The sequence below is a fragment of the Lactuca serriola genome, chromosome 8, assembly GCF_051521515.1.
Source record: "Lactuca serriola cultivar US96UC23 chromosome 8, Lser_US96UC23_V15, whole genome shotgun sequence".
Lineage (NCBI taxonomy): Eukaryota > Viridiplantae > Streptophyta > Magnoliopsida > Asterales > Asteraceae > Lactuca > Lactuca serriola.
Genome location: NC_136415.1, coordinates 13,355,751 through 13,427,839, shown reverse-complemented (window position 1 = coordinate 13,427,839; position 72,089 = coordinate 13,355,751). Strand labels below are relative to the sequence as shown.

Below are 72,089 nucleotides of genomic sequence, written 5' to 3'. Positions count from 1 at the left end.
TCTAAATCTTTATTCCTTTAAAACATTACTTATGAATTTACTTAGTATGGAGAACAAGGAATACCTAAAATCCTTTGCAGTGAACTCGACCATAGGGCTGATTGTACCCAAGAGATGGTGTGGCACTCCTACATAGACAGAGAATCACAGATGATTAGTGATGATACATTGAGGAAGACAGAACGAAGACATTGACTTGTGAAATAATATGGATGCATAATCAATTTGTTTTCTTGCGAGAAATCAATCGAACCTTTCTGATCGTCAAGTGGAACTTTATTAGTGAGAACATGCAATCCTTCGTACACCTAATAAAAAATTTCACGAGACAAGAACAAATTAGGTAATACCAATACATATATGTTCATACTTGTGTGCTTGTGTTCAAACCTGCATGGAATCGGCGTTAATGATTTCGATAGGGAATTGTGAAGTTAGGTTAATGGCGAGACGAGATTTTCCAGAACCTGTTGCTCCCATTATCACTACTACTTTTGGCTTGGCATTCGAATTTTTTGGGTTTTCTTCTTCTTTCGGGTTCGGAATGCCATTAGGGTCTCTGCAACTGTCACTCTCCATCTCACGCTCGCCCTCTCCTCCGATGCGGCAGCAGAGTGGTAGGAATTTCAAAGAGGAGATGATCAAAAGAAAAGAGGGAAGACCGAGACAACAGAAAATCAAAATAATTCAAAAGCAAAAGAAAAGAAAGACCAAATGAAATCAAAATCAAAATACAAGAGCACCTGGAGGAGATATCAACGGAGATCGATGTATACATGGATGAAATGGAGGTAGAACACACATCAGTATGTGGATCGGTTGTCACATAAACAGCCTTAAAGTCGACCTCAATGCATTTCTCTTTAAAAAATTTAAGACAAAATCAGAAGGCGCGTGGGTCAGCGACGGTGGCGGAGAGGAGAGATGAGTGATATTGTAATCCCCAAAAATCGGACCCAAAAATCTCTATATCGGGTTTACAGATATGAAAGATCGACATGTGAGTAATGGAGTAGTAGCAGTGGCCATCATCTCCATTGTCGATCGCAGACATTAAGGGAGGGGGATAACGAACGAGAAGGGTGAAGTGGTGCATCGGTGGCTATTGTTTTAGCGATCCGGTGGGGGACTATGGTGGTCCGATAAAAGCGAAGGCAAGAGCGGATGAAACTAGATCAGAAAACCAAAAGGGTGATTAGGGTTTTCCAGAGAGAGAGAGAGAATGCAGAGGTAGAGGAAGAGGGTTGCTTCAAAAGGATTATTAGGGTTTTTGTTTGAGGATTTTAGAAGGAGAAGAAGGAGATGAATCAGGCGAACAAGGATTATTATGGTTTTTTGTTAGAGGATTTTAGAAGGAGAATAAGGAGATGAAGGAGATGAATCAGGCAGCTGTTTAATTTTTTGGAATTTCATTTCCCACCATAGATTATTAAAACAACGCAGAACGCGCCTTTCTAAAAAATATAAAACGACATATTTACACGACACGCCTTTTATGATAGGTGCCCTCCGTTCTTTTTTGTTGGACACTAATTTTAGGGCGCGCCCAAAATGCGTGTCTTTTATCCTTCAAATTTTGGAAAACTGACATTAATTTTTAGGGCACGCACAAATGCGCGTCCTCTATCAGTGTGTATCATTAATTGTGCGTCGTAAAAGGCTGTTTTTCTTGTAGTGTGTGTTTATTGTTATGTTATTATGTCGTAGTGGTAGGGGTGAAATAGTCCTCGTAACCGGTTGAAATAAATGGAGGGTAGGTCAGGCACCCAAATATGCTTGTGAGGGTAGGTCGAGCACCCAGATATGCTTGACAGGGTAGGTCGGGCACCCAGATATGCCTGACAGGGTAGGCCGTACACCTAGATTTGCCTTGCAATATATGTTTATGTGGTATAATGAGGGAACTCACTAAGCTTTGTGCTTACGGTTTTCAGTTTTTTTTTTCAGGTCCTTCTTCTTCGAAGGGAAAGGAGTCGGCATGATAGCAGCGCATCACAGACACGATTTTCCGCACATGAGATTCTTGGGATTTGTACTCTGACATTATTTTCCTATGATAGGTTTTTGAGATAGTTGACTTATGGTTTTTCATGATATGAGATAACATTGATGGCATTTTCAGTAATCTATTTTATAAATTTTTAAATTAAAAACAAAAGTCATAAATTTGGAACGTTACATTTAGATTTGAAATGAAGTCTAAGTACCTTCTCCCCTAAATCCTTTTGTAGCGAAACAATTCCTAAACTATGAAATTTGAAAAACTTCGTTTCCTACTAATAGTATTGCCAACTTGCAACACTTAGCATAACAATCATGCTCCGACTTGCATAACAATTATGCTCCCACTAGCTTCGACATGTACCCAGAAATCAACTAGACTTTTAGAAATCAATGCTCTTGACTTTCTTACCAAAGTTCAAATTTTTGATACGTGGTGCTTTGATATGTCTCCAGGAAAACTTCTCAAGCTCATACACCTTCATTATATGACATATGTGTGTCCTCAAACCATTTCAGAACTTATAGCAATATGTCCTGAACGTTCAAACTATTTCTTGCCATTTCTCACAATTCAAACTATAAAAAGGGATGCCGTAATCATAAACGAATTTGAGAACGCAATTATCACAACTACTAACCATAATGATATTAATCAAATTTAAAATGTACTAGCGAAAGTTTTTCCTCATAATCATTTCCATGAACTAGAGCGAAACCTTTTGCCACCTATATTTTATGGTGTTTGCGTTCATATCCATGTGAATTTATCAATTCCAACCTACAATCATAAGATAAGGTTGAGGAAAAACTAAAATCAAACATAGTTTTTCCTTTCATGGACTGAACTTTGCTTATTCTCAATTTTTTGCCTTCTGGTAGCACAAGGGTCTGCCATGTCTTCCATGTTGTTTAAGCAGCTCACTTCCATTGATCAATGTACTATCACTGACCAACGTCCTCTACCTTTTGTAGTCAACCATAGAACTCATAAGCATTGTCAACTCAATTGGAAGATGCACAAAAACAAGAATGTGTCAATCACGATAGGTTATTAACCTCAAGTCGTGTGTTGGTGATTACTAAAATGTTTATTCTCGATTTACTCTTGAAACTCTTCAGGATTAATCAGACGCCTACTGACTTCTTGACATATAACTACCAATTTCAAATGTGCCAGAGTAAGAAAACATTATTACTCCACATTTCATGAGGTGTCATCTTTTTCAAATGTACCAGAGTAAGAAAACATTATTACTCCACATTGCATGAGGTGTCATAACCTACTTAGTTTGAAATAAGCTTCAAGATACGATTTGAAGTAACTAGAGTATGACTCTAGAACTTGATTGGAAACGAAGTATGACTCATCTCTCGATTAGACCATTTCAACAATATTTGATTCATCTTCTTAGTCAAACAATTGCACTAAGACGTTCTACGAGGATCAATGTGTGACATGGTTCCATAATCATCAAGATGATGATAAAACATGATACTAAAGTACTCTCCTCTCTTTTCAGATTTGAAAAACTTTTATCTTTCTGCCTAACAAATTTTTAATATTTGTTCTACTACTCTTTGAAAACTTTTCAAAGTGTTAGAATTATGTTTAATCTTATAAACACAATCATATATTATTGAACTATCACTAAATCATGACGAATAGACTTATCATTCTTTTTGGTGGATCTAAATAGTCCAAATTAATGTGTACTAGATCCTTTAGTCCTTCACTTGACTCACATAAACATGTGATCAAGGAATTAGCCTTAATCTTCCAAAGATACAGATTCTCATTCATCACACAATTCAAATTGTATGATTCCAAGTTTCTGTCCAATTGAAACTTGGGTGATGAAAATTCATTTTCACTTGTTCAATTATGACATTTCCACAAACGACATAATTAAGAATCAAATCCATTTTTAATATTGCTAATAATAGAAATATACCTACCAATTTTCATAAATGTCATTGCAAGGAAATATAAATTAAATAAATCAAATTTTCACTTTTATTGATAATAAGCGGAAAAATTTGTCCTTACAATGAAAATATATGAAAACTATGTTTCTAAATATTTCCTAAGCAATCTATTAATCTATCATAACTCCTAAGCAGTAGCTTTCAAAATTGATCATCAAACCATGCGACCGAAATCCATCTTTCATGATCAGATTTAGCTTACTCTTCTTAAGCTTCCTTCTTTCTCTTAGATCCTGCAAAACATCAAAATGTGACTATCACATCATGTATTAAGAATCTATGAATAGGAACTTAATAAAATAATGGAGTTAGATAGTGTATGTACCTAAAGTAGATTCATATGACTTTACTTTACTATCTCTGCGATCTTTCAGATAGTCAGGGCAGCTTCGCATCCAATGTCCCTTCAATTGGAAATAGAAACATATGGACTTCTCAAGAATAACACATGGGACTATCTCAGAATTATCCTTTCTCTTTACCATATGGTCAAACGGTTTGACCTTGGCCGATCGATTTCCATTGGGAAGAGAAACCTTTTCTATACTACTAATGTTGTCATTGTCAATGTCCATATAAATTTAGGAGACACGTCCTTCAAACACATTTTCTTGATTTGTGCTCTTAAGCATTTCTGCTTCAGCATAAATCATCATATATGCCAGATCGATTAGGGTCACGTCGTCGTCCCTCATATAATAGTCCTTAATGAACTGACCATATGACTCAGAAAGCGAACGCAAAACAAAGTCGACACCCAACATCTCTAATTTGTCAATGTGTGATTTCATTTTCAAAACATGCGCGCACACAGACTTTCCATCTTGAGGTTTACTTGCCAATAAGGATTGAGTTACTTCATATTTTTCAGCTTGAAGAAAACGTGGCTCAGGGAGAATTACTGGTGGAGGTGGAGGAAGAGTTGGAGAACCATGATTTCCAGTTCCAACATTGCTTGAAGAAGGGCACATTATTTCACCTTGATCAACATGTGGAAGATCGTCTTCAGAAGGAAAGACATTTCCACAAAAACAAGGAAGACCATTGTTGTCTGAACTTGACATTTGTAAAGGGGGAAAAGAGAATTAAAGTTAGTTGATTTTAATCCTTAATGATTAACCCAAAATTCAAATTAAGGCTAGGATCCAACTAAATAATTCACAATTCAGAAGAGGGATATTGTAATCCAATTGCAAATTATTTAAAGGTAGGCAAATGACGATTTACCAATTTCACCATGAAAAATGAAACTTGAACGAATTATGTTTTAAATAAAATCTTAGATCTTTGGAGATTCATTAAACTATTCAATGGAATGTTTAATCTCGATTATGCCCATTCCATTTGTGACTGGGATACCGAGGATCACAGACAAGTTGTGAATAACCATGCAAATTAGCTTGGTACTCTCGATGTCATTTATCGATATGTTGGTTAACCACACACGCTCCATTAATCAATAATAATTCACGAGTCACCCATTGCCTACAATATTAGTCCCATATTAGTGTGTCGTTTAACCGCACACGCTCAACTAACGACCAATAAGGTGCAATGTGAAATTTCATGGATTAGCATTAAATTCACATTTTTCCTAAAGTAACTAAGAGTGGTATTTTAGAAAATAGTTTAGTTACTTTTATCATTATACTTTTAATGAAGTTATGTCCTATCAAACACGTTCGGCTAACGACCCTCCACCAATCAAGGGAGCGGTGGGTAAGAGTAGATACCCAATGGGGGTCATTTTATAGGCCGCTTTCTTAAACTCCCCTTATAGAACGGCTTCGTGAATGAGGCGTACTAGCGGTTTGACGAACTTAGTCTTATACATATAATATATATTAAACCTTTAATCATATATATATATATATATATATATATATATATATATATATATATATATAGTATAAGGTGTATTTTAAAATATTACCGTTTTAATCTTTTAATAAATCAAACTTTTAATTTAATTGAATTTAAACATTTTATGGATTTATTAATTATCTTTTAAATTTCGAAAATTTAAAAACATTTTAGTTTAAATTTAAAAGAAATTGATTTAATAACTATCCAATAAAACATTTGATTATTAACTCAAATAAGGATTATCTATTAAATTAAACAAATTAATTTTAACCTAATCCTTATCCCATGGAATTCGAAAATTTGGGTAGGGATGTTTCAAAATCTATAATTATCTAATTAAACTATTAACAAGATAATTACCAAAAATAACAACCTACTCAAAAACCCTTGATTTTGAAATCTATTGCTTGGAGTGGAAGGCAAGGCTTTCAACCTTGCCTAAAATTCGGAAAAAAACCCTAAGGTTAGGAAACCCTAGATTTCGACAGGCCAAAGGAAAGGGTTTGAAAACCCTTTGGAATTTTCGAAAAACCAGGGTTGTAAAACCCTAATTTGCGAAAATAATAGGCCATAGGGTTTAATAGCCATAAACCCTAATTTTTTCCAATTCAATCAATTGTATCAAATCTAACTAAAAACAAAAAACCATGCGCTCTGATACCACTGCTGGGTTTTATACATAGCAAACAGTCCTATGTGTGCATGCAACCCTAATATAAGGATCTACGTTTTCACTATTAGACATACAAGCATTGAACACAAAAACCGGAAACCCTAGCATGCTCCTAGTATTTTCGAAAACATAAGAAGGATTAGAAACATACCTTTATTGTTATTTAGTAATAACAATGATTTCCTTTGAAGATCTTGACTTTGAGAACAAGTACCACAAGTGTAGTACCTCTAATGGCTCACAAACAGACCAGGGCTAGAAGATGATTATGAGAGAGAGAGAGAGAGAGAGAGGAGAGAGGAGGTAATTGCTCAAAATTTTGGCTCTTATAAGGTTTCTTGAAGCATGGTCGAAATCCATAAAGGGTTGTGTCCTTTATATAGTTATTGGTTGCTTAGAGCCAAAGTTAGGGTTAAGATAAGGAAACCATAATCCATTTGCTTAAGGCCTAAGCAGCTCATGGATCCTCATCCTTAAGGCCTTGAACGAAATTTCTAGGGCCTTCCCTAGATAATTCCGTCCATCCCTTCTAGAATGGTCTAAGAGCCCAATTCCACAATTATCAATAAATTGTAAAACAGCCCCTATAATTTTAATTAATTCCTTTAATCCCAAAATTAATTCCAAATTAATTTCTGATTAAATATTAATTAATAATATGATTTCTAATTAATATATAATTTCCATAATATATTAATAAATCATTTATTTCAATTTATTAATCAAATTAATAAATTCTTCCTTTTCCTCAATTAATCATCATGTCAAGTTGCTAGTGTGAAGGCAACCCAAAAGGATTGTGCTACTATTAACTCAAGTACATACCAATTATAGTTATGGGCTTAGACACCTAATCCAACAATATGTTCCATATCTGAACTCTTGTGAAGTTTTAGTGCCATGCATGGAGTTTAGACTCCATTTCTTACCTTTTGACCTAGTTTGAGTGAAGGACATGCATGGGTCATTCATGTCCATAAAGTTTGGATTTTTATAAACCTTTATTGTCCCTAGAAGCCTTCTAGAAAGTTTAAGCAAAGGTATTAACATATTAAGAGCTTAATCAATTAAGTTGTCTTCAGCCAGAAACCATGATGTGGCAAGATGCTCGCCACAACGTGGTGAAGGAGGGTTTCGTGATTATTTTGTTGGGTTGTTGCCATAGTGTGGTGGCATGTTTTCCATGACGTGGTACAGAGTTGGTTGCGTCTATGTTGAATAGTCACAACGTGTCCAATGGTTGGCCATTGACCGTTGATCGTTGTCTTTTTGACCGGGTTGACTTTTGGTTAGCTGAGTAGTTTTAGATGGTGGTATAAGGTTTGACCTTGAATGTTTCATTAGGTGGTGTGTAGCACTGGCTTACCGTCTGTGATGGCTTTGGTACTTTCGACTGTGTTTGTAAGGTGAGCTTGTGTGTGTTTTAAGTGTGTGAGCCCATTTTGTGATGGTTGGAGGAAGAAGGAGTCTTTATTGTTGCTTGTGTGCTTGGTTCCGGCTTAGATCCATCATCTTCATCATAATTCTAATTATTTGGAGGTATACAGTTTCTATCTTGCTCATTACTTCACTAGATCTACTGTTATATCATTTTGTGAGCTTTTGGTCCTTTTGGTGAAGCTTGAATGGTTGGTTACCTTAAACTTTGCAACTATATGGGTCTTGGGAGTCCCAAATTCCTTATATGTTCCAGATCTGAACTCTTGTGAAGTTTTAGTGCCATGCATGGAGTTTAGACTCTATTTCTTACCTTTTTTTTACCTAGTTTGAGTGAAGGACATGCATGTGTCATGCATGTCCATAAATTTTGGATTTTTATGAATCTTTAGGGTCCCTAGAAGCCTTCTGGAAAGTTTAAGCAAAGGGCTTAATAGATTAAGAGCTTAATCAATTAAGTTGTCTTCAGCCATAAACCACGACGTGGCAATATGCTCGCAACGACGTGGTGAAGGAGGGTTTCTCAATTATTTTGTTGGGTTGTTGCCACGGCGTGGTGTCATGTTTTCCACGAGGTGGTAGCAGAGTTGGTCGCGGCTGTGTTGAATAGCCACAACGTGGCCAGTGGTTGGCCACTACGTGGTGACCGTTGATCGTCGACTTCTTGACCTAGTTGAATTTTGGTCAGCTGAGTAGTTTTAGATGGTGGTCTAGGTTTACCTCTAATGTTTCATTAGGTGGTGTGTAGCACCGTCTTACCTTATGTGAGAGCTTTGGTACTTTCGACTACGTTTGTGAGGTGAGCCTTCTCACTATACTGTGTAGGATGCTAGATTGTCTTTGTGACTCTTACATGTATGTTAGGCGACGCCCATTATGTTTGTTGGGTAGGGCCATGATGCATGTAGGTTGGGGCCCGTTATGTGAGTCGGGGGCCCGTTATGTTATTTGGGTGGGGGCCGTATGGTTGTGTGGTATTTTGGGGAACTCGTTAAGCTTTGTGCTTACGGTTTTATATTTTAAATATTGTAGGTACTTCTGGTTTCAAAGGAAAGGGCATGGCTTGATCGCATTGCATCTCCTTGAGTTTTCTGCACTATCTATTTTATGACTCTACTATGATGTTTTGACAATACAAAATACTATGGTTATCTTTTGGAATGATTGAATGAATGTTTTGGTTTATGGAAAAATAAAAATTTTACCTTGTATTTTTGGGATGTTACACAAAAGAGTCGTGATTCCATTTGTGACCCATGTCATGATCCCTAAGAATTTGCGTTGAAGTTTACGTCCTAACAACTTAATCTAATAAGCTCTCAATCGTTAACGTCCATAGCTCAAAATCTTAGATCTGATGCTAATGGATAAAGTTCCTGACTTTATCCATTACGTAATCAAGCCAAGTCCAAAACACAAACCCTCACTCTCAAAGTAACCCAAAATGACCAAAAGGTCATGTATGGCTTGGAAAAGGTACAAAAAACTCAACTTTTTAACAAGAAATGGTCTGGAAGTGAGGTTTAGACAACATCAACCACTGGAGTTCTCAAAACTCCAAACAATCGCAAGATATGGGACCAAAATGCCACCAAAACACCATCTAAACCTAGATCTATGTATGGAAATCAAGAAAGTAAGGATCTTTGATACTTACAATGGTCTATCAATGAGAAACAATGAAGCACAACCTCTGGATCTTTGCTCTACAAACTTCCTTTCTCAAGAATCTCCACCAAAAGGCTCCAAACACTTACACAATGCACCAACAACTCTCAAGTGAGCTAGGGTTTGCTCTCAGAAGATGGAGGCTAGAGAATGCACGAAACCCTAAAAGTTAGCACCCTTAAATAGGGCTCAAGGCCCGAGATGTAGGGTTTTGAAGCTCAGTCGCCTCCGTGTTGCGGTCCATACTTGACCATGTCGCTACTTAAGTGATGTGGTCTCATGGCGACACACTAAAGTTCGTGTTACAGTACGCTGAAAACCCTACATCTCAAATTTGAACAAAAATAAATGTCAAAAGAATTACACCTGTAAAATGGATGTTACATAAGATAGAAATGCCACCAACCATATATTCATCAATAAAAACACATGCATAAGCTACAAAAAAAAAAAAAAAAAACTCTTGTTACCCTGTGAAAGGCCAGACCCACCTATCTTGCATCACAATAAAAATAATTGAGACCAACAACAACCCAAGAACATTTCATTGCTCACTTTCTTCCCCTCACATGGGCATACAACGAAAAAACTAGAAATTTAATGAGTGGGACAACTTCTTAGTAACCGTTACCTACTGACTCGGCTCCATGTAATAAACCTTAGGAAAACAAAAACGAAAATATACGTTTCCTAACTAGACCCCATCCCAAAAGGAAGTAGAACGGCTATCATTATTAATTATATAGACAACTTAGTCAATTTTCATCATTATTTATATAAACAACGTTCCAATCATTGGTTATTTTTAGGATGACTTGATATCTAATTATCCACTACATGTAATTTTGTAAACACCAACCAGTCAACCCGTTATAGGTTATACTCACCTGCAAATTCATGGTGCAAATTATTATTAACATTCGTTGAAATATACTCCCAAACGCCATTAACATTGTCACACAACCTTGTGGTACAAAAAGATACTATAATACTACCATATAGTGAATTTATGATAAATACTAAGATATAGAAAGGTAAAGATGATAGAGTAGTAGATCGAGGGAAGAAACATGGAATATTGCTCTTCTATGTATTAGACGATATTAAATCAACAAATCAACAATGCATATCGTGAACCATTCACATAGAGAAATTAGTATTTTGAATTTCTCAAACGGCGGTTTTTCTAAAAAGAAGTCGAGAAAAATATTTTTATAAAAATTATCAAACAATAATATTCAAACTTACAAACAGTAATACTAGAAAAGAACATTATATAATTTAACAAGAAGACGTGGAATATGGTGTGTCGTCATCTGATATATCTATATAGTTGATAGGGGAGCTCGTGGTCAAACTGCAGCAGTAAAAGGTGGTTTGGCAACATATGCGGGTGGTCGGACACATAGGGTAAACAACATGCATGATTACCGCAATATGGGCAAGTGACATCCATTTTGCAACAACGAAAGTTTTGCCAACACATTCTCATAGCGCTCTCACAACCAGGGTTGAAATAGAAAAACGATGATATGCATATGCCTTGTAGATGATTATATGGTATTGGAAGAATGTAGATTAAGTCATGTTGAAGTAGTAGAATCATCATACGAAGAAGGCGTATGTAGACGAAAGGTAGAGCATCCAGTTTTATTAGTAATTTTCTAATTGTTTGATATATGAACCATCAATGATCAATAATGTCGATTATCATTCATTTCTCTTAAATAGAGGTTAGTTCAACCCTTATTAGGCTTCGTTAGATATGCCGAGCGGGTCGAGTCGGCATTTTTTGGTTGACTCGGTCCGGTCAGCTTGTTTAATAAATGTTAAAATCGTCTGACCTAGTCTAGTAAGAATCGATTGACTAATGGCCTGACTTGGTCCTTAAGAAAAATGTTGTTGACTGAAAATTTAAAAATAATAATAATAATAATAATAATAATAATTATTATTATTATTATTAATCTATGTTCTCCTCCCAATCTGAAATAGATGTTGAAATCGCACCTTCCCCATCTAAAATCGATGCTGATTTCACCATCTGAAATCGATGTTGAAAAGGTTTAAATAGTTTTCCCTTTGCATTTTTAGTTCGATCTGATCCATCTCTCTATCCATGTGTGTGTGTTTAACTCTCTTTATGTATTTGTTTTATGATATAGTCAGGCCCGGTCCTGTGGACAACCCGGGCGGTCGTCTTGGGCCCATGTATCTAAGGGCCTCAAATTCTTAAAATATATGGTATATATAGAGATAGAAAATAATCAACTTATCTAAAAATGTTACGAAAAATATTCTTCTTTGAATTAGTTATTTTTGTAATGGTATGGTCATATTTTTGTTTTTTTAATATTAATAGTGAACTTTATAATTTATAATGGTTTGACTATTATTGATTTTAGGGGCTCATTTTTTCTTTTCGCCCTAGGTCCACTATATCTTTAGACCGGCCCTCGATATGGTTTATGTTTTTTGATCTAATACAAGTGGTATTGTGTGTTTAATCCTTTGACTGGAGTTTTTGTGAAACAGAGGTTTTTGATAGTTGTATTTAAGTTAAAAGATGAAATTGTTGATAATGATGTATCTCCAACATCGACACCATATTTGTTCTTCTTTTTGGATTTATTGTGTTTATTGTGTGTTTATGCATCTATAACATCAACTCCATATCTTTTGAACATCACATGTTTGATAAAATTCCCCAATAGGAATTCCAGTTCAAGTTGTATATAAGACAACTATAAAGAAACACAGAAATTCAAACTTAATTTAGCTATGATTCTTGAACTCGGGAACCTCAACTGAACAGGTAAATTGGATGTAAATTTCTGAAAGGTTTATGGCAAGGAAAGTATGAAGTATATGTGATGGCTCTGAAAAGTATGAAGTATATGTGGATTCTTTAACTGATAGTGTCCTTGTTTTTATGTAAATTGGTCAATTTATTTAATGGCTCTTGATAATACATGAGATCACGTGAAATATCTATTGAATTATATGCATAATTGTAATTCACTCTAAGAAATCATTAAGCCGAGCATTGCAAGAATGTATGAGAAGGGAACCAATTATATTTTGTGGAATCTTGCTGAAATATCTATTGATCTCAAGGAAAGGAATGGCACAATGCGCATGGAATGTAATTGTTGATATTATCCATGTTTTTTTTTTAACCTTATGTTATTTGTTGTTTCATTGTCGTTCAAATACGTGTAATTTATCTTGAATGGCTAATGTCAGTAGTTTTATGAAACAAAATTTAAAGTGTTAATATAAAAACATCAATCTTTGTAGAAGTTATTTATGTTAATAGTATTTAATTTGGATTTTATATGAAGACTGATATTTTTTATAATTATTTAGCAACTTCATTAAGATATTTTATCAAAAATATACATTTTATTCGGCACAAGATTGAACAAAATGTTAATATGGTCATTTTCATCATTTTGCACAGTCCTTCAAATGCATAATCAAACAATCTAGTTTCAATAGAAACAGACTCAATCAAAGTTTCCGACTTAATCAACAAGTCTTGGAGGCGAACGGAATAAGGGGCTGTCGGATGCTTGGACCCCTCATCATTTTTCAATTTGCAGCAATATTATAGATAAAAAGGAGTCACCGAGTAAACTTTTGCCTACATCTTGTGTGTGTGTGTGTATATATATATATATATATATATATATATATATATATAAAGCTTGACCAAGTTACGAATAGTAAATTTTTGTTGACTTTCATTTTCCCACATCACTTTCCAAACTTTTACACTTTTAGTCCTTTAGTAAACTTTTGTTGACTTTCATTTTGCCACATCACTTTCCAAACTTTTATATTTTTAGTCTCTTATTAGATGCCCTCTAAAAATACGATCTTCCTATGACTTCTGGCTTTTTTTCACAATGTTTCCATAATCAACAAAAAAAAGAAAAAGACCCGGGACGAAGTCCGGGGTTTTTTACTAGTTTTATATATATATATATATATATATATATATATATATATATATATATATATATATATATATATATATATATAAAGAGAAAAGAAAGTAGTTAATAAAGGTGGTAAGAGAATTTTCTCAAATTGAGGCCCATGTTTCACTTTACTAGTTTACTTCTTTAATAACAAAGTCTCATCCTATATATTTTATTTTAAGGCTCTATAAATTACTTCAATATCCTTATAAATTGTAAAATTACACATATATCCATCTACAACATTAAAAATTACATCAATATCCAAAGTCATATTTTAATTAAAATTATATCAATTTTTTATTATTTTTTATCTAATATTTAAAACTATACATTAATTTACCAAAATGCCCTTTCCTTTTTCTTCAAATGGATTAAGCCCTCTTCTTTATTACTTCAATATATTTGTGTCAATTAGTTCAACATCCTCGTTAAGTTACCGTCTCCATTGTCATATATTACTAATTAAACATCTAATTCCGAACGGATTACAACAAAGCATAAACCGAGAAACCAATAATTAATCATCGTGGAGCAATCATAATGGTGAGGAGTGGTCTCTGTTGCATTGGTTTTCCGAAGAAGAATGGCAGGAATGGCGGTACTGAGATTTACCAGTTGTGGAATTCGGTAGAGGGCAATGGAGACGGTAACTTAACAGGGAGGTTGAACTGATCAACACAAATATATTGAAGTAATAAATAAGTGGGCTTAATCGATTGAAGAAAGAGGAAAGGGTATTTGGTAAACTAATATATATTTTTGAATATTTGATAAAATATTTAATAAAAATTTGATATAATCCTAATTAAAATATGATTTTAGATATTGATGTAACTTTTATAGTTTTAAATGGATATAAGTGTAATTTTAAAGTTTACAAGGATATTAGAGTAATATCTAAAGTTTGTAAGGATATGTATGAAATTTTCCCTATATTTTAATTGACTCTTTTGATTAATATCTCATTTATATCAATCCGTCACTAGCTATATTATTCCCGTTTATTTATAAACAATATTTGTAAATCGACAATCATCAAGAGTTCAAACGTAGCTATTTTTAATTGTTAAGGAGATTTGTTTTCGATTAACAAATTATTTCCGGCTACACTACTATTTCAATTTTCTAATTAAGAAGGCAAATTTTAATTCTTATTTAACTAATAATTTAATTACAGTTTAGTAATTTGGTTTATTATAATAGGGTAAAATTAAAAAAAAATAAAAAAAAATAAAAAATAAAAAAAAATAAAAAAAATCAACAACAACATAGATTCTTATTTGAATCGAATAGAAGATGTCTATGGGCCACGACTCCAATGTGAGGTTTTCACTTTTTTATTCTTAAAGCATGTCTATGGCCCACAATTGCAATGTGAGGTTTTCACTTTTTTATTCTTAAATGAAAAAACATCATAAATGGTCCATGTGGTTACCTAAAATCTGAAGTTTAGTCCCCGTGGTTTAAAAACCTCATAGATGGTCCCTGTGTTTTCAAAACTTTTGACGATTGGTCCTTATTGCTAACTCCGTTAACTTTTGTCCGTTAATTGAGGGGCATTTTCGTCATTTCACTACCACAATGACCATTTATGATGTTTTCTCTTTTGTTTTTAAAAAGAAAAAATTAAATATAATTATTTAATGTATAATCTCTCTCTCTCGTTGCGTTTTAAGCTGTCGTTTTTCATTCCTACGAGGAAAATCGATTGCTTGCTAATAATCAGAATCGAAAACCGAATGGTTCCTGATATGCTTGCTGAAAATCGAATTGCTACTGAAAATCGTTGCATTCAGTTCGTAAACCAATCACTAACATCGATGTTTCTAGATTATGTAATTCGATGTCTCTCTTTCTCCAAATCCCAACAAGAACAAGAACGTTAACATATTTCTTGCTTTCATCCACATATGTGTTTCCTCCACTTGTTGGGTTGAGTATTTGAAGACAGAGATGGGTCTATATACCTTCAGTTGATTCAAAATCCCTAAGATTAGGGTTGAAGAGTCGAGACCCTCGAGGGTATGATAGCACTAAATGGCATCACTTCACCTGCTTCTTTTCTTTGGATTCCATTTCGGCTTCTTCGGCCGAGACGTTCGAAGGGTTTTCTGATTTGAAGGTAAACCTTAAATTGATTCCCTTCCTTTGTTTAGCTTTCTATTACTCCTCCAATTTTTATGATGTATAAAACGAAGAGCATTCCTGTTTACTCCCCCAATCGATCATAAAGTTCAGATGAAGAAAAAACCCAAATTGTATCTCGATACTCAGATGAAGAAATAACCCAGCTTGTATATGTGTCAGTCGGCACCTCCAATTCTAGATTTTGCCATCGATTCTAGGCCTTTCAGATTTAGAGTTCATCAAATTTAAGCCTTCTTGCTTTAGGGTTCACCGAGTTTGCTTTAGAGTTCATCAAGTAATTAGATGGGTGATTCCTAAAACAACGGTAACACCTCCTCCTTTCTATTCCATCATCGGCAACAACTTTAACAAGAAATCTTCCTCCATCTAATATCTATTACTTCTGGATCTACACAGTGAACTCGCCGGAGAAGCATTGCTCTTCTGGAAAAGCGACTCCCAATTCCGACTCTCCTATCCCAGCCGATTCCGGAGAAGCATTTCATTTGCTTCCATTTAAAGGAGACTAGAGATGATTTTTGGGGGTTTATTGAGATTCTTTTGGTTTTGAGTAACCATTTTGTGAACCAGAGGGATAGGAGGAAGAGAGATTTGGAGGATGAATCGGAAGCCTCCTTATGGATCTATGAGTTTGTGTGTGTGTGGAGAGAGAGAGAGAGAGAGAGAGAGAGAGAGAGAGAGAGATTTTATATATTAAATAATTATATTTAGTTTTTTCTTTTTTAAAAAAAATAACTGAAAAGATCATAAATGGTCCATGTGGTGTGAAATGACGAAAATGCCCCTCAGTTAACGGACAAAAGTTAACGGAGTTAGCAATAAGGACCAATCATCAAAAGTTTTGAAAACACAGGGACCATCTATGAGGTTTTTAAACCACGGGGACTAAACTTCAGATTTTGGGTAACCACAGGGACCATTTTTGATGTTTTTTCTTCTTAAATCATGTCTATGGCCAATTGCAATGTGAGGTTTTCACACTTTTTTTTTCTTAAATCATAGTTCCGCCAGAGAAATCATTAGCAAAGTTCTTTATTTTAAACTATATAACGGTTGCCTGGACAGAATGGATTCCTCACAAGTAACAAATAAAATCTGTGAGTCTTTAGCGTATACCGTTATGTCTTGGTGCTAACTTCAACGTGAAGAAATTATTAAGGGATAATGACTTAGGAGGGTAATAACGTTTCCTGTTTGTCCATTTTAGGTCCCTAACGTATTTTTTGTGCATATTACACCATTAAGGTTATTATAACCGTTTACAAATAGTCCTTTTAACAGGAAGAAGCCAATAAAAGGATTATTTATAAACGGTTATAACAACCTTAATGATGTAATATACACAAAAAAATACGTTGGGGACTTAATATGGACAAACGGGAAACATTATTACCCTCCTAAGTCATTATCCCATGAAGATATAAACCCCTATAGTAAATTTTTACTTTTTAAATAAGAAACTTAAAGGTCTTGAGGTTGGTAGTTTGGATGTTTTTAACATCGGCCTTCTTTATAAATGGAAGTGGCGGTTTCTTAATGAGAAGGGAGCTCTTCGGGTTAAAATTGTCAAATTTTGTCATGGGGAAGGTGGTGGTTTTTCGGAAGATTCGAGAATAGGAATTTGAGGGGGTGTTTGGCAAAAGATTGTAGGATCCATTAATCACCTCCATGAGAATGGTTATATTCCTTCTAATTACATGTATAGAGTGGTGGGGGGTGAGACTCAAACGAGGTTCTAGAAGGATGTTTGGTGCTTGGATATTCCTCTTAGGGAGCGGTTCGGGAGGCTCTTTGCTTTGGCCTTTAATCAAGATGCTCGAGTAAGTGAATAATGGGATCCGGAGGGATGTAATTTTCATTGGCATCGGGGGATTAGAGGAGGGGCCAATGAAAATTACATCCCTCCGGATCCCATTATTCACTTACTTGAGCATCTTGATTAAAGGCTAAAGCAAAGAGCCTCCCGAACCGCTCCCTAAGAGGAATATTCAAGCACCAAACATCCTTCTACAAGAATATCAAATTGGGTCGATTCAGCCCCTCCTCTAATCCCCCGACGCCAATGAAAATTACATCCCCCCAGATCCCATTATTCACTTACTCGAGCATCTTGATTAAAGGTCAAAGCAAAGAGCCTCCCGAACCGCTCCTTAAGAGGAATATCCAAGCACCAAACATCCTTCTAGAACCTCGTTTGAGTCTCATTCCCCACCACTCTATACATGTAATTAGAAGGAATACAACCATTCTCATGGAGGTGATTAATGGATCATACAATATTTTGCCAAACACCTCCTCCAATTTCTATTCTCGAATCGTTCGAAAAACCACCACCTTCCCCATGACAAATTTGACAATTTTAACCCGAAGAGCTTCATTGTCATTAAGAAACCGCCACTTCCATTTATAAAGAAGGTCGAGGTTACAAACATCCAAACTACCAACCCCAAGACCTATAAGTTTCTTATTTAAAAAGTAAAAATTTATTATAGGGGTTTATAGTTTCATGGGATAATGACTTAGGAGGGTAATAATGTTTCTCGTTTGTCCATATTAAGTCCCCAACGTATTTTTTGTATATATTACACCATTAAGGTTGTTATAACCGTTTATAAATAATCATTTTACCGGCTTCTTCCTGTTAAAAGGACTATTTGTAAACGGTTACAATAACATTAATGGTGTAATACGCACAAAAAATACGTTAGGGACCTAAAATGGACAAAAAGAAAACGTTATTATCCTCCTAAGTCATTATCCCAATTATTAAAGGACGACAATTATTTGTTTTGAAGCTTTTAGTTACCTCCTTTTCATATATTTTTTTTAGTTTCATGTAGTGGCAGGAATTATTTATAACAGAATTCACATGGCTTTGGTACAAAAAGTCCAAAAGACTTTCATGTGACCTTGGGTCCTACTAGCTTGACACTCTTTAAATCCCAAATTATGTTTATTGTATTAAAAGATCTTGATTTTTTTTATCAATCTTTAACATAAATATTATGTTTTCTCTAACATAAAACAATAATTAAAATTTTTAGTCTATGATGATATATTCATAATGTTATTCGCACTAGATATTTGTTTACCATTAGAACATCAAAAGTCCTAAAATTCCATCACTATTACGTTTTCAATATTAAAAAAAAATGTTTTCAATAGTTGGTTTTAAGTTCATCCGTAATAAAACTTTCATGCTGTCATGCACATCATGGGCATCACTCATGCTAACATCAATATGCAACTCAGGCATACTTGTGAAGAAAAAGAGTTCATCATTATATATAATGGACCACGAAATAAATCGGATTATATGTTGATACATAATTAAATCAAAAACTTTATATACGTTACCTCATCAAACCGGGTTCTTGTTTTTCAAATACCGAAGCAGTCATTCTACCATCTCTACTCTAACAGACTTAAGGGCATAGCCATGTCTGTGAACATCCACCTTTTTTTTATCCTATTTCAATAGGGTTCGTAGTACCACTAGACCATATTATTGTAGCATCTTCAAACATATAATTTCTTTTGTAAATTATGATGTATCACAAGCTCAAAAAAACGAAAAATAGGCTCAAACTTATAACAACCTAAAACTAAAATCATATCAGGTAATGGTTAATTAATGCAAGAGCATTACTTGTAAAATGTGCAACATCACTGATCTGGATCCGAACCGAACTTTGGACCGGGCCCCCGATTTCCTGACCCGAAAACCCATCCATACAAGTATTCTCGTCGGTTAGGGCTGAGCTAATCCATGTCTGAACATTGCTCATGTGCAAGAGGAACTCCCGACCTTTGAACCGATCCACGCTATTGAGTTCACGGATTGAATTTCTGACCCGGTCCAAACTGTCATTAACTTCCTCCAAGCAATCTCCCACAGCGGAACGCTCACGGGAGTTCAACCATTTGGATTCCGTCAGCTTCTGGAGGAAAGATTGGGCCGATTCAGACTGGTTTAGGGTTACGTTCAACGCAAACCGAGCCAACTCAGCCGGGTTGTGTTTGATAGTTTCTGCGTAGGGAGAAAGAGACTGGACGCATAAACGAGGGTAGGTGGTGGCTGTGCAAGAAGAAGTAATGTAGTCGGCGGTGATAGTTCCGGCGAGGAAGAGGACAGCGAGAATGAAAAGTGTGAGTGTGAGGTTTGCCATGTTTGGTGGGGGTGAAGATGGGAGAGGGTGTATTTATAGGAGTATATATTCTCTTTATAGTTGAACCGTTTGCGGTTAAATGGTATGATTGTATTTCATTTAATAGTTATTCTATAATATTTTTCATAAAATATAAAAATCTATTTCTAGAGTCAAATTTTATTTTTATGGAGCGAAAAATGTATAAAAACAATTAAAATAGTTATCAGGCGATACATTAAATATGAGATAATCACAAAAAGTTATATTGTGTTGCCACGCATTTTACCAAACTTCATGTTTTTTGTTTTGTTTTTGACAAAAAAAAATTGTTTAAGATCTACGTGAACAAAAAAATTACAACCAAAATGCAATTGGTGCCATAGTTCTTTGAACTTCTTCCCTTTTATTAAAACCCTAACACAACTCAAGTACACTTATTTAACTATATTTGTAATTGTTTTTTTTATTTTTCAATTAATCATGATGGTTCAAAAGTCCGTTTAAAACATCTATATCGGTCTTGCAAATGAAATTGCAAACCACTTTCAAATGACATGACATGTCCACGTATGATTAGTCTTGCCAATATTAAAAGTCTTTCAAATGGTAAGTGAGCATTTTATGTTATCAACTTGTAACATAATAATATATTACTCTATAGTTTATATTTATTTAATAAATAATATACCATAATAATTAACTTTATATGGTAAGTGGGGCCATTTTTGAAATAGAATAATCTTGTAAACATTGAAAGGTTTTCACCGTTGTGGATTGTCTTATATTTTTCAAGAATCATGGTCTATGACTACCCAACCCTTTAGGTCTTATGTGCCTAGAGATTCAAAAACCGAATATATTAATTTGATCACGAGTGGTTTGGATTTTTGCAAAGTGGGTAAACCGTTTTTCAGGCTCACATATATGATCCTATTATATAACCGGAAACGATTCGGAATAAAATTGGATAAAATTAAAAAGTCATTCTATTAGGCAACTTTTGAAGCATTTAGTGTTATAATTTTACAAAACTAGCATGGTAGGTTGGAAAGGGGTCAAAAAAAGATTTTGGTATTTTTTTATTTTCACTTGGTGTTTCTCGACCATCCGGATTGTTTAAGGACACCTAGGAAGGAAGCCTCCAAATTCTTGTATCAATAATTTCAAAAAGTGATGAATCAAAACAACATTTTCTACTACATTAAACATCGGATTTTGTATAGGTTTTGAACGGATTTTGATCACCGTATTAGTAGCAGGTTTTGGACTAGTTTTTATCAAAATATCCGATTATTATTTTGCAATGAAATATAGACATAAATCATAATATGCTGATCATACATGATATAACTCTTTACTCCTCCATCCATTAAACTATATCCTGGTAACTTGCTCCGTTAATACATTATTTGTTTTTGAGGAAAACAAAGCTTTGGTTTACTTTTTTTTGCCCTATTAAAAAAAAAGGAAAGGAAAGGATCCCAGAGAAAACCAAAAGTTGAGATTTATTTATTTGGTACTGAACTAATTAAAAAAAAGAAAGAAAGAATGTGTACAAGAGAAGATGGTTTAATTTAAAAGAAAATTAGGGAGGATACAATTTAGGATTTTTCTACTAGTTGAATCAAAGGGGTTAATTCGTATGAATGAATGAATGAATGATGTAGAAAATTATTAATTCCTATGATCTCATAATTAAGTTATTGTGGTCGTTTTGACTCTTGAGAGGTGGTGGAACTGGAATATATGCAAGAAATGGAATATGAATGAAGAACAAGTAAAGCATTCAGCCCAGGAATTAAGCAGGTAGCAGCAGCAGCAGCTAAATGGAAGCAGTGTATGATATGATATGATTGATTAGGTAGGTTGTCATGGTACTGCTGGTTTATTAGAACTGTCTATCGAGTCTTGAGCACTCTTTACAAGCATGTCGTAATTGATAGAAGCCAGCTGAGACAGGTTCTGATCGATCATTCAAAAAACAAAAATTAAATTAATATGTGTTTTGACTTTGTATTGTATATATAGAAAAAGTGTAGGTTATGTCACAGTCATACCTTAAATGAGAAATTACTGAATGAGTAATTCACGTTGAGAGTTGAAGCACCAAATTCCGCCAGGTTACCACATTCATCACCCTGCTTAATCAAACAACCAAATCATCAAAAGGAAGAAACCAATTCATTATATAGACTGTGTGTGTGTGTGTACATATTAGTATTAATTACCTCTTCCTCTAGCATATTGCCGAAAGAGCTATCACCACATGTGCTGCCTGTATCAGACATATCATCAAAGTCGCTGCCTCCATCAACATGCTCATCTTCTGGATTCCAAATATACCGGCTCATGAAATAACTCGTGTCCAGAGTCTCAGCAGATGGTATGAATGTCGCCTGCAAAGCTTCTCTTATAATTTATGTTTTTTTATTTTTAAGAAAGAAAAAAAAAATAGATGAAATTACCTTCTGCCTTGCAAGTGTGTCCCAGTGGATATTCTTAAAGAAATGGTGCGTCTTTACCTGTTTGTTTATCATAAATAAACAAATCACGCACATTATTTATCAATTAACTTCCTACCTGATACCTCTTTGCCTTTTCTTTTTTGATTGTTTGGTACGTATGTATTTAATAATGGAGAGAGAAAATGTTACCTGTACAGCCCCTATGGCACCAAGGCGTTGAGCTGGATTTTCAGTCAGCAACCTGAAATAAACATAATTATGTATGAATATGTGATGATTGAATTGATTGATAAACAACTAGAAACTTACTTATTAATCAGATCATATGCTTCATAGCTCATCTCCTCAGGGATCTTGGGCCATGGTATATCTCTGTTCATAATGTTGGCAAAAACTTGCTGCACCCCAACCCAATTCAAAAAATGACAAGATGAGTAAAGTAGGTTTTTATGCAATGCGATCTACCCTCCCTCCTCAACAAAGCATCAGAAGAAGATTTTTGATTTTACCTGTGGAGATTCTGCATTGAACGGAGGTATCCCTACAAGTAGCTCAAAAAGAATAACACCAACAGACCACCAATCAGCTGTTGCACCTACAACAAACCAAACCAAACCAAACCAAACCAAAGGAATTAAGTGTTATATATTAAAAGCAATAAGCAGAAAGACGTTTGAAAAATAAAATAAATCTCCAACCATGTCCCACGCCTAGAAGTATCTCAGGAGCCAGATAGTCAGGAGTCCCAACAACCGACTGTTTTTGACGTTCTCTTCCTGGTGTAGCAGCAACATCATTTTCCCCATAAATAGAGGTCCTGTTTTCTGATACCCCCCCTGATAAGTCCTCTGTACTGTTGATCAGACCTACCTTCGATAGCCCAAAATCTGACAGCTGTAACAAATAATCATTTTATAAGTAATTCATTTTTTTTTAATATATATATATAGAAAAAAAAAAAAGATGTTTACCTTGATATGGCCATCTGGACCAATCAACAAATTGTCTGGCTTCAGGTCTCGGTGAATGATATTCAAAGAATGTAAATACTCCAGTGCAAGAACCTGAAAATAATCAAAAAAAAAAAATCATTACTTCCATTTCGATACCAATATGAATGAAGATCTACTTACTGTTTACCCATAAGAGTAGAAAACAAAGTACATTTGTTATACCAGAAAAGAAAGGGAAAAAACTTACAAGTTCTGCAATATAGACACGTGCCATGTCCTCTTCTAAACAGCCTAGAGTTCTCAGCAAAGAGAAAAGATCTCCTCCATTTAAAAACTCCATTACCAGATATAGATTTTCTTTGCATGTGAATGAGTAGAAAAACCGAACCTAAGTCAAAACAACTTAATTAATGAAGTCAAGTTACACAAACACAGTCGTTGAACAAAAATACTTTTTTTTATTTTCTTCTCACCACAAAAGGATTTCGAACTGATATCAGTATATCGCGCTCAGCCAAAATACTTTCAACCGCATTTTTACGAATCATATCAGCCTTCTTCAAAACCTGCAATACTTTTTCCAAAATAACTTCTTTTAGTAAGTAAACACTGACTAAGGGAGGGACTCTGCTTCTTTTTTGGACATAATGAGTTAAGCACTTATAGTTGTTTCTTTTTTTTTTACTTAATTATCTGGACAGAATTTACTTCAGCCCTTACCTTTATGGCAAATACATCCCCAGTTGCCCTTTTTTTGGCTAGAAAAACTCGTCCAAATGCACCCCTGCTGATTGGTTTTATAATTTCAAAATCTTCAATTGATGTCCTATCTTTAGAGAATGTATTCACAGGGCTGGCACGTAGACTACTACGAGCTGTCTCATCTTCTACTGAACTATCTTCATTCGCCAAGTTACTTGATGATTCTATCTTATCATCCTCTATCTGCCCACAAAGAACTACATACTTCTCCCTGTATTTTTTGAACAAAAATAAAACTTGAGTAATAGTTTTTTATTATATAGAATAAATAAGTTTTATGATTGGTTGGTTAGTTAGTTCACTCACTGTAATAGTTTCTCTATACGTCTACCGAATGTTTCGACAACAAGGGCATCCACCTTTCTGTCCTGGATAGCATATTTGAGGTCTGTTAAACGATCAAGCATGATCTCCAGGGCACTGTAGTCATTAGTGTTGATACTGGCCACGGATCGAGAAATTTCCAGTAGCTTATTTATCTGTCATTTCATGGATGTCATTAACTCCAATAATGTCAAAACAATATCAATATGGAAATTGGTGCAGGAAGAAAGCAAGTGGTGATGTTTCATGTGAGACTAATTACTAATTACACTACCTGCTGCCAGTTTTCATGCTCAGATGTCTTCCTTTCACTCAAGAACACCTCAATCTGGCTGGCTCTCGGTGTTAGTAAAGGTGATCTAGGAGTCAAGCTTCCACCTGATGAGGCTTTGTAACATGATGATGTGACAGGTGTCAAGTTTCCACGTGTTTCACTATTCATGTCTGGTAAACTTTGCAGGTTGTCCATCACATAAGGGGCATCAACTCCATGGACACATTCGAGTATCTCTTCAGAGCATCGACAAGACAAACGGTGAGTTTTCGGTGATGATTCATCAGAATCTTCTGGTGTACTGGATAAAGATACTCTCCCAACATCTGGACATCCAACAGCAATATCTGCACTTTTGGGTGTGCATGAATCAATGATCCTTTCCAGAGTTTCTGAAACTCTACAGAGTCTTTCATTGACTGTTAAACCTTTTAAGTCACATCTATCTGCAATGGTGCATATTCTAGAATGTTCTTCCACATGTACAGTGGGTATTTCAACTTCACATATACGACAAATCAATGAACTCTCGTAAGCTGCATGATGTTGACTTACAGAAACCCCGGATGACACTCTTGTTAGATTTGATGGTGTCTCCAGGTTCTCAGGAGGGCAGATTGGTATTTCAATATTCAAAACATGGTCATCTTTAGGTTCTAATTGGTCAGAGGCTTCTTTTGTTGGGGTGTCAATCTCATCTAGGTCTTTCAGATTCTTTATGGATGGAAATTTCTTCCAAGATGACATTCTGTAGCTACTCGCGGATGAAGCAACACTTTTTGCAGTATCAACCTCCACATTGTCAATTTCTCCGTCTAAAATCATTTTTGCTTTAATTTGTTCCTCATTCTCTTCATGGGCATTTTTGGTCATTTGTGTTTCGGTGACTTCGGGTTCTTCTAATGAGCTACTGAAGTTTTGGTATGTAGACTCTATAACTTTTTGATAGACACCAAGATCGCTTAGCTGGTGAAGACCTAAAATGTGGTGGCCTTCTTCATAACCACACTCTTTATGGAACTGAACAAGCCGAGTGCATCGTGTAAGTATAAATAGAAGACGGGTATGCACTTGTTTGAGGATACCAGTGGATAAATCTTGGCGCCTATCATCTAAGATCTGAACAATGTTTTCACATTTCAGCCAAAATTCATTGGATGTCATTTTTGCACACTTTCTTGCTATAATTAACAGGTCCTCCAAATTTTCTTGCCATTCGGGGTGAGATACTGATGTTTCTTCAAGAATGCCAACCAGATCTCCAGCAAAGATTCCTAGATCAGCATTGACTTCTTCCTTTAACTTATCAAACTTTCCCCTGAGCATCACCAGAATCTCCTGAACTTGATATATATTGCAATGGCAAGGAGCAAACAGGTTAAGGAAGAACTAATTAATGTGAGCATCAGAAGAACATCAACTATGAGAACAAGGAAATACCTCCACACGCCCAAATCCACGAGATTTCCAGAAAGGTAGAGGCCTTACTCCTTTGGCACTGAGCTCGTGAGAGAAACTTTTGATATCTGCAACTCTCTTCTTACGACCACTTGTAGCACGCAGTATGGCCTGGAATCTTGGAGATTGCAGCTCCTTGGAAAGAGATGCATTACCCTGCAACCACTCACAACATGAGCCACATATTAAGATGAGACATGGGCAAATCAAGCCTATCAGCCTCAGCAATAACCTATCTAGTATAAAGTAGATTACCTCCAGTCCACCAATGGCTGGTGGAAGGACTCGTAATGATTTAGATTGACTCCATGATACCTTCTTGCCTAGCAAAGACAAAAATCACTGAAAATGTCAAAATAGAAGATCAAACTTCAACACTCCGCTCAAATGTTTACCAATTTAAATACTTATATGGAAGCTTGAAATAGTAGATGGAGGACCCAAATATTATATCTAGTTTTGATATTAACTTTGGATTATTTGTTAGCTAACACTCAAATAATTCTAGATTGTAGTTAATTCTACTATCTGCATTAGGCTATAGCAGGACTATTACTCTAAGAACTAACAAATCTAATAATCTCTGTCATGGATAAGTATATTTAGGGCATTATATTAGTCCTTTTTTCTAAACTACATACGGGTACTATGTCCAAATCCCCAACTCAAAATGAACAACAATCTCGTATATTAACCGGAGAGCAAAGGATTACGTAACCTGGATCAGTGATTCTAGGAAATTGTTTTGTGTGTACTTCACGGGGAGGAGGAGTTGAAGTCTTATCTTTATTACTAATACCCAATTTTGAGGGGGTAGCAGACGGAGAAACGACCCTAAGAGGCGAAGGAACAGAACAAGTGCGAATGTGGTTTAGGCCAAGGGAGGAAGCATGGAGTATGTAATCCTCCTCCAACTGACGATCGTAATTCACATCATCTTTGCTATCACCGTCACCGTCACCGTCACCGTCGTCACTGCACTCTCCTTCGTTGTTTTCCGCCATTGCAGCCATGCTCTGGCTCTGACGGATCGGGATCGGAGGTATTTTCCTCAATTTAACGATTGAATGGGAGGTTTGACAATTCTGATGAAGGTTTCTATAGACATGATCGATGGAATTGTATGCGGTTTGTTCGGATTCTGACGAAGGTGGTGGAATTGACATTAGAGATAATGTTGTTTGTTCACGGCATTTTCCGAGTGTGATCTCTAGTATTTTATACAGAGAAACATAAGGGATCGAAGATGATGATTTCTAGGTTTTTCAGAGTAGAATTTGGATCACAATTTTGTTCATTTCGTCGGGGAAGAACACGGAGAGGTATTCGCGCGAAAGGAAGAATGAACAGACGCAAAATAGGATCGGAACGCAACATTGTGCATGAAGTTATGAATAAAAAAATCAAACTAAATAAATTGTTGAATATAAATATTAAGACATATCAATTAGAATAAATGCATAAAATTTACGTAATTTAGATCAATTTCATTTTAGATATATTCTTTTACTGCACAATAATTACATATTTTAATGGTCATCCATTTCGAGCAACTAGTTTTCATTATTTCATGCAAATTAAAACATATGCTAAGGTTTGATTATTGTCATGTTCAAAATGGTTAATGTCATTAAATAGTACTTGACTTTTTAACAAAAAGTATCTTAAAACCAAATGCTTTTTCTGACAATGAACTTATACAACTACCCAAAGTAAAGGTTTACAACATAGTGTATTTATACAAGAAACAAAACCTCTCTATTTGTAACATTGGACTATTCTAGCTAAACCATAGTCTATGATTATGTTAAACACCCTTATCTTTGACCATCATAGTTTAATGTCAAGCCTAATCCATCATTCCATTGCTAAACAAATAGTGTCTATGTTTATGTTAAACACCCTTATCTTTTACTATTAATTATAGTTTAATGTCAAGCCTAATCCATGACTAAACAAATAAGTGTCTATGTTTATGTTAAACACCCTTATCTTTGACTATTAATTACTACTATAGTTTAATATCAAGCCTAAATGCCTAATCCATGGCTAAACAAATAGTCCAACGGGGCAAATCTATCCTAAATGTCCTTTTTTGTGTCATTTGATCCAATTTAATATGATCATTACAAAAGTTTATATGGCATTTAAAGTTTGGGAAAATGACATTGTAGAACAATTAAATTTTGGTTCCGTCTCGAATTGATCCTTAATGTATTTTTTTGCGCAATAGGTTACTGAAGTTTCATTTTACCTATTAAATAAGGGAAGTATGCAATTCAATTTCGGTTTCACTTGTTACATTTATCCTAGGTGGTTTTTTTATTTTTTATTTTTCTTTTTCTTTTAAAAGTCAAGTACAAGTATATGTGGCTATTTTTCATCTTGCTTTTCTTCAGATGTTCACCTTCATTGTTGTCGTACTCAAATGTTCACCTCTTGTCATGGCTGTGGGTGGTGGGGTTTTCATCAAAGAGCAATTTTCACAGATAACTATACAACAACGACATCATAAGCAACAAAACAATTGGGGTTGTCATGGTTATGTCGACTCTAGTGTTGGTTCCGGGTTCTCCGATGAACACTCTGATCCATTTTCATCGTATCACACAAGATAGAATCAAGTTACAAATCGACACGTCTTCTTCACCGGTCTTAGCACTAACAGTAGTCATTTGTGGAGGAGCCACCGGTAGTCATCTCTGGCGTCTTTCTTGGCAATAATATCTGATAATCATCTCCGGTGTCTCCTTCACCAACCATCGCGGTGTCGTCTTCAAGGGTTCATGGTGTCTAAGATCGGGTTCATGGCATCTGAAATCAATTTCCTTCAAGTCTAGTTCTTGATATGTTTGCTTTTTCAAGTTTCTTGATCATCTGGTTTTTGTGTTTAGAGTTCTAGGGTTCGATTATATTGATTTCAAGATTCGATTTCGAGTTTTACATAAATAAAGTTTTGGGGATTTTTTAAAAAAGTTATCAGTTGTGCTAGTGGGATTTCATCACCGTCGATTTCTAGTGCCCCTATGGTGGCAACAGGTGTTCGTGGTTGGATGAGGGTTTAGGTCCCGGTAAGTGGGAGTGATGGGTGGGAGGCTGTTGTTGCTCATGTACCTCAAATTGAAGGTGTAGCTACAACGATATTGGGAATGAGACAAAATAGTTCTTTTTTGTTTTATTTTTCTTTTGATCTTGTTTAAACTAAGTATTTTGAGCCTAGTATTATGATATCTGAATATTTTTAATGTTAAAAGAAATGAAATTTTGTGTGTTTAAAGTGGATTAGAGGAAGATAAATGGTGGTGTTGGGAGGTGGAAGGTGGTTGTGATGGTGGGGGTGGGATGGACGATGGTGAGGGCGGGGTGGAAGAAACTGGAAAGGTGGGTTAAACATAAACATCCGCCCACGCACCTTTTGGGTATGTTTTGTTGACTAATATGTCATGTGGTGTGCCATATCATCTTTGTTACCAGCTTTCCGCTTCATACTATGTAAACTGGTATAATTAACACGTAAAATGATACTTTAAGGTTCTATATATTCTTTCTATGTGGGACCTTGTCCCAATGATAAAAGCAAAGTTCCATCAATACTCCATATTTTCTCTTCGATGATCAACAATGCTTCACATTTGAATATGAAAATAAGAGAACTTTGATATTCAAATCATGAAGGTTGTATATGATATGCATATGAAAAAAGGTGTTGTAAAACATGAATCTTTCATAATGAAGACTATTTAGATCTATTTTGTGGGTAATAACTAAAGTCTTGAACTATCCACCTTTGTAGTAAAACAAGACAAGAAATATCATGCATATCATATATAAACATAGGTTGATTCTTAACATTGTGTTCATTTAGGTCGTGAACAATACTTTCTTCATTAGATTCTTAGAGAGCTTAGTCATATCATCTCTCAAAGATGTGACCTCGCATTTTGATATAAATCACACGAGCGAACATAATTTTGTATTTGTGCTTCTTTGAGTCTTCCCCTACTACTTATCATATTTGTAACGTCCCAAAAACCATGATAAAAAAATTTTCATTTTCAAAAGACATTTTCATGAAATCCATAACATAATCAAACATTGTCTTCAAGAAAAAAACCATAGAAATCATAGTATCAAATCATCTCTCAAAACATAAATCAGCAGAAGGATATGTATGATCACACCTTCGCCTTGCCCCGATCATCTAAAGTACCTGAAAACATTTAAATCCACAATTGTAAGCCAGAACTTAGTGAGTTCCCCTAAAATATCTCACACAATAATACATATGCAATGCATGCACACCAGGCCTACAACACAAGGTTGGACCGCCTCCTAAGCCGACCACATAAGTTGGACCACTCCCGAACCTACAACATATAGTTAGACTGCTCCCGAGTTTATTGGCCTACAGCACTATAACATCTTAATATTGAGGTATTGTGACATCCCCAAATCACGGCCATAAAAGACCGATTTTTGTTTATGCTTTGTTTAAAAATCAGAGTAACATTTTAAATAAAAGTGTTGCGGAATTGTCCCAAAACAAAATATGATAAAGATTTATCAAAAGCATTTCCATGGAAATGTATTTCATTAAAAGACTTGGGATTTCATGTTCGTACAGATCAAAAGCATAAACAGTACAATATAAGCCTTACTACATTATTTCATATCTACAGGCCTATATCCGTAATCCCTTGTCCAAACATCATATCTATGCTCAAGCGCCACTACCTGTAATACATAAAACTGAGTGGGTCAGGCTTGGGAGCCTGGTGAGCACATAGGGTTTTCAACCCACAATAAATAAGTTTATTAATTTCATCAATCAACAATAAACCGATTACCCGTTCCCGTTATCCTCACTTTACGTCCCTAAACACCTATCATAAGGGACCTAGCCTAAGGATCATCATCGGGATGGACACTACTGCTAAGGGGATTCCTTAGCAATAAATGCCCTAAAGGCAACCATGTGGGGGGATGAAGTACACCGGTGAACACATCGTTCACAAACACCTACAGGTTGCGAGCCTGCTAGCGTTCCACTGGACTGTCTAGAAGAGTCTGTGGTCGTCATCCATACTCCGCTAGATGACAGAATCAACAACATCAACATCGAGGTCTCTCATCATTTTATCACACATCACCTATTACATCTACCCATGTTTCACCCCAACATTTTCATACATATAAAATACATATACAGTTTAAATCATTGAAAACATGTATAAAAACGTTCATCCAGCATAGATAGCAAGTATTCAGATAATATGCACACCTAGCACGTAATTTATATAAAATACTTCATATCCATGTGTAAGCTGAAAGTAACTATGCACTCACTTGAAAGGTGGTGATTCAGCACTCGGACAACGCTTCGATACTCTTAAAACAATTTCCCTTCGATAAAACCTAGTATCAATACCACTAGGGTTTAGTCTAACGATAACCGCGACAAATTAATAGTCTAACTATTATTATTATTATATAAGCGTTAATAACACTCAATATAACTCATAATAATAGCCCAAATAATTATTTTAAGGACCTAATAACATTCCTATAATTATTTGAAAGCTATATTAAAAATTGCGTAAGCGTAGCTCACTTACAATGAATTTTATCGAAAACCGGAACTTAATTGGAGCAGCGCTTCGAAACCGGAATACTCCTTTTTCTCGGGACTCCGGGAGCCTCGGGGCTTCCCTCGGGAGCTAGGGGGTTTATCTAGGGTTTAGGGGTGGTTTGGGGTATGACTCTTCACTATTCGGATAAAACTGAATTATCCAATTGGACAATTTGGATTAGACTATTTGGTTTGGATATTCGGATTTTTGGATTGGTTTTCAACAAAACCGAATTATTATTTTGGATTTCGGATTGATTTTGGTTTATAAAATCAGAACCGAATAGTCCAAAAAAATTGAATAAACATCTATAATTTATCTATTTATAATATATATCTATAGTTAATTACTAATTTTGTAATTTATTTTTTCAAATAGGCTCAAAACGTTTCACCCGATAAAAAAAAACATTAATATGTATTTTCTTTCAAAAGTTTTATGTCTATAAAATATTTAACTATAATATATCTTCTTATTAGTTGTTTATAAATTTGAAATCACAACTAAATAATATGTTTTTGCTTCTTGTGTAAAGTTGGGTAATATTATAATTTTATGTTGTTTTAAAAAGTTTCGGTTTTTGTAAACCGAATTATAAAAACCGATCCAACCGAATTATAATTGGTTCAGATTGGATCGGATTTGAATTTAGTTTGGACTATTCGGATCCATGTTTTGAAAACCGAAATCAATTTGGATTCACTTGATTGGATCGGATCAAACCGATCCATCCAAACGAACACCCCTAGTTTGGGGTCTTAGAGAGAGAAAGAAACTAGAGAGAGAATGGAATTTGGAGTGAAAAATGAGTGAAAAGCTCGGACCCTTAGCATGCCTTTTATAGGCGCCTGATCTCGGAATTACGTTGGGCGTACTGAGGGTACGTTGGGCGTACTCCTCGGATAAGACTTTCAGCTGGCTTCGTACGTGGACCGACCTCGGAGTGGATAAGAAGCGAGGGTACGCGGGGCGTACAGACTTAAGACGTTGGGCGTAATGCGAGGCAACGTGTCATCATCCGAAGCGAGGACCGTGGGCCGCAAGCGACGGCTGTGATCTTGCCACATCATCGATCCATGCATCAGCTTCGCAAATTCACTTTCCAACTTCTAAAAATCATAACTTTCACATACAAGCTCCGTTTTTTACGTTCTTTATATCTACGCGAAGGTGAGAACGTACTCTACAACTTTTATTTAGACTCCGTCAGCTAATTTTGACTCGATTTTAAATTTTATTTTATTAACAGGCTGGGACAGGATTGGTCCGTTAAATTCTCATAACTTATTCATCCGACGTCCGTTTTTGCCCATCTTTTTCTCGTTACGCTACTCTTGACGAGATCTTTGATTCACGTTGAGGTCATGTTGGCTAAAAACCGCTCGTTCTAATATTCGAATTTCGGGTTGTACATTGCTAATCCGAAACTTCGAAAAATCATAACTTCTTCATACGAAGTCAGATTTGGGTGTTCTTTTTATCGATGTTCTTAGTTTAACATATTCTACGACTTTCGTTTAGATCGCTAAGGCTAAATCTCGCTCTATCGTAAATTCACTATTTACGCTTCCCGGTATCGTGCCGGTTCTGTCGCGAAACTTCGACGGGTCATAACTTCTTCGTTATAACTCGGATTTCGGCGTTCCTTATATCCCCGGAATCCTTGTTTCGACCACTACAACTTTATGTAGAGATATCGGGCTTATCTCAAACTTTAGTTTTGACGCTTATTTTTATTATTTATTAATTATACATTTATAATTAAATAATAAGCACATAAATACACATAATTCACATAATACTCAAATATTTCATCTTTATTACTTCAAAAAGAGTTACAATAGTTGACCTAGACTATTACATTGACAAATATGTTTAGCCCTGAAACCCGGGCATTACAGGTATTTTCATTTTAAACCCTAAGTATGATAAGTAATTTCATTTTTTACCTTGGATGAGAACTAATTGCAAAATTGGACTAAATGGAATTTTTGTAAATTTTGGGGTCACCTTGCGTACGCTAAGCGTTCCCCCCATGTACGTTGGGCATACGTTCCACAACCCTAAGCATCCTTAAGTCCTCAAGCTACCTTCTTTCATCAGCCTTCAACCTACTTTCGTCCCCAAGTAAACCCTAATCCATTTTAGAGAATTCTTGAGCATTTTGTGTGTGTTTTGGTAACCTTGAAGAGAGAGGCAGAAGAGAATATCATCTTGGAGAAGTTGGACTCTTTGGATCTAGAATAGCAACGTCATTTGGCATCATTTTGAGGCAAAAAGCTTTGAACTTGATTAAGAGTTGTTTAGATCTTGTTTAGTTATGAAATGGTGTTCTTTTGGTCCCATAAGCTTGTTGTTATGAGTATGGGTTACTCTAATCCATATAAGTTGTCATTTCAGACGTTTTGAAACATCTAGAGGCATAAAAATATAATCTTAATTGTTAGATTCCTTCTATGCATGAGTTACAAGGTCTTAATTGGTTAAGTAGTTGGGGTTTTTGTGTTTGGGCGCTTAATGGCCATGCAAGGCCATAAAGTTGGAAACTTTATGGTCAAGGACATTAGTTTAGGGATAGATACAAAATTTGGACAAAAGAGCTTAAGGAATAAGCTCTTAGTGAAATGTTTGAGTAAAGGCGGCATACGTTGGGCGTAACCCACGTACGACGGGCGTACTAAGTCAACCAGCCCGTAATCAGTTAGTACTCGTGTACGTTGGGCATACTTAGTTGTGTTAACTGGGTTTGACTTTGACCAAAATTTGACTAAGTTTGACCTAAGGGTATTTTGGGTGTCACACCCCAAAACCTAAACGGCGGAAACGTTTCAGGGCGGAGGACGTCATGTACAGTATCACAACAATGCATAATAGTAAACAAGCAACAACATCATCCATTACATTAATAATGTATATTTAATACAAGTGTGTTCTGTATAGTTTATAAGACACCAAAAATATGAATCAAAATAAGAGGTGAGTCTTGAACGTGCTCTATCTTCTCAAAAACCTGGCATCGGTACCTGTTTACTGATGACCTAAGAATACAAGTTATTTTTAAAGCGTAGATCAACATTAAAGTTGTGAGTTCATAAGTATTTTAGTGTCATTGCTTGTATGAAAGTGTTTGTAAATGTTTGTAACTGTTTGTAAATGTTTGTATCTCCTAGAAAATCCTATATTTTCTACTAAAAGTAGCCTTCTACCAAGGCCCGAATGTTTTGTATGTTGTTTGTTTGTAAAAGTGTGTAATTTTCCCCAAAGATAGACTATCATTTACCAGAAGTATAGTTTACATTACCGTTTATGTGAGAAGCTCACAATATGAATGTAATGGGAAAATAATAATGATGTACTTGTAGTATTAGTATATAGCTACTACCATTGTACTAACTACCTTAAAACCATTGTTTTAATTAAGGCAAAATGTGATATAGTTGTAACTGTGCTTGATCGACTAGTTAAAACTCGACGCTCTAAGGCATCGAAATGGTATGACATTAGTCACCCGTATACCTGCAGGTCCCACTGTAGCTAGCAGCACGGTGTAGGATAGTCAATCCCGTATAGATCTATACACCAACTCACGCTCTCCCTCCAAGAGACTTTGGTTGCAAAGCATGACACAGCAAGTGATTGCCATGTCATGAAGTAGTGGCTCACATTAATGTTATAGTGTTCTAGTGTATTGTATGTTCTCTCTGTACTAGTGTAGTGTATGTTCTCTTTGTTTCTCATAATAGTATATTCTTTTTGTTTCTCATAATAGTATATTCTCTTTGTTTCTCATAATAGTATGTTCTCTTTGTTTCTCATAATAGTATGTTCTCTTTGTTTCTCATAATAGTATGTTCTCTTTGTTTCTCATAATAGTATATTTGTATTTACTCATGAATGAACTGACTCTTGTATTTTCATTGTTCTAGTAATAACGAGTAGTGACTTCCTAAACTATACCTATTATAGTTTACTAGTAATGTTGTTTGTATAAATGAACATGTTTGTACACCTTTGCTACCCAAAGGTTTTGAACTGAATGTAGAACTTTAATATCCATATACATACACGTAATATATAACTAAGATTCAAACGACCGTCGGACAAACAACCGAATACCCTAAGTCCACAACCAAACAAGGAACAGGAAATAAGGCGAGTTATCAGTCCTAAGTCCTTTCAATCCTACTTATATAACTATATTTATATAGATATGATTTTGACAATATAAGTTTGAAAGAGTTTAATAAGGAGTTTTGCATATAAAAGAGTTTGTAAAACGATTTGAAGTAGTTTGTTTGATAACCCAGTTTGAAGTATAGTAAATTCGTCTGTTTAATAGTTATTAATCACATGTGATTGATATAATAACTATAATGTTTCAACTTGTATCCCCCCAACCACCCATAAAAGCATTTAAAATCATTTAAAAGATAAGTTAAAGGGGGTATGAACTCACCTGCAATGAGTAATACGAATGAAAGATCGGTTTTGTAGGATGCTAAGAGTCAAGTGAAGACTTGAGCACAACGGATCCTAATAAGCATATAATGACACATATATGTATATAATTAGGGTTTAAACAACTAATTATGCAAGGAAAGACACCCTGGGACATAGAAAACACTTAGATTCAAGTGCTAGAAGTACCAAGGGTTGCATATAATGGGTGTATGGCCACACTTAGATATAATAACTATAATGTTTCAACTTGTATCCCCCCAACCACCCATAAAAGCATTTAAAATCATTTAAAAGATAAGTTAAAGGGGGTATGAACTCACCTGCAATGAGTAATACGAATGAAAGATCGGTTTTGTAGGATGCTAAGAGTCAAGTGAAGACTTGAGCACAACGGATCCTAATAAGCATATAATGACACATATATGTATATAATTAGGGTTTAAACAACTAATTATGCAAGGAAAGACACCCTGGGACATAGAAAACACTTAGATTCAAGTGCTAGAAGTACCAAGGGTTGCATATAATGGGGGTATGGCCACATATAGGAGTCTAAGGCCAGAATGGTATGTTTCATGTGGGTGTACGGACAGAGTGTACGACCCAAGTGGGTGTGCAGCCGCACACTCATGGTGAAACATTCCATTGAGTGATTTAAAGTCTTGTTAAGCATCTAGGAAGTGTGTTTTGACCAATGCTTAGCCTTAATGGAAGTTTGTTACCATTTTGGACCTTAAAAAGGGTGTGTACGGCCACACAAGGAGTGTACAGTCGTACACCCTTGATGATCATGTAAAAAATGGTCAAAAGTGTATTCCAAGTCTCTATCTTGCATCCCCTAAGTGTTCTTGATAAAGTGCTAGCATAGAACATGAGTTTGAGGCCATTATGTACTAAATAAAGGGGTATACGGCCACATGGGGTGTGTACGGCCATACACTCCTTAATGTTCATGGTTTGGACGACTTCTATGGAGTATAACTAGTAAGTAACAAGCATAAGGAGTGGTACTTACAATAGAGAAGCCTTTAGGGGTGTTTGAGGTCCAAAAACTTAGTAGGTGTTCTTGGTGTTCTTGGTGAACACTTGAAGATCTAAACAAAAGGAGTAATTTCATGGATGAAATGATAGATACTTACTAGATAGTGTAATGAATCATCAAATCAAAGGAAGAAACACTTACAACTTGAAGATCTAGAAGAAAAATTGGATGATACTTGAGAGAGAAATTGATTTCTTGGCTTAGGAGTGTGAAAAGAAGTAAATGAAGGCTGAGACTCTCATTTATACATGAGAGTGTACGGTTGGGTGTTGGGTTTTGAGCAATCTAACACTTCTTAAGTGTTCATGCAACCCTAATAAACCTTGGATCTATGTTTGTCTAATACATGCAAAATAATAATTTTCCAAGGTTCATAACTTATCTAACATGGCATGGGGAACTTTTAAACATAAAAGAGTTAGATGAGATTACATACCTTTTGATGAGATTGATTCCTTGGAGTTTGAGAGCCAAGCACCAATAGTGTGAATGCCTCAAATGGAAATCACAAATCACCACAAACACTTGGAAACCTTTAGAGAGTGTACACACACTTGTAATTTTCGGCCACACACAAGCACACACACTAGTGGCTATTTCATGCAACATAAGCATGCTTATATAGTGTACATGGTTAGGGTGAAACCCTAATAACCCATGACCTTTCCTTTTCCAAGGATCCATGGGTTAAAAGCTCCATGGATCATCCATGGACTTCCATATAAGCCTAGCCCATTAACAAATGAGTGTTAGCCCACACCATATAAAACCAATAGCCCATAATCTAATTAGTCTTCCTTTTAATCTCTAAATTAATTCATAATTAATTTAAGACTAAGACTAATTAAATAACATGACTTCATATTAATATATTATAACTTATAATATATTAATAAACATATGTGTATAACTCTTATAAAATTATCCATAAATAGTTCGGGTGAAGTGCAACCCAAATGGACCATGCCGGGTCGGGTCAAGTATATACCAAATAAGTTATGGACTTAGACACCTTATCCAACAGACTACCACTTGGATAAGTCTAATAACTGTATTTGCCTATATAACTTCAGGAACCAACCAGCAATCGTAGCTCTCGAAAACTCTGTTGAACTATGAAGCGTCATTTTAAGACAAGTGATCATATAATCCTCTGTTCTCATGATATCAGCCGGACAAACACATGGAACTATGTCTTGCTTATTGTCTGGCAGTTGTTTCTCGATCTCCGATTTGTTTGACAAAGAACTTTACTAAACACATCAGTTTAGTTCTGACCGGGCCCGGTGCATGGGTCAACACAAAATCATCGAGGGGCCCAGATATCGCTTCTATTTCTAGAAGGAACAGATAAACTTCGACTCATATGCTTGTTCTACTACTTGTTGAATTGTACACAAAGGCACGTTTTATAACGTCAAGTTACTGATGCGTTTACGTGAAATCAATGCACAACCAACTCATAGGTAACAACTCATATTTCTAGGTTTGAAGACTTATATGATATTATCGTCTCACGATCACTCGAGATAAATTCCATGAAGTGATACAAGTGAGCGTGGGTTTATACCAATACTCATAACTTATGAGTACTCATGAACGTTGCAGCAACCATTGCCATGTCTAAACACCTTTATCCATCTACAATCCCAATTCATGACAATCTTGATTCATACCTACTTCCGACGTATGACCGATTGTGGAGGTTTGAATAAATTAATTATTCTGGAAGTCAAAACATGCAAAACTGAAACAATAGTAAATAATTGACAATGACAGTAACACCTTACTCATAAATAAATCACAAATTTTATTCATCATCAAATGTCGATTACATTTTACAAGTTTCAGGAAAACTATCTAATCTGTAAAACTAATATCGTCCCTCAGCCCGATGCGCCTCGCATGCTGAAAATGCTTAACCCTCGTCAGTCCCTTCGTAAGGGGATCTGCAGGATTCTCATCTGACGATACCCTCTTTGCCACGAGGAGTCCTTCTTCAATCTTGTGTCTTATGAAGTGATATTTTCTGTCAATGTGTCGGGATCTGTCATGATCTCTTGGTTCCTTGGCTAAGGCAACCACACTATTGTTGTCACAGAAAATCTCCATAGGTTCTTTAATAGCTGGTACAACTCCAAGGTCTCCGATGAAGTTCTTCAGCCATATCGCCTCCTTCGCTGCTTCACTTGCTACTATATACTCTGATTCACAAGTCGAATCAGCCACCGTCTCCTGCTTGGAACTCTTCCAAGATATTGCCCCTCCATTTAAGGTAAAGACCCAGCCCGACTGAGAGCGGAAGTTATCCCTATCAGTCTGAAAACTAGCATCACTATACCCTAATACTCTCAAGTCATCACTCCCACCAAGGGTAAGGATCCAATCCTTAGTCCTCCGCAGGTACTTGAGAATGTTCTTTACCGTGGTCCAATGATCCTTGCTAGGGTTCCCTTAATACCTGCTGACCATGCTCAAAGCAAAGGCCACATCAGGGCGGGTACAAGTCATAGCATACATGATCGAGCCAACAGCGGAAGCATACGGTAATTGGCTCATCTCAGCTATCTCTGCCTCTGTACTCGGACTCTGAGTCTTACTCAGTTTGGCATTGCTTTGGATCGGTAAATCTCTTTTCTTGGAATTCTGCATGTTGAACCTTTTCAACACCTTATCCAAGTAGGTACTCTGACTAAGTCCAATTAGTCTTTTACTCCTTTCTCTTAATATCCTTATCCCTAGGATATAGGCAGCCTCCCCTAGGTCCTTCATAGCAAAGCACTTCCCAAGCCAGGACTTAACCTCCTGCAAGATTGGGATGTCATTTCCTATAAGTAGTATGTCATCCACATACAGTACCAAGAAGCTAACTATACTCCCACTAGCTCTAACATACACGCAAGACTCATCTTCACTTCTCGAGAAGCCAAACTCTTTGACCTTCTCATCAAAACAAAGATTCCAGCTACGAGATGCTTGTTTTAATCCATAAATGGATTTCTCAAGCTTGCATACTCTATTAGGGTACTCTGCACTGACAAAACCCTCTGGCTGATTCATGTACACATCCTCAACCAACTTTCCATTAAGAAAAGTGGTTTTGACATCCATTTGCCATATTTCATAATCATGAAATGCAGCAATGGCTAGCATAACCCTAATAGACTTAATCTTTGCTACCGGCGAGAAAGTTTCATCATAATCAATACCTTGAGTCTGAGTAAAACCCTTCGCAACCAGTCGAGCCTTATAAGTATGCACTTTTCCTTCCATGTCGGTCTTCTTCTTGAAGATCCATTTGCACCCGACTGTTTTACGGCCTGGTACATTGCCAACCAAGTTCCAAACTTGATTGTCGTACATGAACTGTATCTCGCTGTTCATAGCCTCCTTCCATTTAGCAGACTCCGGGCCTGCCATGGCTTCCTTAACACTGCTAGGTTCATCCAAATTTACCAGTGTACTATCGCTGATAAATGTATCACCTTCCATAGTAATATGGAAGCCATAATAAAACGAAGGTGTGTTCCTAACCCGTGTGGAACGCCTCGGAGGTACAAACTTGTCAGCTTGCTCAACAGGAGTTTCCTCCTCAGGTTGATTGCTAGTGTCTGAGGTTCCTTCACCAATTGCTTCTTGAATTTCTTCAAGATCAATTTGCCTCCCACTGTCTCCTTGGCTTATAAACTCCCTCTCACGAAAGACCCCTCTTCTTGCTACAAAGACCACATTCTCACTGGGTCTGTAGAAGAGGTAACCAAAAGATTTATGTGGGTAGCCGATGAAAATACACCTTTCACTTCGGGGTTCAAGCTTATCATGAGTCTCACGCCTCACGAAAGCCTCGCAACCCCAAATCTTGATGTGGTCTAAATTGGGAACCTTCCCAGTCCACATCTCATGAGGTGTTTTGGTAACCTTCTTTGTAGGGACTAGATTAATGATATGTGCGGCAGTCTCTAAGGCATACCCCCAAAAAGAGATTGGTAGCGAAGCTCGACTCATCATAGAGCGAACCATGTCTAACAAGGTTCGATTACGCCTCTCAGCTACACCATTTAGCTGTGGTGTCCTGGGAGGAGTCAATTGAGAGACAATCCCACACTCCTTAAGATAGTCAAGGAACTCGGTACTAAGATACTCACCACCTCGATCGGATCGAAGCATCTTAATGTTCCTGCCCAATTGATTTTCTACTTCCTGTTTGAATTCCTCAAACCTTTCAAAGGTTTCTGACTTATGTTTGATTAAGTAGACATACCCATATCTACTAAAATCATCAATAAAAGTCACATAATACCGATTAGCATCCCTTGTGGCAGTTTTGAATGGCCCACATACATCAGTATGTATTAGGTCCAACAAACCCTCACCCCTTTCACAAGTTCCAGTGAAGGGTGATTTTGTCATCTTTCCAAGTAGACAAGATTCACAACTATCATCCGATTTAAGGTCGAATGACTCCAAGACTCCACTCTTTTAGAGTTGGCCTATGCGTTTCTTGTTTACATGTCCAAGACGACAATGCCACAATGATGCTTTATCTAGGCTAGTAGAAGAATCAATATACAACACATTATTTCCTAAGTTGTCTACAATCGACACAATTTCATACACACCATCACAAGGTAAAGCTTTAAAATAAAGCACATTTTTAAAGAAAGCATTAATACCACCACATTCATTATCAAACGAAAAGGTAAAACCTTGTTTGTACAAAGCATGAAAAGAAATAATATTCCTCGCCATTTCAGACGAGTATACACATTTATTCAAATCTAATTTTAACCCATTATTAAGCAACAAAGTATAAACTCCAATATTGGAAACAGGTGAAGCCTTCCTATTCCCCATGATCAAGTTTATCTTCCCGTGCTCCACATCCTCACTTCTTCTTAGGCCCTGCAAATCAGAACATATGTGAATACCACATCCTGTATCAAGCACCCAAGAGTTAGAATATGATGAGTAATTAGACATTATTGTGTAAATACCTGCATGGGCGGGTTTTACTTTCTCATCCTTTAGATCCTGCAAGTACTTAGGGCAGTTTCGCTTCCAGTGCCCCTTGTCCAGGCAATAGTAGCAATCAGCATCATTGGGAATGGCAGAAGGAGTGACAGAACCGCTCTTGGTCTTCGATGAGGAGCCTTCAAGAGACTTTCCCTTGGTACCCTTCGAAGGGTGCTTCCTCTTTTTCCCTTTGCCTTGCCCGATAGCCAAAACAGGGGTAGATGTTGGAGTAGGAGTAGTAGAGGTAACAACCGCCTTGCCCTTAAGACCGGTTTCAGCGGTCTTCAAGAGTCCTTGAAGCTTGCTGAGGGTAACTTCCTCCTTGTTCATATGATATGTCATACGAAAATGGTCATAACAAGAAGGTAAGGAGTGCAAAATGATGTCAATTGCCAACTCCTCAGGGAAGTTCACATTCAACTTCAGCAAATGGTCCACATACCTTTGCATCTTTTGCATGTGGGCCGTGACGGATTCACCGTCCTTCATGCGGGTAGTTATTATGGAGGAGATTATTTCATACCGCTCCTGACGAGCACTCTGATGGTACCTTTCCATCAGGTCTTGGTGCATCTCAAAAGGGTAGAAGTCCTCATAGGACTTTTGGAGCTCAGCTGTCATCGTGGCCATCATGATGCATGCCACCTTAGTAGCATCTCTCTCGTGTGTCCTGAATTCAGCGATCTCCTCAGGAGTAGCAGTAGACTCATCAAGCTCTTTTAACTCCTTATCGAGGACATATTCCTTGTCCTCATAACGAGTAACCATCCTGATGTTCCTAATCCAATCCATGAAGTTGGAACCATCAAAGATGACTCTCCCACAAAGATTCATGAGAGAGAAAGAACCAGCTGGGTTAGAGCCTGAAGCATTAGTGTTGGAAGACATCTGAAAGAAGAAAGCAAGTTTAGATTAGATATATAGAATCCTTAATAAGACACCCAAATGTAATATTAAGGCTAGGATCCAATCACAATATATTACACTTAGAAGAGGGATGTCGTAATCTAAGTAATAATATATTTGAAAGGTAGGTGAATGATGATTCACCAATTTCCACCATGAAAAACAAAATGAATTATTAGGTTTTAATTGGATTTGAAATTCCTAGATTCTTTTGAGATTCATTGAACTTTTCAATGGCATGTTTCAATCTCGATTGTGCCCTTCAAGTTTTGTGATTGGGATGCCGAGGATCACAAAACAAGGTATAAATAACCATGCTAATTCACTTGGTGCCCTTAATATTATCACCTAATCAATGTGTCGGTTAACCACACACGCTCCATTGATCTATGACAAACATTAAGTCACCCTTCGTGATCCTTACTAGTCCAAGTTAGTGTGTCGGTTAACCACACACGCTCCACCAACGACTTGGTAAGGTACAAAGTGTGAATTCCATGGATTAGCACCATGTTCACATTTTCCTAAAGTAAATAAGATTGGGAATTAAAAAAAAAATGTTTAGTTACTTTATAATAATCATTATACTTTTAATGAGGATTTAAAGTCATTGTCCTACCCGTTCGGCTAACGACCCTCCACCGATCAAGGAAGCGGTGGGTGAGAGTGGACACCCATTAAGCTGCCATTTTATAGGCAACAACCTTATACCCCCCTTATAGACCGGCTTCGTGAATGAGGCATACTAACGGTAGAACGACTTATTCTTATACATATATATAATAATTAACCATTAATGTTATAAATAGTATAAGGGTTGAATTTTAACTATTAAAACTCTAAGGGTTGGAATTAAAGTTTATTAAAGTGTGTGAAACTTTACAAATTCCAAAACTTGAGGACAAGTTTTGTAACTATCCAAAACCTTTCATTTCATAACTTATGAATTAAAGGTTCATAAAAATAAAGACTCTTCATTTTCATGTAACTTATGTGTTTAAATGTGTGTTAAAGAAAAGTGACCTTTGGATATCCATAACTTGAGGACAAATTATGGACTCCATTAAAACACATAAATGATCAAGAATTAATTATAAACAATTCAGCAAATAATTCCTATCATCTTCTAAATTCATAAGAACATGAACATGATCATCAAAATTTCAAGAATTATATGAACATATAAAAATCATGGAATTTTGATATATGCTATTGTAAATGGATTAGAACAACCATTACACCAACTAAAACAAGTTTTAAAACACCAAAACAGGTTAGGGTAATGTTTCTAGTCCATTTCCAGCAGCAAAAGTCGAAATTCTGCATTCTGATCATTCTACTCGCCGAGTGAACGAACCTACTCGGCGAGTAGGATGAATTTTGCCTTGAACTCGGCGAGTCCCCCCATGGACTCGGCGAGTCCATCATCCAGACAGCAACAATTTCAACTTTTTTCACTATTTTGCATCAAGTATCAAACAAGCAAACCTGACTCTGATACCACTGTTGGGTTTTGAGCAATCTAACACTTCCTAAGTGTGCATGCAACCCTAATAAACCTTGGATCTATGTTTGTCTAATACATGCAAAATAATAATTTTCCAAGGTTCATAACTTATCTAATATGGCATGGGGAACTTGATGGGTTTTAGACATAAGAAACAATCTTATGTGCTCATACAAACCCTAATGTTTGGATCTAGGTTTCTCTATTGTACATGCTTTGAATCCAAGACTAATAAACTTAGATCTAACATGTTATAAACTGAATTAGGGTTTAGAGAATTACCTTTGATTGTTATATAGCAATAACAATCAATTCCTTGCTTGGATTGGCTTCAAAAGCTTAGTGCATCAAGTGCTGCACCTCTAATGGAGTCACAAACACCATATACAACTTGGATGAAGAGGAGAAGGAAAGAGGCTGCCCAAAAAACGACTAGAAACCCTAGAGAATCAGTTGTCCACGTTTTGGGAGCCTAAGGGGTCCTTTATATACTTGTGTGGGCTGCTAGGGTTTCAGTCAAAACCCTAATGGACAGCTTAAACTCTAAGCAGCCCATGGAACCTTCTGGATAAGGCCATGGACGAAAATATGATGGGCTTCCATCATAATTTCGTTCACCCCTTATTCCTTTAGCATTCCTTAGCCCAATAACTCAATTATCCAATAATTGCAGTCCAGTCCCCTAAATTTAATTAATCTCTTTTAGCCACAAAATTAATTCATAATTAATTATTGACTAATATTAATTAAACAATATGATTTCTCCTTTAATATATTATTCTCATAATATATTAATAAATCATATTTAAACCTTTCTCTCCTTAATTCATCCTACATATTGCTATGGTGAAGGCAACCCAAAAGGACCATGCTCATAATTGGGTCAAGTACATACCAAAATAGTTATGGACTTAGACACTAATCCAACAGAACTTTTAAACATAAAAGAGTTAGATGAGATTACATACCTTTTGATGAGATTGATTCCTTGGAGTTTGAGAGCCAAGCACCAATAGTGTGAATGCCTCAAATGGAAATCACAAATCACCACAAACACTTGGAAACCTTTAGAGAGTGTACACACACTTGTAATTTTCGGCCACACACAAGCACACACACTAGTGGCTATTTCATGCAACATAAGCATGCTTATATAGTGTACATGGTTAGGGTGAAACCCTAATAACCCATGACCTTTCCTTTTCCAAGGATCCATGGGTTAAAAGCTCCATGGATCATCCATGGACTTCCATATAAGCCTATCCCATTAACAAATGAGTGTTAGACCACACCATATAAAACCAATAGCGCATAATCTAATTAGTCTTCCTTTTAATCTCTAAATTAATTCATAATTAATTTAAGACTAAGACTAATTAAATAACATGACTTCATATTAATATATTATAACTTATAATATATTAATAAACATATGTGTATAACTCTCATAAAATTATCCATAAATAGTTCGGGTGAAGTGCAACCCAAATGGACCATGCCGGGTCGGGTCAAGTATATACCAAATAAGTTATGGACTTAGACACCTTATCCAACATTGGGATGGGTTTACGGCCGTACACCCATGTGTGCGGGCGCACACACCTCATGAAGGGGTGTTTGGCTCAATTAAAAGGTGTTGAACTCAAATACACTCATCCCTAGCCTTATACCTTGGTTATACTAGGTTTAGAACTCTCAAATTGACTCTAAACAATGTTAGAAGATAGCAAAAACGAGTCTGGACTTGAATGATTTGAATAAGTGTACAAGATAGAAATTTCGGGTTGTTACATTGGGTATTTGAGACTAGTCATTATTTGATTAATAGGTGACGGGTAGAGTTGATATTCGGAGCAAAGACCTATTCAGCTACTTGTTCAGATTGAGAGGTGAGTTTTTCTCACTATACTTATGGGTTGAAGGCACCAATGCCGACCCACTAGGTTATCTGTCCTGATATATAGGATGTTGTTATGTTGTAGACTTGTAGTGATCTGTTATATTTGTATCCTGATATATATGATGTTGTTATGTGGTAGGGATCTGTAGATCTGTATGATTATCTATTTGTCAGTTATATGTTTATTTGTTATGTATATGTCGACATAGTATGGTTGGGTTGAGGTAATATTGCTTTGTGCGGAAGTCAACAAACCCAGGAGCAAGCTAGACATAAGCTGTGGGCCTGGAGGGCAAGCCAGACTTATGTTGTGGGCTCGAGAGAAGCCATACATGAGTTGTGGGTTGGAAGGCAGGCCAAACTCATGATGTGGGCTCAGGGGTAATCCAGTTTGTTAGTTGTAGACCTAGTATGCATGTTGTTATATGTTTGTGTGTTGGTAATTTGGGAGAACTCACTAAGCTTTGACTTAAAATTTTCAGTTTATTGTTTCATGTATTTCAGATGATCTTGGGAAAGCAAAGGCGTGATCGTGCACATCTTCCTATTTATATGATATTGGATTTTGGGATACTCTGATTGTGATCTATACTTTTGAAACAATGGTTTTTGTGTAAACACTTTATGGTTAATGGGTTGTTTTTAAAAAAAAATTAATTTCTATGATTTTTGGGATGTTGCAATCACAAAGCAGTATCGCCACAACCCAACCACATTATGTCGACGTATGCACCAAAACCAATAACAAGCAAGCATAAGTAATCATAGCAGATCTATCAGTCTAACAGATTACTACAACATAACAACATCCTACACATAATGACACATATTATAGTACAAAGTATAGTGAGAAAACTCACCTCGCAATCTAGCAGACAACAGCCCTGCTCACAAATCGAATAACCGACACTACAGGTCACCTATACAACAATCAAGGACCAAATCTCAAACTATAACCGAAAACCCCAAATTGGCCTAAAGTCAAACTTGGTCAAAAAGTCAACGATCGAAGTCAAAGTCAACAATCGAAAGTCCTATAGTTGGCCACCATGTCATGACCAAGCTTTTGTCACATTGTGGTGTCTCAAAACAGGTGCGGAGACTGCCCCTTTCTCACGTCATGAAGGCCAATCTTTCACGTCGTGAGAACTGCTCTGGCCTTCTTAATGCATTAAGTTCTTAATCGTTAAGGCCATTCATTCATACTTTTCCATAAGGTTTTCCTAATGCATAATAAAAATTGGTACTTTATGGGCATGCATGTCTTTTCCATTCTAGGTCAAAAACATGGAAGAAATGAACTCAAACTTGTGCACGAGACCAAAATATACCATAGAACTACAGATCTGGAACATATATCACCAAAAGGACCCCAAAGATCCATAAAGTTGCCAATTTTATGGAACCTAACCATTCAAACTCTCATAATCATGGAGAAAATGGACAAGAAGCCTAAATCTAGAGGCACTAAACATAAAACTTGGATCTTGAGGACTTACAAAAGTCCAGAATATGAGTAAGGATGAGAGAGGAGGTTAGTTTGCTAGATTTATGCACCAATAGCTTCTTCTTCTTCAAAGCACCAAAACACCACCAAAAGCTCTCAAATGACAAAATGTAGGATAGGGTTTATATTGAAGGTGAAAAGGGTTGATAGAGGATGAGGGTGTGTAAACCCTAGCCATCACTTCCCTTAAATAGGGACACAAACCTCGAAATTAGGGTTTTTGCATGTAAGGGTTGTCACGTCGTGATCAGCATGTTGTCTCATTGTAACATCCAATGAGATGCGTGTTTTCATTGGGCACTGCCACGTCGTGACACACATATGCTCATGTTGTTGCCAAAGATTTCATCCTTTAAGACTTAAATTGACAAACTCAAAAGTGATGCTTACCTGGAGTTTGGTGTTACAATATTTAACCTATACCATGGATCTACAATGTTGACCAGTTGGGTTTCTACCATGTGGTGACTCATTTTGTTGGATTTAAGCCCATTTCAAGCTCATATCAGTAATTTCAAAATCAATCCTCCCTTCAACAATTTATATGTTTAAATAGGTACATCTTTTCATTATTATATGATGATTTTATTTTGCTAGATTCGACATTCAACATCAACAAAATTAGGTCAGTTTCGGTGTCTATATGATCGATTCACATCCATGGACAAATCGATCATGAATTTTGATGCTTGATCCCATCCTTCGATAACCTCGTAGCACAAAAAACATCAATGTCCTCTTATATTAAACCATCTTGTATACTTCTCACCCCAAGGGGCATGCAGAACTTCCAAAGCAGCAAAAACATCACCACAAACCATCACATATGGTGTCAGTATACATAGCACAATGAAGAAGAGAAAAGATAACTATTACAGGAAAGAATAAATATTATTGCTCTTTCTCAATTGTAGTGGTGACCATAGTCACACACAAATAAATGTTTAGCCTAATGTTTTAAAAATTGGTTCGAACCGACCGGTTGAACCAATCAGACTAAGAACCGGGGACGAGAGCGGTTTAACAATTTTATGTCATTTTATAAACTGGATTGAACCGAACTGTTTCTTAAAAAACACGGGTTGAACCAATGTGATAGAACCTGTAACACCCAAAAGCTGGTATGTTTTGAGACCCTCTAGAATTCATATTTTTGCATTTTGGTCCCTTGAGTACGCTGGGTGTACCTATGGGTACGCTTAGCGTACTGTGCCTAAGTCATTGCAGAGGAGCCCCGCGTACGCTGGGTGTATGTGAGGGTACGTTGGGCGTACGCATTAGAAGGACTAAACCCTAAACCCAGTAATTGTTCCATATTTAAACGCCTTTTGGCCTCTTGGACCAAACCTTATCTGCCTCTTTAGCCCCATTTCGTCTTCCTATAACTGAGTTAGAGTGTGAGTGAGTTTTGGAGCTTGAGAAGAGGGTTTTGGTGGTTATTTTGGAGTTCTTTCAAGAAGGAGAGTTGTTAAGCAAGCTTGGATCAGTTGGGTGCTTCAAGGATCTGCTTTTGGGTCATCTTGCAAGGCTTCTAGAGGTAAAAAGCTTGTACCTTTCCTTGTAAATCTTTAGATCTAGCTAGGGTTTTATAGTTTGGTCCCTTTTGTGGGACTTTAGACCTCTTTTGGCAAAATAAGCAACTCCATGAAAGGAGAATGGCAGATCTGAGGTCCCTTGGTTGTTTTGAGGTATAAAAATGGAGTCTTGATGGATGTATTGGTCACATGCATGGGTTAAGGGTCTTGGAAAGGTCTTAATGAAGGTTTTGGGTGTATGGGAGGCATACAAAGGCATAAAGTTGGCAATTTTATGCCTTAGGACGTATTAATCAACTCAGATCTAACTTTTGGACGTAAAAGAATTAGATATTAAGCACTTAATGGAGAAAGTGCTTAACCTGGGCGTACTTAGTGTACGCTGCACGTAGTCCTTGAGACCCCAATATGCCGAGCGTACCAGATTGGTATGCTGAGCGTACGCTTTGCAGATTGGGCCATTTCTGTTTTAGGCTGGCGAACTTTTGGGCCTCATTTTGATTATTGGACTGATTGCATTCCGTAAATTATGGACTATCTCATCAGATTTGGGCCATGAACTTTTATTTGGGCCTTGATGAGCCAAGAGGCCCATTAGTAATTTTGGACTTAGATTTTGGGCCCATTAGCAAGGATGGAATAATTAGGCCTCATGATTAGGGTTGGGGTTGGGTTTCCCTTTTAATAATTTAAGGTCCTAACGTAATTGATTTTATCATTTAGTCCGGGAGGTTTCGGACGGTTAGGAGATCAGTTTGACATTTAGCAAACGAAGGTGAGTCTCCTCACCATACCAATGGGTCTAAGGCACCAAGGCTGGCCCATTATGTGTTTACGATATGTGCGTTAGCCATTCTGTAAATTTATATGTTTGTGTTTGTGCTTGCATGAAAGACCTCAGGGGGTTCTCGAGGCGCTTAGGTGTAAGACCTTGGAGGGTTTCCTTGGCATCCTAGGTCGAGGACCTCGGGGGGTTCCCGAGGCACTTAGGGGTAAGACCTTGGAGGGTTTCCTTGGCATCCTAGGTCAAAGACCTCGAGGGGTTCCCGAGGCATTGGGCTAAGACCATGTGGCGGTTCCCATGGCACCCGGTGTAAGACCCTGGAGGGTTTCCAGGGCTTCCTTATGTGTTTAACATGCATGGCTTATATGTTCTGTAGAGATGATTAGCTGGTATGACTTGTTGTATGCGTTTGTACGTGGGTGTGCTCTAAGGAACTCACTAAGCTTCCAAGCTTACCGTTTGTGGATTTGTTTCAGGTACATCCGAGCCCAAGGGCAATGGCGCGACGTGATGGCGCGACGTGCACTCTATCTCTCTTTTATTACTACGTTTGTGACGCTCTGATAATTCAAACATGATGTAATAAATATGGATGTGAAAACAATTATGATGGAATTTCATGGTTTATGCAAGTATATTTATTAATTAAAAATGAAAATTTCTTTGTAAAAGTGGGTCGTTACAGAACCGGTAAAAAAACTGATCGAACCGGTATTGGACTTGAATAGTTGAATTTCACTCGGTCCTTTAAAGAAACAGTCAATTTCCAAAGTAAATTGAATAAATTAATCGATCAGGTAATCCTTAATATACACAACTCGAAAACCGACACAGATGACTATAAGATATAGACCGATGGTCAAACCAATTGAACCAAAAAGTATTTATCGTAAACGATTTTAAAACATTGCTTTATCCTTAAACTCACATTATAAAATTTCATTGTTCGTCCTTCTAAAAAGATCATACGCATTCATTTAAGTTTTTTCTCGGATCTTCTGGCCGGTTTGTATTCGGACCTTCCATAATAACCAAGCCGTCAGGTTACCACGGCGGCGCTACCGCCGCTTCCAGAGGCGTATGATGACCTCTCTACTCCGCAGAGCGGCGTCAAGCTTCCGCTCCAACTCTGAAAAACGTCACTTTTTTGCACATGCGACGCATCGCATGGAGGAGACTGGTTTATATGGATGCAATCATCTGAAAACCCCCAAGGGCTTTCAGCGTTTTGTAGATGAAGCCATTGAAAGGTAAAAGTAGAGTGAATTCAATAGCTTCTCATCACTTAAAATGCTGTAAGCGTAACAAAACGACACAATGAATTACGATTATGCCAGATTTTTTATGTTATTTTTTGTTTTTGTTTTTCTTGACAGGTCTAATGAACTTGTTGGCTACATTTCTCGAATGCCTTCATCTGCTGAAATTATTAACGCCATGGATGAAATATCAAACACCGTAAGGATTTTGAGAATTTCCATGTCCTTTGCATCTTCCAGAAAGCTAATGTTTGAACGTTTCAGGTATGCCAAGTGGTGGATTCTGCAGAACTTTGCAGACACACACATCCTGACAGGTTTTTTTCCTTTCATTAATCTGACTACATGTTGGATTCATGGTTTTTTCTCTTTTGTTCTTGATGATATCTGAGTTATACTACAGGGATTTTGTTGATGAGGCAATGAAGGCATCAATGAGGATTAACGAATATCTACATGTGAGGTGACAAGTTACATAATTGGTTTTGCTCTATTTACAAGATCATAACTTTATTTCAATTCTATTTGATGTCACATCTTTCAAATTATTGACCACTTGCAATGATGATTATGGTGTTCATGATCATTGACATACAGTATCTAAATACAAATCTTACTCTATACAATGCGGTGCTGAAAGCTGATCAAGATCAGACTCTAACAAGCAATGAAGCTAAAAGAGTTGCACATGATCTTCGCATTGATTTTGAAAAGGGTGGAATTCATCTATCTGCAGGTTATTCTCTTCACTATGTTGCCCTTTTCAAAAAGTTATTTTAACTTTCTGTGAAGTCACTGCTATTCTTAGCAAGTGTATTCACTAACTACATATTGTTATATGACTTGACTTCACAGAAAAGAAAGATCGAGTGAGTCAACTCAATATTGAAATTGCCAGATGCTGTGCACAGTAAGTAAATGTGATTTATATGATTATATACCTTTATATTCTAATGAACCACATATAATATTTTGTCAGGTATAATGAAAATATAGCCAAGGATCCAGGTCATGTGGATATATATCCAGCATCACGTATACCAAAGAACTTACATCATCTTGTTAAGCCTGTTAATCGGTCAACTTCACCAGGTCAAAAAGTCAACATCAGAGAAAAAGGGTTCCGAATAGTAACAGAACCAAGCACTGTGTCAGCTGTTTTGCAATGGGCATATGATGATGAGGTTCAGTATTAGTACTCTGTATTTTCAAATTAAAATGTTATGGTTGACTATTTCTATGTTATGTTTTTCATTTTTATATATTTATGTTTCATTCAGGTTAGGAAAATGACATATATTAAAAGTAATTCCGTACCACGTGCAAATCTTGGAGTTCTTGATAACCTAATTGCTGCACGTCATGAAATTTCTCAGGTTGTTATGGTTACTTGTGTTTTTTAGGAGATTTTTTTTTTCATTTGTATATTTAATATGTCTGTTAAATGTTTTTAATTTTGCTTCTTATGTATGCATGCAGATAATGGGGTATAAATCATATGCTGAATATGCTTTGAATTCAAATATGGCTTCATCTCCGGATGTTGTATCGTCTTTTTTAGTTGAGCTGAGTAAAACTGTACAGCCGAAAGCATTTGAGGTAATATCTTCTAGAATGTTCTTTTAATACAACATCATTTTGTCTGACATTTGATACTTTCTAATTTTTGTTTGAATATAATAGGAGTTTGAGTCAATTTGTAAGTTCAAAAGAGAAAAAAATGGTCAACAAGATATAGGATTAGAGCCATGGGATGAAGCATATTTTACACGAGCAATGAAATCATCTGCTTACAACTTGGACTTTTCGGTATGTTATCTGTTGATATTTGTAATGTTCTTAGGAGTTGTTTCTTTCCTTTCTCTGAACCATGAAGAGGTTGGAATCATTCAGCAGTAAATGGTTCAGTTAAGTCAAAAAGAAACAACCCCTTAATGAATTTTTTTATTCTGTATTTAAATATAGATTTTCATAATGATGTAAATTTAGGTTGTGGCCTCGTATTTTTCTTTGACACACTGTATCAAGGGTCTGAAGATTCTGGTTGAATCCTTGTTTGGAATGAAATTCCTAAATTGTCCTCTTGCACCCGGTGAATCATGGCATCCAGATGTGATGAAAATGGCCCTTCATCATCCTGATGAGGTACATTTCCGTCTTCACGAAAATTCCTAATTTGTTTTATCGAGTAAATTACAGTTTTGGTCCCTGAATATAGCTTATTTTTTCATTTTTTGTCCCAAAAGTTTTCTCTTGCTGTTTTGGTCATTCTTTTGAGGTTCTTATAACTTTTTTGGTCCTTGTTCCAAGTAAAATGATTATTTTTGGTCCCTGAGTATATACCTGATTGTTTTCAACTTTGGCCCCAAAAATATAGTCATTTTCTTGAAACAGATACCAATAAACCTCAAATAAGGACCAAATTTGCAAAAATCAGGTTGTACTCAAGGGACCAAAATTGTAATTTCCTGTTGTTTATTTTGTTATTAATTGTATTTCAGGGTGATTTGGGATATATATACCTTGATTTAAATTGTAGACAGGGGAAGTATCCTGGTTGTGCTCATTTTGCCATAAGAGGAGGGCGTAGAGTTTCCAAAACAGAATACCAACTGCCAGTAAGCTGTTATTAATATTATATTTTGTTCATCAAGGAAAGGGCAAATTGCAGGAACTATTATATTGTATTCCATTACGAAGAATAAAAAAAAAAGTGATGAAATGTTTTTGTTGATTATTATTGTGAAATGTGAAGGTGATTGCCCTTGTTTGCAACTTCTCAAAGCCCCATAATTCATCAATCGTGAGACTTAACCACTCTGATGTGGATACCCTTTTCCATGAATTTGGACATGCTCTTCATTCTTTACTTTCACGAACAGTAAGTGTTACTTGCACCATTTTTTTAAAGACTTGAATTAATCAATCTTTGGTACTATTTTTATTGTATAAAAATATTTGCAGGATTATCAACATTTTTCAGGTACTAGAGTGGCTTTTGATATGGCCGAAACTCCTTCCAACCTTTTTGAGTGAGTATAAACTATAAACTATAAAGCTATACAACTAACTAATAGTATTATATTTAAGGATTTGATTGATCAAATTTTATGTTTCCCTTTTAAGATACTATGCGTGGGATTATCGAGTCTTGAAGAAATTTGCTAAACATTATTCCACTGGCGATTCCATTCCTGAGAAACTTGTGGAGTCGATGGTGGGAGCCAAAAAAATGTTCTCTGGAATGGAATTGCAGCAACAGGTTGGATTTGAAATGAAACCTTGCATTTCTATATAAATCACAAATAATTCCAAATTTGAAGATGATGATTCATGATTCATGTTTGATGCTTGCACTTACTTGTTCAGATATATTATGCATTGGTTGATCAAACACTGTATGGTGATCCGGCATTGCGGACAATCGATACCACTTCAATTGTTGCAGATTTGAGAAAACAGCATACGAATTGGGAACACGTAAAGGGCACACATTGGCAAACGCGATTCAGTCACTTACTATATTATGGTGCAGGTATGTTTCTTGTTAAAAAAAAATTGTTCTAAATTAGGCAGGGTTAAATTTGTCAAAATGAATTGTATTTTAGGTTATTATAGCTACTTGTATGCAAAGTGTTTTGCATCAACCATATGGGAAAGAGTATGCAAGGAGGATCCGTTGTCATTAGAGACTGGTGCTGCTATTAGAACAAAGTTACTGCAACATGGTGGAGCTAAAGATCCTGCACAGTTACTCAATCATCTTGCTGGTGATGGGATTACAAGGAGCTACCAAAATCATGGACATGGAGGAGGTATAGTTCCAGACATTACAAGCCTATGTAATGAATTGAACTTGAGAAGATGAAAAAAATAAAATTACGATTTTGCCCCTCCCACCCTACCCCACTGTCTTGTTTTGACTTTTGACAGAAGGAAATTAAGCAGGTCTGGTGTGACCAATGACCAATTCTATGTTGTTGTATCTCAAGTAAACTGGCAATTGACCTTTTATTTGTTTGAATTAATCTTGTGATGCATATGCATAAAGACTATTTTAGATTATTTGTACAACATATTGCCATCATCATGAAATGCAACAAAACACATAGTATTTTTTTTTGCCATATAAATATCTAATTATTTTTATGCAAGATTAACATATCAAAATATTTGCATGCAATGTATGAGTTCCCAAATTTGATGTATCATTCATGCTTCTAAATTTGACATGTCATAACTAGGTTTGATGTGTTCTTCAATGGCTAATGTGATGCTATCTTTGACTTTTTGTTCCAAGATCTGATGTCTATTTTCAACATTGACCACCCATTCCTGAATAATAGAGTTGACTTCTTTTGGTACCTCATCATGGGGACAGGGTCCTGCATCTAACTCCTTGATTACAATTTCTTTCAAGTGTTTTTTGACAAGATTTACTTTGGTTTTGGAATCAGAAATCTGGTCTTTCATGCCATGAATAATGACTACTTTTTCCTCAAGTCGTTTGAGGACATAATTCACTGGAGTTGAAGCATCAAACCTAAAAAGGCTTTCCAAAATCACCATCTCACCAGGTCATGTGACTAATCTTCATTAGTGAAATGCACAATTTACAAGATTCACAAAAACCTAAACACCAACATTTGTGTAAATCCACAATTTGTCAAAAATAAAAGCTCACAATAATAGAAATAAAAAAAAATAGGTGTTACCCTATCTCTTTGAGGTTGAGGGTTCAAGTCTCCGTTGTGGACATATGTGGAATTAGGTGTGTGAGTTAGGAATAGATTAGATTGCCGGTCAAAAAAAAAAAAAGATTAAATTACATGTTTGATCCCCAAGTGATGAGTATAATTGTGAGCAGTTTGTTTTCATTGAAGACAAATAAATTTTAGATGGTCCGTTGATGGTGAATGAGATCATATAGTGGTATTAAAAGAAAAAAAAAAGAAAATAGTTGATTTGCAAAGTAGATTTTGAAAAGACGTTTGAATCAGTATGATAGATTATTTACCGAAGATTATGGAATTGATAGGGTTTAGACGTAGATGGCTCTCTTGGATTAAAGCGTGTCTGACTTCCTCTTGTTTAGTCCATCGTGGTCTCATGCAAGGTAATCTGATGTTCCAGTTTCTTTTCATCATTGCTATGGAAGGCCTCCATGTAATAATAGAAGATGCAGTTTCTAAAGGATTGTTTAGTCCATTAAAAAAACGGAGTGATGATTTGCCCATGTCTCATCTTTTATATGTACATGATGTCCTTTTCATGGGGAATGGAGTGAAGACAACACCAAAAACTTGGTGGCAATTTTGAATAGTTTCATTTGGTGTTGGGCTTATTAATCTTCAAAAATCAAATGTTTTTTGTATAGGGGTGAATTCGGTTGACTAGCATGCATATAGATTGTGGAGATGTGTCTTTACCTTTTGTTTATTTGGGTCTCCCTATTGGTTTGAAGATGTCTCGTGTGACTATTTGGTATAAAGTGGTTGAACGGGTTAAGGAAAGGTTGGGATGTTGGAAGGTAAATATGTTTTTTAAGGTTTGCATAATAGTTAAGTCTATTCGGGCTAGATTCTTTTGGGAAGGCAATGACAATGAAAGGAAAACTAGTTGGGTTAAGTGGGAAAAGGTGATAAACTCCAAAGCAAAGGGTGGTTTGTGTGTTGGAAGTTTATACGCCTTCAATTGTGCTCAGTTACAAAAATGGAGATGAAGATTCGTCAATGCTACTAACTCTTTGTGGATAAGAGTTATCAAAAACATTTGCATTGTGGAAATCCAAAGTTTATGGGTGTTTGGGCTCATATAGTGATTTTTTTTGGAACTGCTTGTATATATCTACCAAACTAGAGAAGTAGCAAAATTATAAAGGAATAGCCAGACAAATGGTTTTTTAACCAATCAACCCGGTTGACTTTGAGTTTACGATTCCTAGCCACAAACCAGTGAAAAGGAAATTGGAAAATGGAGTCACACAACACAACCAATTCTTTTTTAAAACTAATCAACTCAAACAAAATACTATTAACGAAATCTCCAAATGAGTGAAATGACCCAAAGGAGAGTCAAAATAATAGCTTTTGGTAGAAGAAAGATGCATTGAGTCGACCCACAAGAAGACATCCTCAACTTCTGCAAAACACGAGATCTCGAAACAAACTTCCATCAACTAAGAAAGGTATGTCTTGACTGTTTTCAGTCACATATTACAAACCGGAAAAAGGACCGATTCTAAATCCACTCCCATTTGAGCAATTAGGTAATCTTTCCAACATAAAACATTTACCTTCTTAGGAATGCCTGTTTTCCATCTCGTAGCTTTACTAGTGTTCGGAAGCGTCAGAGTCAGAGAGTCAGGTCATCAATATTCTTTCTAGCATCGCCTATGGTAACAGTGTCCTAGTTACCAAGAATTCATCTCCGATAATCTTTCCTTCCCGAATTAGATCCAACATCTCCACTAATTGAGAATTCTAGGCACCCTTTCTCTAATTCCATTCCAAATGTAAGCAATTCCACCGCATCTTTTATCAAACAATTCTTTTTCTTTTTCTAGCAAGAATAACCCAGAGAATCTATTCATGAAAGCCGTATTACCACACAAAACATCCTTCCGAATGTAAAATAGTCTCTTTATCATGTAATTGATTTATAGAACCCACAATTGCACTCCAAAACACCTTTTGTATTGCAAGGCGGAAAACCTGGACATAACCCTACATAAGAGTCGTGAAATGAATGGCCTTCACAGTCTTTTACCCACAACGTGTTTTGATGCATATAGTGAAGTCCATATTCCACATAAGTAATATCACTATTCTGGTTACCAAAATTGCAAGAAACAGCTATACTCAATGACCAAAAGTAGCCATTTCATGTTATAAAAATCTAAAATAAGGACCACAATTGCAACAGAACTTTTTGGGACTGAAGAGTAACAAACCCCCCATTGTATCGGACTATTGGTAAATGTTTTTTTTTTTTTTTTTTTTTTCAAAATGCCATAATATTCCGCTACAAAACTCATATTCTTTCTTATTTGATCAAATTTGATAGTTTTACAAGTCTAAAATAGCAAAAATATAAGGAAAGGAAAGGAAAAAAGCAGTTAAATAAATGGCAAATGTAAGTAAATCTAAAGTTTGTAATCTGCAGAGTCCCTGAGACCAAGTTCTGAGAGACAAAAGCAATAAGAATCCCAGTCAGTTCTTCGAAGGTACTTCAACAACTTCTTCCTTTTCTGTACCATTGCTTGAAGACCCTTTCTTGAGTGCTTATCCTGCATCATTTTTATATCATATTAAAAGAGCCCTAACTATATGCTATTAATAAATAACATCTAAATTACCTTTTTGTGTAGCACTGTAGCAAGGTGCTTGATCTTTGTAGTCAGTTGTGCCACTGAAAGAATAAATATGCTCAAAAAGTCAATAAACCACATAACTTGCAACCACTAACAACTTCAATCTTGTATATTTTCATGTAAAACACAATAACCACTGTTGAAAATTGTTATTAATCACAGGAAAAATGATGCATTTTTATTTTTCCTAAACAGAACAAATAACATACAAAGGAAAAATGATGATCAATTGAAGAATGAAGAAAATACTTTTGGACTGTTAAATACCTTGAACACGAGCTGATCCACAATCTGATTCAGAAATTTTAAACTTGTCCCTTACATTTTTAAGCTCAATCTTCTGTTTCTCTGCAGATGACATATGATCTGGATGGAAATACTATCCACAAAAAAAAAATTGCAAAGTTTGAGTCACCAAAAATTTACAAATAGAGAGGTTCTTTCTTTGTATAGAAAAGAACATTCTAACTCTTCATAATCATTGTTCAAGAAGAAGAAAATGGAGAGTTTATAATCCCAAAGAATTTGGCTTTAAGTAAGAACAGCTGAAATTAACCAAAATATTGAAACACTTGCCTTTTCAACCAAGACTTCCTTTGGGGGAGATGACATAAAGCTAGGAGTTCCTCCAAGCTGACCCAATATATTAGCTCTTTGAGCTGCAAGCAAAATAGCAAATGAAACAAGAACACATCATTTGATACCAAATTTCAACTACTGAGACCAAAAAAGTGAAATACCTGCATTCTTTTTGGTTATCCCATCATCCTGCAACTTTTTAAGGCTCTCCCTGAGGTGCATATACTTCAAACCATTGGTGCTTTCGATTTCCTTTTCCTCAATTTCTCTCAACATTTTCAGCCTCTCACTTAACTCTCCTAATGAAAATTTGGTGGTCTTGTTCACTGGCCTCAGCTTCCTCAACTTCTCCCCCATTTCTCCATAGCTGTACATCCTCACAAACTCTGCTTTAGTCTCATCCGATACCACAGCCTTAGTAGAAGGAATCTTGTATTTCAGACTCTGACTAATTCCATCAAGAGGTGACCTTGGTTGTTGTGATTGTGGTGGCATGTGATTTAAACTCATGCGGATTGAGTCTAGAGATGGAGCGGTTTTGGCTCCAGATTGTTGATCAGCTTTTGGCATTACACTTCGCTTGTAGAGCTCCTGGAATGAGATAACTGGTTGCTTTGGCTGTGGTGGTGGTGGTGGTTGGACGCGAGTATACCCCGAGAGGCTTTTTCGGATGTCATCCATGGAAGAGAGCTTTTGAGTAGACTCATCACGGGGACTTGGATTAGAGCTAAAGGAAGACGACCTACGAGGCTGTTGAGGTGTTTGTTTTAGACTGGCTTTCACATCGCTGAAATAATCAGAGGATGAAGAAGAAGAAGATTGGGGTTGTGATTGTGATTGTGAGGTTCCATTGTCATCGGAATTGGAAGATGAGGATGATGAAAAGCGGAGGGAGGAAGTAGCATTTTGGAGGAGGAGTAGATGGCGGTGTCTGAGGGGACGGAAATGGAGGATAATCGCTGTTGCCACCATTGGAGACGATTAACTCAGAAACCCTAGTGCGTGCCTCAGATTCTCTCTGTCTAAGATCAAATCAACAATGCCAAACAATCACATTTTCAATATAACTCAATCATAAGGATTTCAAATTTCACGGATTGAACATAATGAACAACATAAAACATATAGATGTTACACAATATTAACACAGAAATCATACATAACCATACACTTGTAACAACAAACCCTACATCGATCTTGACAGAATTCCGGACAAGAAATAGATACCGAACCAAACAGGAACTCAGTCAGGATTCAGGTTAAATGATGTGCTTCAAACACTAATTAGACACTAATCGAACAACTAACTGCAACTGCTTCATCGAATCAGACAAGCATACACTTGTACCGAACCAGAAAAAAGAAAGTCACTTACCAGGAGACCGGAGAAGGCGAGACTGTAGCCGGTGGCGCCGGTGATTGATGGTGAAGGTGGGAGAGAAATTGCAACTGTGGACTTCTCGTGAAGAAGAAGCGTGGAGGCTGCTTTCAACGAGGGGAGGGCTCTGAACGAGGTGTAGGTTTTGGGGGTATTAATGTAACTTTACCTTTAATAAGTTAGAAGCCATTCAGGGGTATTTGGGATTGTTTAAAATAATTTATAAGAATTAAAATGTTTTTAGGGGTTTTTAAGATTGAAAAATTAAGAGTTTTTGAATTTTTAAAAGTTGTTTGATTGGATCTTCTGAACTACAAATTTGAACCATAAAAGTGACCATTTTATCCTTACATATTATCTTTTTGTTGAATTCAATGTTTTTATTTCCCTAATCTAATAAAAAAAATAGTTTTATTCTCCTTTTGACATGTGTCATCATATTAGGTCTACTAATTAATGCATATTTTATTCTTTTTTTGCCATGTGTCACCTTATTATGTCTCTTAGTTAATGTATACACTTGTCAACTCCATTTCAAAATTCGAATTTTAAAATTTCCACTTTAATTACATTAAATTAATAATATTATAATAAAAACTAAAATAAAAATAATACAAATGATATAATTTCACTTATTTATTTAAATAAATTATTAAAATTTATATAACTAAAAAAACTCTAAATTAATAATTTATTTAAAATAATTAATTAATAATTTTGAGTTTTTACTATAAAAATTTAATTAATTTTGTAACCGTAGTTCTCACGGGTTATAAACTAGTTTATAAAATAAATGAATGAACTTCTTGAAGAATTATATATATATATATATATATATATATATATATATATATATATATATATATATATAATCCAAATTAAACATAAATAAAAAATTAGCACATAACATCAAAAATTAACACATAACATCAAAAAGTAACACATAAAGTCATAAACAGCAAAAATCAACCATTGGAACTCTTTCATTCACAAGAGGTAACAGCCCAAACAAAACACCGTTTGTTCTTCTTCTTTCACACCTAAAGGCTGTTGGAACAGCCAATGACCACCGTACCAGCCTCTTCCTTCTCCTTGAACAGTCGACAGAAACCCATAAACACCCATCCTTCCATTGAAGACCACAACCCAGACACCCCCTATTCGCACAATGTTTCCAGTCGACCCATCTTCTCCACATGTTCATGATGAACACATCAAAACCAAACATTCCATGCCCTCCTTTGATTTCTGTCAAAAAAAATGAAGCTAGTTGCTACTTACCTTGACCAATTAAAGACTTCTTTTTGGTCTACCTTCGTTTGCCCTTCGCAACAGGACAAAGACCGGAGACCCCCTTCCCTTCGTTTTCTTCCTCTGCTGATCATATTTTAGACAACGGGGAGCATCTTCTACACTTGAAATTGATTTTCGTTTTCACATCTCAGAAAATCGCATTCATATTTGATACAATAAACTTACAACAATTTTCGATTTCACACCATGAAGACCATTTATATCAGTGGGGGCTTCGATTCAAGAGCTTGGCTAAGGTTTGATTTCAACAACGGGATGGTGTGCGACGTCGACTCTGGCGGTGCGAGGGCATCGCTGGTGCTCTGTGACTTCAAAGATGCAAAGACAGAAGAAATGGGGGGTTGGTGTTCAATGGGCGGAAGAAGAGAGACGAGGGTAGAGTTGGGCAAAAAGGAAACACATTCTTTTTTTTTCATTTCAGATGTACCTTTATGTCTGACCGAATAAGATGATATTTTCAGATTCAGATGCAAATATAAGAAGTAACCAAACGGTCTGAATCAAAAAGTCCAGCGGTATTCCCGTCATGAATATAAGTGAAACTAAAGATTATTTTATGAGTAAATTAGATTTGTCTTTCAACAAAAGATAATAAAATAAAAATAATAATAATTTATGTTTTTTTTATAAAAGTATTTATTAGTTTATTTGATTTTAATAAAAATGTTTGGATTAACTTATTCTGATATCAAATTTTGATAAGAAATTTGGCAAATTCAACTTACACATATAAAATGACTGAAAGGGACATCTTACACATTATTGGTTTTTTTATATTTGTTTCAATAACATATTATTTTTTTATCATCTATAATAATAATTTTTATATAAAATTAATATCGATAACACCGCAAAATATAATTTGCGACTTTTCTGAGTATATATAGTTGTATCGAAAAGATATTTACAATCATGTAATTACATAGTAGTAAACATTGAAAATATATTTGCAAACATGTACTTATTAACAAATAAAAGATTCAGTTACTTTATACTATATTATTTGAATGATTAAAAATAAAAATAGTAACCAAAGAAAAAAATGTGATACTGATAGCTTGTATTGTATGTAGCTCATTTGTACTATTTGTGGTATTTATTAATCATGAGAGGCACAAGGATTTTTCAATTTGCATTAACATGGTATCAAGCCTTATTCCCTCAACCCTAGTTGATTCCTAAGTTCTATCAACATCATCCTTCTATTTCCTCCTTCTTCGCTTCCACTGCTCTAACTTCTTCTTCTTGTCTCTCTTCTTTGTGTCTCTCACCATGCCTGAAGGATCGTCCAACCCTCAACCTCGTCCTACTGATAAAATATACCTCATAACCAACATAAAATCATACATTCCTCTTCTTCTTGATCTAGATCGTTTGAACTACGATTCATGGAAAGAACTTTTTAAAACCCATTGCATTGGGTACAAGGTTTATGATCATCTTGATGGGTCTCATAAGAACAAAGATGACCCGTAATGGTAGACGGTCGACAACATCGTTAAATAATGGCTCTACAGGACCTTAACTCAAAGTGTTCTTCAATCCATCATCACTATCGACGCATTGTTGCCGAGGTTTGGAAGGCCATCGAAAACTTGTTTCATGAAAATAAGGAATAAAAAGCAATGGAGCTTGATGATGAGCTTCGAAATATCACCATTGAAGACTCCACAATCATGGAATACTACACACGTATCAAATCCATCTCCGATTTGCTTACCAATATTGGCTCCCCGATGCCCGAACGCAATCTTGTTATTTACACAATCAACGGTTTATCTCCAAAATATGCTCACGTTGTCACAATCATTCGTCATTAAAAGCTGGTTCCAACGTTTCGCGAAATGCGCTCTATGCTTACTCTTGAAGAACGCTCACTGCTCAAGGATCATGTAACGTCCCAAAATTTAAGACTAAAAATTTCTTTTAATAAAACATTACTTAAAGCAAATTCATCATTTCAAAACATAAGCAGAGCATTAGTTTCCAAAATACATGTTCGTTATCAGAGTAAACATTCCCAGGCTGTCTAATCTATGATGTGTGCCATGTGATCACCCGGAGCTCTTCCCTCCGCTACTGGAAGTACCTGAAAACAAAACTGAAAACCGTAAGCATGAAGCTTAGTGAGTTCCCTGATGGGTTTTAGCCATATGAACATTCCTATGTGCACATGCAACCCTAATGCTTGGATCTAGGTTTCTCTAATTGAAGATACATTAAATCCAAGACTTCTAATGGCTAATAGAGTATAATAACAATATAAAACAGAGATTAGAAGTTTACCTTGAATCACTTGCTTGATCTTCTTGTCCTTGAAGCTTTAGAGTCACAATTGTCACTCCTCTAATGGCTTACAAACACCAACTAGCAAGAAGATGATTTAGGAGAGAGGAGAGGGGATCAAATCGGCCACGGTTTCTACTCAAAGCATAAGTCACGAAAATCCTTAGCCCTTGGGGTCTATTTATACTTGTAAGGCTCCTAGGGTTTCACCCTTAAACCCTAATTGGATAACTTAGGCCCTAAGCAATCCAATACCCTAATAGATAAGCCATTTGGACGATTTCTATGACTATCCTAAGCCCCAAAATCGTCCCCCCTTATCCTTAAAGGATTTATAGCCCAAAGTCAAACTATCATACAATTGACAGTTTATACCCCTTTATTTTAATTAATCTCTTTAAGTCATCAAATTAATTCCTAATTAATTTATGACTTATATTAATCAAATAATAATATTATTATTCCTTATATTATTCCTATAATATATTAATAATATTCCTTCTCTCATTATAAATCATCCTGTCAAGTTGCTATGGTGAAGGCAACCCAAAAGGACCATGCACAACCGGGTCAAATACTTGTCAAATATAGTTGTAGCCTTAGACACTATTCCAACAGTCTCCCACTTGGATAAGTCTAGTAACTATATATACAAGTATATTCTGATTAGCAATCGTAGCTCTCAAAGACGCTGTCAAACTCTGATCTAATCAATCTTGTCCTTCAGATAAGGGATCGTATAGTCCTCTGTTTAGATATCATGCTTGACATTTATATGGAACTAATTTGTCTAGCATTTGGTTTCTCGATCTCTGATTCATTTGACATAGAACTTAATCGAACACATCAATTTAGTTTTGACCGGGCCCGGCACATAAGTCAAATCAAATCATCGAGCTGCCGACTGCCGAGATATCGCTTTTACCCTCTTGGGATAAAAGTAACAGATAAACTTCGACTTATATGCATTTACTTATTCATTAATCAACCATACACAACAATGCGTTTTATAACATCAAGTTACTGATGCGGTTTCGCATTATCAATGTATAACCAATTAACAAATAACAAACCATATATCTATGTTTTAAGACCATATGATATTATCGTCTTGCGATCACCCTTTCTATCACATTCCATAAGGTGATTCCAGCAAGCGCGGGTTTGTTCCAATGCTCAAAACTAGTTCATAAGCACTCATGAACGTTGCAGCAACCTTTTGCTATGTCTAATACCATTTAGACAATCTACACACCAATTCATGACAATCTTCATTCATACCTACTTCCAACATATGAACGATTGTGGATAATTTGAACAATTCGATTATTCTTAATAAACTCAATTATTCTGGAAGTCAAAACATGCAAAATGAAACAATAGTTAAACAATTAACATAAGACAGTAACATTACTCATAAATAATACTCTTTTATTTAATCATCAAATGTTAATTACATTTATCTATTACACGTTTCTACTACTATCTAATCTATACTAATATCATCCTTCAGCCCAATACTCCTAGCATGCTGCAAGTTCTTAACCCTACTCAGTCCCTTCGTAAGCGGATCTGCTGGGTTATCTTCTGATGATATCCTCTTCACTACGAGTTTTCCTTCTTCTACACGATGTCTAATAAAGTGATATTTTCTGTCGATATGTCTAGATCTACCATGATCCATCGGTTCCTTGGTCAAGGCAACCGCTCCTTCATTATCACAGAAAATCTCCATGGGCTCCTTTATGGCAGGTACAACTCCAAGATCACCGATGAAGTTCTTTAACCATATTGCCTCCTTCGATGCTTCGCTCGCTGCAATGTAATCTGATTCACACGTTGAATCAACTACGGTTTCCTGCTTAGAACTTTTCCAAGTTACTGCTCCTCCATTCAGGGTAAAGACCCAGCTCGACTGCGAACGGTAGTTGTCCCTGTCGGTCTGAAAGCTGGCGTCACTATACCCTCGCACCTTCAAGTCATCACTCCCTCCGAAGACTAAGAACCATTCCTTCGTCCTCCGAAGGTACTTAAGGATATTCTTGACCGCAATCCAATGGGCTCTGCCAGGATTCCCTTGATATCTGCTAACCATGCTCAAAGCAAAGGCTACATCAGGGCGAGTACAAGTCATAACATACATGATTGGGCCAACTACGGAAGCGTATGGTACTCGGCTCATTTATGCTATTTCAGCTTCAGTACTCGGACTTTGAGTCTTACTCAACTTGGCATTACTTTGTATCGGTAATTCTCCCTTCTTCGAGTTTTCCATACTAAAACGTTTTAGTACCTTATCTAAGTAAGTGTTCTGACTAAGTCCTATTAGTCTCTTACTTCGCTCTCTCATTATCCTTATTCCCATAATATAGGAAGCCTCTCCAAGGTCCTTCATAGCGAAGCACTTCCCGAGCCAGGACTTAACTTCCTGCAGAGTCGGGACGTCGTTTCCTATGAGTAGTATGTCATCGACATACAGAACGAGGAAGCTTACTATACTCCCACTGGCTTTGACATATACACACGATTCATCTTCGCTTCGTACAAATCTAAACTCTTTGAATTTCTCATCGAAGCAAAGATTCCATCTGCGAGACGCTTGCTTAAGTCCATAAATGGACTTCTCAAGCTTACACACTCTATTCGGATGCTTCGGATCCACAAACCCCTCTGGCTGAGCCATGTAAACATCCTCAGCCAACTTCCCATTAAGGAAAGCGGTCTTGACATCCATTTTCCAAATCTCATAATCATGAAATGCGGCAATAGCTAACATCACTCTAATAGATTTTATCTTCGCAATTGGTGAGAAGGTCTCATCATAGTCAACTCCGGGAGTTTGAGTAAAGCCCTTCGCAACCAATCGCTCTTTCCATCCACGTCGGTCTTCTTCTTGAAGATCCATTTGCACCCAACGGTCTTACGTCCGGGCACATTATCAACCAAATTCCAAACTTGGTTGTCATACATGGATTGGATCTTGCTGTCCATTGCCTCTTTCCATTTCGCAGACTCCGGGCCTGCCATGGCTTCCTTATAGCTATTAGGTTCATCTAGATTTATTAGTGTACCATCACTAATATACGTATCCCCTTCGGTAGTAATATGAAAACCATAAAACTGGGGTTGAACTCTAACTCTTTCGGAACGTCTAAGAGGTAAGGACTCGTCAATCGGTTCAACCGGAGTTTCCTCCTCGGGTTGAGTGCCAGCGGTAGAGGTTCCTTCATCTATCGATTCTTGAATCTCTTCAAGCTCGATTTGCCTCCCACTATCTCCTTGGCTTATGAGTTCTCGCTCTCGGAAAACTCCTCTCCTCGCAACAAAGACAAAATTGTCCTTCGGTCTATAGAAGTGATATCCAAAGGATTTCTGCGGGTAGCCGATGAAAATACATCGCTCACTACGAGGTTCGAGCTTGTCGTGAGTATCTCGTCTTACGAAAGCCTCACAACCCCAAACCTTGATATGTGCTAACGAGGGAGCTTTCCCTGTCCACATTTCGTGAGGTGTTTTGGCAGCCTTCTTAGTAGGGACTCGGTTAAGGATATGGGCAGCAGTCTCTAAGGCATACCCCCAGAACGAGATAGGTAACGAAGCACGACTCATCATAGAGCGGACCATGTCTAACAAGGTTCGATTACGCCTTTCTGCCACACCATTCAACTGCGGTGTCCTAGGTGGCGTAAATTGTGAAACTATTCCACACTCTTTGGGATAGTCGTGGAATTCTAGACTTAGGTACTCTCCTCCTCGATCGGATCGAAGCATCTTGATTTTCCTGCCCAATTGATTCTCCACTTCATTCTTGAACTCTTTGAACTTTTTAAACATTTCTGACTTTTGCTTGATTAAGTAGATATACCCATATCTACTATAGTCATCGGTAAAAGTCACATAGAAGCGGTTCCCATCCTTCGTGGTTGATCTAAAGGATCCACATACATCGGTATGTATGAGGTCCAATAAACCCTCACCCCTTTCACATGTGCTAGTGAAGGGTGACTTGGTTATCTTTCCAAGTAAACAAGACTCGCACGTGTCATCTTCCCTAAGGTCGAACGACTCCAACGCTCCATCCTTTTGGAGTTGGGCTATGCGTTTCTTGTTGACATGTCCAAGACGACAATGCCACAAGGATGCTTTATCCATACCATTGGAAGAATCCATGCACAAAACATCATTTCCTAGGTTATCTACAATCATAACAGTTTCATAAATTCCATTACATGACATTGCTTCAAAATATAAGACACCATTTAGATAAGCATAAATTGAACCATTCTCATTATTAAAAGAAAATCTAAATCCTTATCTAAACAAACCATGAAACGAAATGATGTTTCTTGCCATTTCTGGCGAATAGCAACAATTGTTGAAATCTAAAGACAAACCATTCCTAAGCACTAAAGAATACACTCCAATCTTGGTCACAGGCGACGATTTTCTGTTCCCAATGGTTAGATTTATTCTTCCATCCTCCACATCCCTATTTCTTCTTAGTCCCTGCAATTCAGAACAAATGTGGTAACCACACCCGGTATCTAGGACCCAAGAAATAGCATGAGATGAATCATTAGATTTGATTGTGTATATACCTGCGAAAGACAGGTTGATCTTTCCTTCCCTGATGGCTTGCAGGTATTCTCGACAGCTTCTCTTCCAATGCCCTATTTTGTGGCAATGGTGGCACTCTACCTCCTTTGGGTTAGGGTTGGGCTTAGCAGGATCAACTTTGGTCCCTCTAGAAGAGGAACCATCTCGGGACTTTCCCTTGCGGTAGCTCTTAGACGGAGCCTTCCTCTTCTTACCCCTACCTTGCCCAATCGCCAAAACAGGAGCGGCTGGTAGATTGGGAGTTGGTGCAACAGACTTGTCCTTGAGGTTGCTCTCAGCAACCCTAAGGAGACCTTGGAGCTTACTTAGGGTGACCTCTTCCTTGTTCATGTGGTAGGTCATCCTAAATTGGTTGTAACACGGAGGCATGGATTGAAGGACCATGTCGATAGCCAAGTCTTCCCCAAAGTCGACATTCAACTTGCGAAGACGATCGACATACCTTTGCATCTTTTGCAAGTGTACGGTTAGAGATTCACCATGTCCCATTTTAGCGGAGATCATGTTAGTGAAGATCTCGTAACGTTCCTGTCTCGCATTTTGGTGGTATCTCTCCAACAAGTCCTGGTGCATTTCGTACGGATTCATTTCCTTGTAGGACTTTTGGAATTCGGCATTCATTGTGGCTATCATGATGCAATGAACCTTCGTTGCATCACGTTCATAAGTCTCAAAAGCAGTCATTTCAGCCGGAGTAGTGATTTCTGGATTAATCTTCTCGAGCTTCTCATCGAGGACCTACTCCTTGTCCTCGTAGCGAGCAATCGTGTGAATGTATCTTATACATTCGCTAAAGTTTGTTCCATCGAAAGTCACCTTTTGGAAAAGGCTCGTCAATGTGAACGAGCTAGCAGCAACGTTGTTCGCGTTCGACATCTACAAATAGAAAGGACAAAGATAGATTAGAATTTGAATCCCTAATTATCACCCAATAAGAAAAATTAGGGCTAGGATCCAACAACAATATTTACATATTAGAAAAGGGATGCCGTAATCCAACATGCAAACAATTTTGAAGGTAAGTGAATGACGATTCACTAATTCTCCACTATGAAAACATAACATTAAGTTCTAAATGTATTGAGAATTCCTAGGTTTCGATGAGATTCATTGAACTTTTCAATGACATGTTTAAATATCAATATGCCCCTCTCGTTTGTGACTGGGATACCGAGGATCACAAAGTGGGTGTGAATTACCATGCAAATTTACACGGTGCCTTCATTGTAACAATCACCTATTCGATGTGCCGGTAAACCACACACGCTCCACCGAACTATGATAAACAATGAATCACCCTTTGCCACCTATGCTTAGAACCAATTAGTGTGCCGGTAAACCACACACGCTCCACTAACTTCTTAGCAAGGGCACAAAGTGCAATTTCATGGGATTGTATCAATTCACTTTTCCTAAAGAAACTAGGATTGGGAATTTTTTGAAAAAACATGTAGTTACTTTGTATTTCATATTATACTTTTAATGAGGAGATGAGGTTGCCCTATCCTACCCATTCGGCTAACGACCCTCCACCGATCAAGCAAGCGGTGGGTGTGAGTGTACACCCATTAAGCGTCATTTTATAGGCCGCAACCTTATACCCACCTTATAGAGCGACTTCGTGAATGAGGCCTACTAACGGTAAGACTAGCATTTTAATTATACATACATACATATATATATATATATATATATATATATATATATATATATATATATATATATATATATATTAATCTTGTAATATTATATTAGTATAGGGTTGAATTTTAAACTTGTAAAATTCTAGGGTTTGAAATTTAAATTGTCTAAATTAAACTTTGAATCACAAAACATCAATTTCAAAACTTGAGGAAAAGTTTTAAACTTATTAAAACATAAGGGATCAAATAAAAAATAATTCAAATTAACATTTAATCTCATAATTATCTTTATTTGATTTATTTAATGTTTCTTGCAAAACAATTTACCAATTTAATTAAAATAATCAATCAATTATCACATAAGGAAATTATTATTCAATTAATTGATACATATCTTTAATTAGGTCAAGAATATATTCAAATATATGTTAAAATCGGATTTATGTTGACCCATTGAGATAAAGGTAAGTTTCCATAAGATAAACAGCAAGAAATCCCGAAACTAGCTCTTTCTGACGCTCGAACTCGCCGAGTACCACAATGGACTCGCCAAGTTGAGGCCTACTCGCCGAGTCCACTATGGAACTCGCCGAGTTCATCAGGCAGAAGGACAAAATTCGAATTTTGCAATCAACAATCAAGCAACTAATGCAACAATTCAATAGAAACCAATCAAGGCTCTGATACCACTGATGGGTTTGAGCCATAAGAACATTCCTATGTGCACATACAAACCCTAATGCTTGGATCTAGGTTTTCTAATTGAACATGCATTGTATCCAAGACTTTGAACAATAGATATAGTGTAAAAACATAAGAAAAACATATCTAAAGGAATACCTTGAGTTGCTTGCTTGAATCTTCTTGTCCTTGGAGCTTAGAGTCATAATTGTCACTCCTCTAATGGCTTACAGACACCAACTTACCAAGAGGATGATTAGAGAGAGAGAGGGGAGAAGGCAAGAATTCGGCAAGGGTTCTTTCAATTTATGCCCTTTTATTTAATTAATCTCTTTAAGTCACCAAATTAATTCCTAATTAATTTATGAATTATATTAATCAAATAACAATATTATTATTCCTTATATTATTCTTATAATATATAAATAATATTTCTTCTCTCATTATAAATCATCCTGTCAAGTTGCTATGGTGAAGGCAACCCAAAAGGACCATGCACAATCGGGTCAAATACTTG

At 36.4% G+C, this 72,089-nt stretch overlaps 3 protein-coding genes and 1 pseudogene across 4 annotated transcripts; 1 reads left to right on the top strand and 3 right to left on the bottom strand.

Annotated features, from left to right (window-relative positions):
* Positions 1–19,029: 19,029 nt before the first annotated feature.
* On the bottom strand, positions 19,030–19,982 carry LOC145065414 (21 kDa protein pseudogene; annotated as a pseudogene).
* A 1,587-nt stretch (positions 19,983–21,569) lies between these two features.
* On the bottom strand, positions 21,570–27,499 carry LOC145070550 (putative serine/threonine protein kinase IRE). The gene is made up of 17 exons (XM_079017490.1): positions 26,877–27,499; positions 26,414–26,481; positions 26,141–26,314; positions 24,701–26,038; positions 24,409–24,581; positions 24,061–24,313; positions 23,814–23,906; positions 23,588–23,728; positions 23,359–23,451; positions 23,086–23,281; positions 22,897–22,982; positions 22,697–22,785; positions 22,577–22,628; positions 22,388–22,444; positions 22,151–22,318; positions 21,980–22,060; positions 21,570–21,884 (listed from the first exon to the last, which is right to left on the bottom strand). Exons 1-17 carry the CDS (start codon positions 27,322–27,324, stop codon positions 21,792–21,794), a joined length of 3,603 nt encoding a protein of 1,200 aa, XP_078873616.1. The 5' UTR covers positions 27,325–27,499; the 3' UTR covers positions 21,570–21,791.
* A 23,900-nt stretch (positions 27,500–51,399) lies between these two features.
* Positions 51,400–55,762, top strand: LOC145069876 (Zincin-like metalloproteases family protein). Its single transcript, XM_079016823.1, has 17 exons — positions 51,400–51,693; positions 51,820–51,901; positions 51,967–52,019; positions 52,106–52,160; positions 52,300–52,438; positions 52,558–52,612; positions 52,682–52,886; positions 52,983–53,078; positions 53,182–53,301; positions 53,386–53,511; positions 53,692–53,847; positions 54,204–54,320; positions 54,458–54,583; positions 54,667–54,734; positions 54,829–54,964; positions 55,072–55,237; positions 55,311–55,762. Exons 1-17 carry the CDS (start codon positions 51,524–51,526, stop codon positions 55,568–55,570), a joined length of 2,130 nt encoding a protein of 709 aa, XP_078872949.1. The 5' UTR covers positions 51,400–51,523; the 3' UTR covers positions 55,571–55,762.
* Positions 55,763–58,720: 2,958 nt separating this feature from the next.
* On the bottom strand, positions 58,721–61,184 carry LOC145069487 (uncharacterized). 2 transcript variants are annotated; one of them, XM_079016412.1, is made up of 6 exons: positions 61,029–61,184; positions 59,815–60,675; positions 59,651–59,733; positions 59,342–59,453; positions 59,060–59,112; positions 58,721–58,990 (listed from the first exon to the last, which is right to left on the bottom strand). In XM_079016412.1, the coding sequence occupies exons 2-6, from the start codon at positions 60,623–60,625 to the stop codon at positions 58,847–58,849; spliced, it is 1,203 nt and encodes a 400-aa protein (XP_078872538.1). In that variant the 5' UTR covers positions 60,626–60,675; positions 61,029–61,184; the 3' UTR covers positions 58,721–58,846. The 2 variants fall into 2 exon arrangements, with proteins under 2 accessions (XP_078872538.1, XP_078872539.1); XM_079016413.1 differs by having other exon boundaries at positions 59,815–60,671; positions 61,029–61,182.
* Between the last annotated feature and the right edge of the window lie 10,905 nt (positions 61,185–72,089).

Excerpts from the sequence above, each read along its gene's own strand:
- LOC145070550 (XM_079017490.1), bottom strand. The coding sequence starts at position 27,324 with ATGTCAATTCCACCACCTTCGTCAGAATCCGAACAAACCGCATACAAT. Across the intron at positions 24,582-24,700 it reads AGCATGAAAACTGGCAGCAG|ATAAATAAGCTACTGGAAAT; the intron begins GTAGTGTAATTA and ends ATGAAATGACAG. Across the intron at positions 22,786-22,896 it reads TCAATGCAGAATCTCCACAG|CAAGTTTTTGCCAACATTAT; the intron begins GTAAAATCAAAA and ends GTTGGGGTGCAG.
- LOC145069876 (XM_079016823.1), top strand. The coding sequence starts at position 51,524 with ATGATGACCTCTCTACTCCGCAGAGCGGCGTCAAGCTTCCGCTCCAAC. Across the intron at positions 51,694-51,819 it reads GTAGATGAAGCCATTGAAAG|GTCTAATGAACTTGTTGGCT; the intron begins GTAAAAGTAGAG and ends TTTTCTTGACAG. Across the intron at positions 55,238-55,310 it reads CTTACTATATTATGGTGCAG|GTTATTATAGCTACTTGTAT; the intron begins GTATGTTTCTTG and ends ATTGTATTTTAG.
- LOC145069487 (XM_079016412.1), bottom strand. The coding sequence starts at position 60,625 with ATGGTGGCAACAGCGATTATCCTCCATTTCCGTCCCCTCAGACACCGC. Across the intron at positions 59,113-59,341 it reads TGGATCAGCTCGTGTTCAAG|TGGCACAACTGACTACAAAG; the intron begins GTATTTAACAGT and ends TTATTCTTTCAG. Across the intron at positions 58,991-59,059 it reads CTACAGTGCTACACAAAAAG|GATAAGCACTCAAGAAAGGG; the intron begins GTAATTTAGATG and ends AAAATGATGCAG.